This window comes from Abrus precatorius, unplaced genomic scaffold (genome assembly GCF_003935025.1).
Source record: "Abrus precatorius isolate BTA unplaced genomic scaffold, Abrus_2018 Scaffold7, whole genome shotgun sequence".
Lineage (NCBI taxonomy): Eukaryota > Viridiplantae > Streptophyta > Magnoliopsida > Fabales > Fabaceae > Abrus > Abrus precatorius.
The window spans coordinates 18,197,076-18,269,164 of record NW_020874417.1 but is presented as its reverse complement, the minus strand read 5'-3'; the positions used below and the strand labels follow the sequence as shown (position 1 = coordinate 18,269,164).

Here is a 72,089-nt window from a genome sequence, read left to right as displayed (position 1 = left end):
GAGAGTGATTACTTTCACCTAGATTTCTCTTTTAAAGCTCAATTCCCATGGATCATTGCCTAGAATTTCCTGCATATTTATTCTAATCAGTATATTTACAAAAGAGGCTTATAAAACTATATAAATTGAACTAAATTAAAGAAATTGAAATTAATAACAGAAATGATATTTTTATGGTATTTACATTTTCTAACTTCATTTTTCTATTAAAAATCTATTGAAAAGATAAGTAAAATATTAACAAAATATGGATTCATCACCATCAAGACCTAGACTAACAAAATAAATAAAGCTATAACTCTTCCAAAAAGGCATGCCAAACTCCAAACTTCCCTCAGCCAGACCTTCCAGCATGAGGAGTAGATGCATCACCTGTCACACCTGCTCACGTACCACTATACGGTCATCGTAGCACACTCATCAATACAAACAAATGCAAGGGTGAACTTATATAACCAACTATTATAATCATAGAGTATGAAAATATATCATAAATATTTATACAACTTTTATAATTCTTGGCAAGTAACACAACAATCTCAGCCAATGGATGCAACATGTTCAGCCCATTCCCAGCCCATCTAATGCAAATGTAACAGTTCAGTCCCAACTGGTTTCACAGCTCAAGTGTTCCAGAAGGAACTGTTTCCAGTCTGGGAGTGACTCATCTCGATATCTAGATCCAGACGAAGCATAGCTCAGCATTTTCTATCATTATATGTCTAACTACCTCAACATGTAACTCGGCTCTAGAATGATGAAAATTAGCATGATGCAGCACAGCTATATATATATATATATATATCTGTGTGTGTGTGTGTGTGTGTGTGTGTATATATATTCTTAGTCTGTCTCAGCATTACAACTATATATATTTTTCATTCTCTCAATAAAACCAAACAGCAGTTCACAGGATTAATCAAGTATTTCATCATATATTAAATATTCTTAGCACATATATCACAGTTTCTCAGCATGTTATGTTCTACCATAGCATTTCAAACATTCATCTTAAGCATGGACAATTTCATACCATTTACAAAACAACAGAGAATCTACTCAGCCAAACATACTTTGGGTTCTATCCTAAAGTTTGTTCGTATGTGAACTCATTCTTAGCTAAAACAAGATTATGTACAATATCACAATACCCAACTAAGTAACAAAGACCTTTTCGGATAAGCTCCCCTTACCTGGAATGAGTTTGCTTAGATTGAAATCCTCGTGAGTCCCAACGAGAGAAACAAAGCCCAAGGATCTCAGATCTCCTAAATCCGCACATAATGGATGTTCTCACTTGGATCGGGAAGAATTTTGGCTTGAAGAAGATTTTCTCTAAAGGGAGAAGGTGAGAGAACAGAGAGAAAATAAAAGAGGAAGGTTGTCTGGTGAAAAATGATTTTTTTATGCACTGGGGTCCCTTAAATACTCCTCCAAGCTCGCACACTCTTGCTTGAGCGAGACAACTTTCGCTTCAGCAAGCCCTGCTCTCGCTTGGGCAAGAAAACCAAATAGTGAAACTACCCAAATTTCTCTATTCTCGCTGAAGCGAGCTGCATTCTTTCCTGAGCGAAAATGGGCCTAAAAAGCTCCCCATGTTCCTACGACTTCTAGCCTGAGCGAGATCGTTTCTTGCATGGACAAAATGACAGTTTAGGCAGTCTTATCCTATCTCACTTGAAGCGAGATCACTTTAGAGTGTCCAATTCTGCATAACTTAATCTCGCTTGAGCAAGAGTTAACTCGCCTAAGCAAGAAACTATGCACCCAAGACTCCCTATTTTCCCAAGAATGAAGGCAATATAAGTCCTATATTATAATGCCTATACTAGTACACATATAAAACATCAAATGATCAATCACTAGCCCCTCCCCCACTGGTTAGTTACACCAATAAAAAAAATCCACACAACACTATAATGCATGGCTCTTTATTCAGTAACCATATAGCTCACATAATTCATACAGCCAACAATTTAAAAGAAATAATACTTATATGAATACACAAGTCTGACAGTGTGCGTTATATAGCCCTTGTAGAAAAGATATAGTCAGGAGTGTTAGTCAGCAAATGAATGTGAGGCCTATGAATGCTTTCACTTTCAATCATGTACATATCAACGAACAACATTCACTACTCTTATTTCCCTTAGATTTGTAAAATCAACTCCAAACTCTATACCCTCAGTGTATCTTTGAAATATCCATACGAAAACTTAATAGTGGCATACTTTAAGATCATACTATTCACATCAATCAATATTGTCATAATATATGTATTATAATTACACCAATTAATATGTCACAACATATGTATTATAATCGCACCTGCTGATGTATTACAACACATATATTATAATCATAATAATCAATGTATTTATGATACATGTATTAATCACCCTTTCTCTTTTACTCACATTTTCTTAGCAATTATCAAATATTCACACCAATTATTTTCATTACTTTTTACTAATAACATATTTTCCTTCATCTCTTTCTTATCACTAAATTAAATAAAATATGTCTAAGGTCACACACATTCGAACTTAGTCCTATTCGCACATATATAATAAAATACCCTTCATCAATCAAAGACAACTAAACAATTTTATCAATCTTATATAACAATCAAACACATCATCATACAAATCAATAAATGCACTGAAGGTCGGATACCTTTGAACTCAGACCATTTGTACAGTTCAGCTCTCTCGGTGTTAGTAAAATCATCTAACCAAAAGTTTACATTTACTTTTCATCATCCATCACATACATGTATATATAATGAATAACATGCCTATGAAAACTTCTTAAAACTCATTCTTGCTCATGACTTTTGTAACGCCCCGAATTTTAGTAATATTATTTATTGTATTTATATAAATCTAAATGCATATATGTGTGTGTGTTGACTTACTTGATAATGATGATTATGTGTATTAAGTATATGGATGTGTGTATTGTGTGTATGCATGACTGGATAGGGCTGAAATGGGCTAAGTGTCTTAGTGCAAGGAGTAATTATGGGCTGTTCTCGCTACAGTGAGAGAATTTTCGCTGTAGCGTGAGGGCCCCGGGAGGAAGGACCAGAACTGTCGCCTTCTCGCTGTAGCGAGAGACGTCTCGCTGTAGCGACAGAGCGACAGTTTGAGGTGCATTTCTGGGTGCAGTCTCGCTGTAACAAGAGGGTCTCACTGTAGCAAGATTCTGCAGAAATCAGGGTGCAATTTCGTCTGATATTTTCGCTGCAGCGTGAGGGCGTGTCGCTACAGCGAGAGTGTCACGACTAGAAAAGGATTTAAAGGGGGTTAGGGTTCAGGGCGAGTTATTTCTCCCTCTCCCTTCAAAATCCCTTGGATCCTCTCATCCCTAGACCGTTTTTCAGCGATTAAATTGCCTCCAAAGCTGTTTTTGAGCTAGATTGAAGGTTGAATCCGTGTGGGGAACGCTTGGAGGTGAGTTTTAATGGTTAGGGTTCCGTTTCTCATCCCCTTTTCTCTGTTTCTGAGTTTCCTTAGGTTATCATAGAGTTTCTCCATGTGTTTAGGACGAAATTCATGAGGGAAAGCACTTCTTGGTGGGTTTAACATGTGGGACTTTAATCCAAGGTAAAGGGGGGACTCTATCCTACTCTTTTATGCATGAATCGTTGTTATTTTGCTGAATATTGTGTTGTGGCTGAGTTAGTGGGTAGGAAATTGCTAAGAAACGTACTGTGGGCCATGTGCCGTGATGTGTGAACATTATGTGTGTTGACCCGAAATTGATGGATTGTATGTAAATATTGTATGATAGAATGAGGGCATGCATACTGAGTGTTGTGAATGGGTATGGGCACTTATGCCGTGTATTTGAATGAATATTCTGAAAATGTGGGCCCAATGGCCATGTAATATGAACGGTCATTGTAGGCAATGTGTCGTGTGTTGTGAAATGTAATGTGGGTTGTGTGCCGTGTGTAAGTATGATTACTGCATGCGTGAATGAAATATGTGTGAATGAGCGTATTAGCACCATTGTAATGTGTTATGAATGGTTCAGCGATACACTAGAGGTGTGGAAGATGAGGACGGTAGAAATACCTTGGGGAAGAGGGAGTGGTGGTGACATCGACTGCAGAACGGGTGCACCACGGGCCACACACTCTCTTCCTGACTAGACCTCTGACCATTACCTTTGCTGAGCGACCCGTAACTACCCACGTGGTATCCGTGAGGCGGGAGTAACCGGGGACCATTCATAGTGGAAATCTATGGTCACAGTGCCACAATGAGTGTGGCTAGCGTGCATATGCATGGGTTTATGTATTGTACTTATGAATGTGATAATGCTACTTATAATTGTGTTTGTTTAATATATTGGAAATGTTTTGAAGGTGAGACTCTATGTTGATTGTGTGTTTTTGGGTAGTGTGGAGTACTCACCCTTACATTCATTTTCAGGTAATCAAGACGATCAGCACCAGACTCAGTGAAGGGATGGATGGACTGCTATAGGATTTAGCTTTTATTTTGAAATTGTTGTAACTGAACTAGTCTTGTACCAGTCATTTGATATTAATTTGTAACCCTCCCCTTATTTCGAAGTATTTTATGAAAATTTGGTTATTCGAATTTGTGAAATTATTATTTAATTGAAATTAAGGTGTTACAACTTTTACTTTAAAACTCCATCCTAAGTAATCCTTAAAACAAATCTAAACTCTTCCATACCAAAATCCATTTTCAACATCATAATTTTCAAGAAAACTTTATAAATCTACTATTTAGATTAAGGTAATTTGGGTCTTTCAAATCAATATATATATATATATATATATATATATATATATATTCTTGGGTTTTGGATTAACTCCTCTTACTTAGAAATAGGTCTTTCACAACAAAGGAATAAGGGATGGTGTCTCTAAGGCAAAGTCTTTCTTGAGATCTAAAAGAAAAGTACACATTTCTGATGATGGATTTTGTTTGGATTCAAATAGAATAGGCATTTAAATTCAGATCTAAAAGAGATTCAGAGTTCAAAGGAGTTTTCTTTGGAAAGAAAGGGTGAGAGATCAGAGAGGGATATGAGGGAAGGTTGATTGGCTTCTAATGCAAATGTTTAGAATAAAAGTTCCTTAAATAGCCCTTTAAACTCGCACATTCTCGCTTGAGCGAGAAGCATTCTCAATTAAGCAAAACCCTTCTCACCTAGGCGAGAACACTAGATAGAAAAATATCTTCGTCATTTTTTATAATCTCGCTTGGGTCCGAGGACAGTTGAGATGATACTATTTAGTCTTGCCTTAGCAAGAGTGCCCTACAACGAGTGGTTTAGAATGACCAGTCTTGCTTGAGCGAGACATATCTTGTAACATCCTATTTTGTATTCCAATTTGTAAAGTAATTTATAATAAGAAGAGAAAAATAAAAAAATATTCTCTTATATAAAATTTATCTATTAAAGAATTAAGGAAAAGAATAAAGTTACAAATTATTCTTTCACAAAAATAAATTTGAAATTTTAAACTGATTATAAGGTGAAATAAAAATTTTACTTGTTGGCTATCTACTAAACTCATGTTACATATCTATGAATTTAAACCATAAATAATATTGTCTTTCAGCAAAGTAAATTTTTATAAAAAAAGAAATTTAATATGAACAACAATCATAATATTTGATCGCCTATATTACAAACACTTGAAAATAATATTTACAACAAATTTTATCAAGTATCATAAATTCTGAATTTAACATTTAAATAATCACACAATCTAGTCAACTTAAAATAGAAATTTAATAAAACATTACAATCCTTAGAATAACTTAAATCTTAATAAAGCAGTCCTTTCTATCACTTCGTCAAAGATATAATTCTAGAACGGATCACCCTTTATTTAATTCCTTCAGTTAGCATTTTCTAAAAACATATTTTGTAAAGGTGAGCATTCACGCGCCACTAATTCTTTTATTTTAACAATCAAAATAACATAAGAAACATAATTTAGTACCAAATCAGTAAAGTGCATTAGTCTCAATGTTACATTAACAAAATTACAGCAACATCAGTCGTATCATTCATACTTTAAATCATACTATATACACTGAGATAATACAAATTCATATATCATTTTAACAAGTATTACAACAGATTAATCAGATTATCAATCATGTCATTAGTACTCTCAAATATATACACCAAGTTCATCATATCATGTTTTTTCATATCGAGTAATATGTTCTAATATGTGCGTTATAACTATATTAATTAATGCATTACAATACATGCATTATAATTACACCATCGATGTATTACAATACCTATATTATAATCACACCAATCAATTAGTTATGACTCACTTATTACACACACATCTCACAATTTCACAGCCATTGCGTCTGGGATCCATTTAGGTCTTATATAAGTATAGATAGTTGTTGGCTAGCCCAAACAACACAGATACAACGTGTGTTCCCTTGACCTTTTTTAGATAAGGTATAGTCAGGAGTCTCATCAGGAAATGAGTGTGTGACTTGTGAATGTTTTTCCTTTCAGCAAATAATTATGCACCCACCTACAAATAACATTCACCACCCTCATTTCCCCAAGGTTTCCCAAATCTTATCTGGATTCTATACCCCAAGTTTATCTCTGTAACTATCTATAGTGTCTCAACATTTCTCATGAACTTTCTTTCTCAGCATTTCACATAACATTCTATTTCTCAGCATTTTTCATTATATTTTATTTTTCATGCATACCATTTACATCAACCTTATATTCATCAAATTTTTCACTAATGAAACATTTTATCATAATTTCACTATATATCAATTATCAAACAAAAATTCATAGTTATTGCCATATGTCATTCTAACACAAAAAAACATTCATCAATTGTACAAGTCAATGAAACATGCTGGAGGTTGAACACCTCTGGACTTAGACAAGTTGTACAATATAAAATATATTGCTGGTGATGACATTCTCTTAGTCTTAACAAAATCTTCTATCTTAGAGTTCAACATGATCCAATATTCACAATACACATATTATTCAAAATAATAAATAGCAATCTTAATTGTACATGCATAATATTCAATAATAAAGTCATAAGACTTCTAAAAATGGTTTTGTTTAAAGCCTTTCCTATAAAATTGTAGTTAGATAGTTCTAGAAACAATCATGGGTTTTTCATGTCTAAAATCTCCATCCTTACACTTCAAATTTTAAGAAAACATTTGGATTCTATGATTCTAATAAAAAAACCTAGTCCTTTCAAACCAAAATACTTAAGTAGAAATTAAGGTTCAAGATCAACTCCCCTTATCTTATTTGGAACGAGTCTCTAAGCTTAAGTTCTCCTTGAGATCCAAAAGAGATGTACAACACTTCCAGTGGAAGGTTTGTCTAAAAGATCAAGATCTGCTTCAATCCGAATGGAATAGACATTCGAGCTTAGATCTAAAAGAGGTTCAGGATTCGGAAGAGTTTTCTTTGGGCAGAGAAGGTGAAAGAATAAAGGGAAATGAGAGGAAAGACTATTTGGTTCTAAATGAAAATTTCTAAGACGGAAGTCCCTTAAATACCCTTCCAAACTTGCGCGTTCTCGCTTGAGTAAGATCAACTATCGCCTAAGTGAGAAAACTAGATAATGGTTTCACCTAGTTTTCTGATATTCTCGCCTGGGCAAGAATGAGTCCAGAGAGTTTTCCATTTTTCTTGTGATTCCTTGCTTGGGCAAGCTCCATCTCACTTGGGTGAGCCATATTCTTACCTAGACGAGAGAACAGTTGGGACAATATTATCCTCTCTCGCTTGAGTGAGAGTGCCCCAAAATACTTGGCTCAAAAAACTATGTCTCGCTTGAGTAAGACATAGCTCACCTGAGCAATAAACCTTGCACAAAATTCCTATTCCAAAAATCAAGGCAATAAAAAATGACGATGTTACATATCTCGCTTAAGCAAGACCTCCTAATGTTTTATTAATTTTAAAGATTTTCTATTCAAAGTCAAGATAAAATACCGATTAAAATAAATATGCAATAATAAAATGAGGATGTTACACAAAGCACTCCCATGTTAACAGTTGAGGTATGGGCATGCTTGTTGGGGTGAAGCTCTATTTTCCATCCACTTTGGGCCCAAAATGCACCAAAATCCAATTATGCCTTTCAAATACTAAACTGCACATAATTAAGTATAAAATCCTAATTGAAATATAGACTTATCAACCCCCTTCATACTTGAGATTTGCTTGCCCTCAAGTAAAGTCCTAATTAAGAATAAGGAAATAACTTTGAAACATATAATCACAATAAGGAATGTGATACAATTAAGATTCAAAGAACAAAAAGCGTAATATTATTAAGCATAAGTAATTAAAAAGTTTCCTACTTAGAATCTTATATTCCCCAACATTTCACTCAAACATCAAACTTAAGTACTCTACTTTCTTCTCTCTCTAAGTATCCAAGAAAAAAGGAGATATCACTTAGTTCCTCGAAAGATGAGTGTACTATTATAGGCTTGACTATAAATCAACTTTCCACTAAGTGAATTGAATGCAAGTAAAAATCATGAGGTCTTTCACAAGTTGTAATGTGGCTACCGGTTTAAATAATTAAGGTAAGGTAAATGAAAGTAATTGATGTACAAAGGAGTAATAAATCATGACAATTAACAAATATGTCCTAAGTCTATAAATGAAGTTCTTGAAGTAATTTTTATATTTCACATTCAATTAATTTCTTTACTCCTTATTCCTTTTATTCATTTTTAACTCTTTTTGCTATTTTTCATTCTCTTTTATATTTGCATATATTTTCTTTCTTTTGCATGTAAGAGACGTAGAAAAGAATTCAGCAATCGATTCAACAACCCAATTGCTTCATTCATAAACTTAAATTAATCAAAATATTTTATATAATCAAATCCAATGGAAAGAGAAAATCAATAAGGCTCAAAGTGGGCAACTAGTTATATCTCAAATATGCAGAAGGCCAAAAATAAAAATCCTATTACGCCTCAACCATATTAAAATATGCAATAAAAAAGAGTTGCTTCTAGTTAGTTACAAATTAAATTCTAGAGCACAAATCTTAAGGAGATAGTCATACAAAACAATGAGTAAGGGGTATCATTAATTAAATTAGGGCAAAGATCTCCATAAAGACTCAAAACTCACATATGTAGATTAAGTTTAATGTAGAGCGAAAAAGTAGAGAACTTAGCTAGTTATTAGTTTCCAAGTGAAAAATTTTATTTTAGTAATTAATCACTCAACATACTATTCTATCTAAAAAAAATGAGGTTCCTTGAGGATAAAAATTCACAAAAATTCACTTAAGAGCACGCAAGAAACATATTATTGGAAACTCCCTCATACTTAAAGCAAAATATTGTCCTTAATGTTTGGAAGAATTAAATGCATACAAAGAGGTTAATGAAAAAAAAAGATTCGCTGATAAATCTATTGAAAGTGCCTATTTGAGAGAAAAGATAAGGTTCTATCAGGCTCTGGTAATGCAGCATGACCATGTTGTACCTTGTGCACACCCCTGCTCGTAGTACAAAACCTCAATTTTCTCGTTGCGGTTGCATGCACGGCTGTGTATGTCGCTAAGCATGTCCGTGCTTGTTGCACATGTCCAGAAACATGCATGAAATTTGATAAACTCAACTCCTTTGAGCTGCTAATATGCTTATTCTTCATTCTAAGAAAAAGAATAAACAAAATAAATGTAAAATAAGGAAAGAAAGGGAATAAAATTGAAATAAAAGATGTTGGTTGCCTCATGCGAGGGTTTGTTTAACATCATAAGCCTGACGGTCCTAGCAGATTATGGTCGGAAGAAGGTATGATTTTCAGAGGTTACTCCCTTGATGTGTATTTGTCTTCCTAGCAACTTCTTCTCTATAACACTTGTCATATCAGAAGAGTTAATCATGAGAAGGGAGGGAGGAGGAGAGTTAAAATAAAAAGGAAAAAATTTAAGCTTTAAATCTCAGGGTTTATTAATAGGTGGTTTGAGCTTTTGTTTCTCCTTATCCTCAGGTTGCTTGTTCCTTGGCCTTCTTCTTGGAGGTCCATGCTTCACAGAATTTAGAGGAGAAGCAATATCCATAGTGCTCACAAAATTATAGGACTTTTGGCTAGAAGGGTACTTTAAAGAATTGAAAACCTGAAAAATGATTTCTTCATCATCTAGCTTTAAGGTGAACTTTCCTTCCTAGATGTCTATGATGGCTCTTACAGTTGCCAAGAAGGGTTTTCCTAAGATGATGGCAATATCATCATCCTCTACCATATTAAGCACCACAAAATTTGCAAGAAATATGAACTCTCAAAACTTCACAAGCACATTTTTTACTATGCTCTTAGAATATGTTATTTACCTATCTGCTAGCTGAAATGACACAGAGGTTGGTTTAGGTTTATGCATTCCAGCTTCTTGAAAATAGAATAGGGCATACAACTAATATTTGCTCCTAAATCACATAAAGCTTTATCAATATGAGTTTTTCCAATGGTGCAAGGGATAGTAAAACTCCCTGGATCCTTAAACTTAGACAAAAGTTTTTAAAGAACTATAGTTGAACATTCTTCAATTAAATTTATAATCTCACGCTTGTTTAACCTCTTTTTGTTGCTCAAGGTTTCCTTCAGGAATTTAACATACTTTGGCATTTTACATATCTAATGACAAAAGGAAGGTTGATGTGTACTTTGCCCAAAATATCCAAGAACTTGTTTAACTCTGGGTCATAAGGGAGTTAGCCTTACAAAATCATTATGGAAAAGGTATTCTAAGGATCATAGAGGCTTGGCCGTGTAGGGTATTCTTCTTTCTTCTTTTTTTCAATCTTTGCGCTTAAAGCACGACCTTACTCAAGGCGATGCATGGTCATGCATATTGAATCTGGCTGGGCGAGCTTATCGTGCTTCTCCTAAAGCAGGGGCATACTCATAAATAAGGGCGTGCCTGTAGGGAAGCATATGTGTGCATATTCTAAAGCACAGGGTGCTTGTACATCTGTTCTTCCATTCTTGCACCTTCTTCCTGCTTCTTAAAATATTGACTCAAAAGATTAGTAATTTGCTTAGACTTGACATAATCTTTGAAGTTTGTGATCTCATCTCTTATTTAATCTTTGTGAACCTTTTTTCCTCAATTTCAATATGTTCGAACTTAGATTTTCAAGCTCAAACATCCTCTTATCAGAATAATGCATATACTGCATCATTTGCTCTTGAAAGTTGCACTAAGTTCTAAGGGTCTCCTTTCCCTCTAGTCTTACTCCTTGATTTTATGTATAGGGAGGGCGATAAACATATGAATTTTGACTTCTAAAATCATTCCTCTAAGAATTAGAAAGGTTACTTTGACACCTCAAGTTGTAATTATTACCCATGAAACTAGCTTCCTCTTTAATTTTAGTAACTAGACAATTACTGTTATCATGGCCCAAGAAGCCACAGTGCTTAAATTTAGAAGTTGCTGGTAATTTTGTTTATTGTCCCTATACTCCCCCATTAAAGATTTTGCCTATTTAATTAAAGCTTCTAATTGAGTTTTTAGAGGATTGTTGCTTTCTGCTAGATACACCAGAGTGATCTCTTTCTTTCTGCACATGTAAGGGTTAGTTGTGTGCCATTGAAAACTAATAGATATTATCTCATCCACCAATTTATATTCGTCATCTAGATCTTTTCTTATAAGGATTCCTTCAGTTGTTGTATCAACTGTAGCCCTGAAGACTAATAATCCACTGTAAAAAATTTGCATGTGTCTCTATATAGGAAAACTATGATGAGGGCACCTCCTTAAAAATTCTCTATATCGTTCACAAGCTTCAAATAGGGAATTTGACTCATATTGCTGGAAGCTGGATATCTCTACCATAAGCTTAGTAGATCGAGATAGATGAAAATACTGTCCTAGAAATTGTTAAGTTAGATCATCCCAAGTTATGATGGAACCTACAAGGAGCATGACAAACCATGCATTCACCTTATCTATGATAGAAAATGGGAAAAGGCGAAGTTGTTCGTAGGCAAGTATACCCATCAAAAAGTAATAAAGGGTTCTAAAATAAGTCTCTAAATTATTGTCTCACAAGGATTGTTCCAATTACCAAGAATTTTTTAATTCGATTGTTTGAGCTTAAAAGATGTGAATTTTAATAAAAAAGTGAGGATTAAAAATAAATCAATTATTAATTAAATTCAAAGCAAGTAACATAATATACTTCTTGGTTGAACTTATGGGAGAGGAACCTAGGGCATATGAGTTTACTCATTCAATCCTTTATGTTTTTCTTCTTTTTAACTCTAAATCTGATTTCCTTGTGATTACCAATCATTTATACAAATACTATCAACACTTAATGATCATGTAATATCGATATTCTTTTCTCTAAATTAACATCCACAATGGTCATGTAAGATATCAATTTAAGAAAGCATAAAGAAACTATGAACTTATTAATTTAATAACAATTGAAAGAGAAAGATTGGTCTGGTCCACCTAATCCTTTGTCTCATTTTATCCTAGAGATCTATTAATTAATCGAGGTACAGTCAACTTGTTAATTTAATTACTCCATTCTCTTTTCCAAGCTTGGTCCTTTTTTTTTTCTTGTTCTATGGGACATATGAGGTCGTAGACAAAATGAAAATTTTAGAACCATAATATCCTTATGTTGAGTTTGTGGTAGAGTGATTAGGTAAGTGTTTGATTATATTTGGAAAATGAAAGGTTGTTAGTATGTTGGAAGATCTAAGAAAGAGTGAAACTATATATTGAATGCTTAGATGGAGAAAGGGATTTTTTTTTTTAACCTAGATCAAACTTATAGGGATGTGTGAATGACTTGGAACATTTTACTTCTTTCTTTTGTCACATTTATTGTAACGCCCCAAATTTTTGTAATATTAATTATTGATAATCATATAAATCTAAATGTATATTCATGTGTGTATTTTTAGATATATGTTGTGAATATGTATGTGTGTATATATGTGTATGTATGACTGGATAGGTTGAGAATGGGCTAAGTGCCTAAATGTAGGGCATGATACTGGGCTGTTCTCGCTGCAGCGAGAGGGCCCTGGGAGGAAGGACCAAAATTGTTGCCTTCTCGCTGTTGCGAGAGATGTCTCGCTGTAGCGACAGAGCGACAGTTTGAAGTACATTTCTGGGTGCAGTCTCATCGTAGCGAGAGGGCCTCGCTGTAGCGAGATTCTGCAAAAATCAGAGTGCAATTTTCTCTGAGATTTTCGCTGCAGCGAGAATATCTCGCTGTAGCGAGAGTGTCGCGACCAAAAAGGATTTAAAGGGAGTTAGGATTCAGGGAAAGTTATTTTTCTCTCTCCCTTCAAAATTCCTTTGATCCTCTCGTTCCCAAAGCCCTATTCCACCGATTAATTGCCTCCAAAGCCGTTCGGGAGCTTGATTGAAGGTTATATCCGTGTGGGGAACGCTTAAAGGAAAGTTTTAATGGTTAGGGTTTCAGTTTTTCATCCCTTTTCTCTGTTTCTGTAGTTCCCCTGGGTTCTCATGAAGTTTCTCCATGTGTTTAGGATGAAATTCGTGAGGGGGAGCACTTCTTGGTGGATTTAGCGCGTGGGACGTCAATCCAAGGTAAGGGGGGACTCTATCCTCCTCTTTTGTGCTTGAATTGTTGTTATTTTGCTGAATATTGTGTTGTGGTTGAGTTAGTGGGTAGAAAATTGCTGAGAAATGTAATGTGGGCCATGTGCTGTGATATGTGAACATGATGTGTGTTGATCCGAAATTGATGGATCTGGATTGTATGTAAATGTTGTGTGATAGAATAAGTATGGGAACTTGTGCCATATATTTGAATGAATATTGTGAAAATGTGAGCCCAAGGGATGTGTAATGTGAACGATAATTGTGGGCTATGTGTCGTGTGTAAGCATGATTACTGCATGCGTGAATGAAATATGTGTAAATGGGCATGTTAGCGCCATTGTAATGTGCTGTGAATGGTTCAGTGATACATTGGAGATGTGGAAGATGAGGACGGTAAAAATACCTTGGGGAAGAGGGTGGTGACACCGACTGCAGAACGGGTGCACCACGGGCCACACACTCTCTTCCTGACTAGACCTCTGACCGCTATCTTTGCTGAGCAACCCATGACTGCCCACGTGGTATCCGTGAGGCAGGGGTAACCGGCGACCATTCATAGTGTAAATCTGTGATCACAGTGCCACAGTGAGTGTGATTGGTGTGTGTATGCACAAGTTTTGTGTACTGTACCTATGGATATGGAATGCTGCCTGTGATGGTATTTATTTAATGTATTGGAAATGTGCTGGAGGTGAGACTCTACGTTGATTGTGTTTTTAAGTAGTGTAGAATACTTACCCTTACATTCATTTTTCAAGTAATCAAGACGATCAACACCGGACTCAGTGAAGGGGTGGATGGAAATGCTATAGGACTTAGGATATTATTTTGGAAAACCGTTGTATTTGAATAAGTCTTATAGCAACTGTTTGATATAATTTGTAACCCCTTCCTTTATTTGAAATGGTTACTGAAACTTGAATTAAAAATGAAAATTTTATTATCTCAAAAATTTGCGAAATTTCTTATTTATGAAAATTAAATTTAAAGTGTTACATTTATTTGTCTTATTTAGAAAGTTCCTCAAGTCAAAGTGTCTTGTGGTTTAGTTCATCCAATTTATACTTTGGAATTTTATTATGTTTTATTTTTTTACTAGATCTATGGTTTGAATCATGGCATCTTCCAATATTACAAATCAAATTTTACTTTTTCATTAAAATTTGTAATTTATTTGTTATTCTACATGTGCATTTTAACCTCTAATCCTTTCTTACTTCCAAAAAATTTCAATTAAAAATTATTCATTCCTTTCCTTTTTTTGAGGATGTATTTCTAATTCTAATAAATTTTAGTTTATTTTTTACATCTAAATTATTTTTGAAGAAAAAAAATTATCTGAACAAATTTAGAAAATCCTACTTTACTTCATATTTAATTGAATCTATATTAACATAATTATATATATACATACATACATATATATATATATATATATATAACATTAACATGAATTTCAAATAGTTATTTAAATTAAAATTTTTATTATCATATAAAGCGAGTACATTTGTTTATTTAATTTTTACCTTTTTTATACCTATAACAATCAAAAGGCTGCATAAAATTTAAAAATTATATTTATCACACTAAAATATAATATGAACCACGAAGTTAATAATAAAATAAAGTAAAATAATAGGGGAAAAAATCATTCGAATAACATCTATGTTGGATACAAAAGGAGCCTACCTTTAGAAATGAAGTAATTCGAGAGTCGAAGAAGAGAAATGTGAAAATCTTCTATGATATAGAAAATGGTAATATACAACATTTTAATTCAAAATGTGATAAAATAATTTTATATGTGATGTGAATCTTTTTAGTAAAATGTTACATATTTGAATCTTATATTATATATAATTTTTAGACTAACTACGGTCATAAATTGTGTGAAAATAATATTGAATATTTTTAATAGAGAAACATCTTGTTATCTCTTATTGTAATATATATATGATTAAATGGTAAAATTTGGGTACAATTGTCAATCCCTTGCTTATGGCCTTTTAATTATATATTTTTGTTTAAATAATACTTTGATCACTATACCTAAATCCAAATTTATAATTTGGTTACTATATTTAAAAAAATTATAAAAAAAATCCTTATATGTAAATTTAGTTTCAATTTAGTGCTTGACATTAATTTATTTTCTTATGCTGTTGACAAAATTTGCTTACGTGCAAAAAGGAATCTAAGAAGAAACAAGATAATGTTAGGATTGCTTCCTTACCCTTCCTTTCTTTTCATTTTCTTCTCCCTCTTTCCACCTCCACATCAAATACTTAATTTCTAGAAGAAACACTATAACACCCTCTTTTTATTTATTTATTTATTTATTTATTTATTATTTGATAAATTGTTTGATATTAAGTGATGTTGGGATGTGTTTTAATTTGATTTAATGAGTCTTTGGTAAAGGTATGGTGTAGAGGCTCTCGTTCAAGCGAGATGGAGCGCTCAGAGCCACATGATTGTTTTAGTTCTTTCCTTTAGCATGAGTAACTAAGTCCATAGTTAAGGCTATAGGAATTATTATTCATGAATTTCTAGAATTTTGAAGTTTGAATCTATGTTTGATTTTCGTATATGATTACTGTATATCCTATTGTGCATAATTGTATAATCCTAATTAATTATATCGTCAGACGACCATATCTCGATTAGTTAATAGATCTATAGGATAAAATAAGACAAAGGATTAAGTGGACTAAACCAATCTTTCTCTTCCAATTGTTATTAAATTAACAAGTTCATAGGTGCTTTATGCTTTCTTGAATTAATATCTTGCATGACCATTGTGAATGTTAGTTTAGAGAAAAGAATATTAATATTTCATAAGGATTAGGTATTGATAATAATTATATGAATGATTGGTAATCACAATAAAATTGAACTTAGAATTAAACAGAAAAATTACATAAAGGATTGAATGAAAAAACTCATATGCCCTAGGTTTATCTCCGATAAGTTTAACCAAGATGTATATTGTATTCCTTGTTCTTAATTTTATAATTGATTTTATAAATTCTTGTTTTAATTAATCTTATATCCATGAAGCTCAAACTATTGAATTGAGAAATTCTTAGTAATTAGAAAACAATCATTGTGGGACGATAATTTCAAGAATTTATTTTAAACCCTATATTACTTTTCGATGGTACACTTGCCATCCGAATAGTTATAATTACTAATTATAGCCAAAGTTCTATTGTTGCATAAGAAAATGTTGAAAACACTCTTATTTGAATTAAAGTTTTTGGACTAAATCTTGTTTATAATAATGAAAACTTTTTATTTGATATGACTTCAGTTGTAGATACTCCTATTAAGGTTGATACTAGAAACATAAATGTGGAGAGAGGGACAGCTCAACCCATACTGGAAATTTCTTGAATACCCCTCAACCCCACGCGCTCTTACTTAGGCGAGGAACAGCTCGCCTGAGCAACGCTTTTCTCGCCTAAACGAGGTATAACTCCCCTGAGCGAGAACACCAAACAGTGGTCTCACCAAGTATTTCTTGATATGCTCACTTGAGCGAGGTCCAGCTCGCCTGAACGAGATGATGGCTAGAGAGTTGGACATTTTTCTTGTGAGTTCTCGTTTGAGCGACTCAACTCGCTTGGGCAAGATCACTGCTCGCTTGAGCGAGATCACCTCTCACCTGGGCAAGGTGATAGTTGGGATAAATTTATTCTATCTCACGTGAGCAAGAATCATCTTGCCTGAGCGAGATTGACCCGAAATCATGTGGTTTTGGGCGCTCAATCTCGCTTGAGTGAGATTTGTCTTGCCTGAGCGAGATCCCCTGCATCAGACTTCCACCAAAATACCCTTAAATCATTCCAATACACTCTTACATCGTATAATACAAAACAATTTTCAACTTACTGAATAATTGGAAAAAGAGGGTGTTACAGTTTTGTTCAGCCCATATTAGTTTACTTATGAATTGTGTTACCACCACACTAGTATCTCAACCTATACAAGACGATAAAGCAGTTAACCCTAGCATTAATCAGAGTAGAGGGAATCATGATACCCAAACTACTAATCATGATTCAATAAAATTTGGGAATAATTTCTAAAGATTTAAGGTTTGCACATGAAACCCGATTTATTGTCCTAAATAAGAGGACATATAAAAAGAATGTGCTGAAAAATAAAGACGAGACAAAAGAACAAAAATGATTTTTGCAAATAAACCATTTTCATGTTCTAAAATAAATATTATGAATGTTGTCACAACTAATAACACACATGTTCATGAACCCTCTCATCTTAGGCTCAATATTGAAAAATGGTACCACGTCAATTAAAAGAAGAAACATTATCATATTGACATCATCATATTGAAAAATCTAGAAACTCTAGTTTTATAAACCCTTAAATCACTTGCATGCAGCTTCCCAATAGAAAGGTATTATGAAGGAACTTTCAATGTCTTATATTAATAATTTTTTGAATTGATCAAAAACAACACATTCCTTTGTACATGTGGCAGGAAACAAATATGTTTATGTCGAAGAAACAAAGTGAATCATCTTTGGGAGGTATGCTAAAGACATTTAATCTTATACTCTTTCTATTTCATCCTAGTATTAGTGGATTACAAAAATATTAATGTATTAGTAGGGAACATTTGGGGTGCAAAGAGTTGTATTGGTTGGAGCTATTGAAAGGATTGGTTCATAGACATAATCCTTCCTTATGTATTTTGACTAAAACTCACTATTATTTTCAAAAAGTGAGTAAGAGGTTTGTGACAACAAATTAGTTATGAATTAGTAAGTATTTTAAAGGTTCATGGTCATGTATGTAGAATATGGGTGTTAAAGGAAATAATTTCTAATATTTACCTTATTGTAGTTAATGTTATGACTTGAGTTGTTACAATTAAGCTAAATCATGGCGAGACAACTTAGTTCTTGAGCACAGTGTATGCCAATCCTATCTCTCATGTTAGAGAGCAATTCTTAGCCCACCTCTCTCAGATTTAGGCTCTATTAAAGCGCCTTATCTCCTAATTAGTAACTTTAATAACATACTTCTTCCAAATGAGGTTCACAGGGGTTATTTCTATTTAGCCTAGGCTAATCATTTTTCTGTTATAATGCTTGCATGTGACCTTCTAGAACGAGGATCTCAAGGAGTAGATCTTACTTATTGTAGAAAGATTAATGACTTTCACCAAATCTCAAAAATATTAGATCAAACATTGACAAATGTTGAGTGAAGACATCTTTTCCTTAATGCTTTCGTAGAGACCTTTAGTTATGTCTATTATGATCACTACCCTTCATGCTTGTGCCTTTCCCTACTAGAGCTTTAGAAGCATACTAAATGCCCTTTCATTTTTAGGCAGCATGGGCCACTCAAAGATTTTTTCTATAATTTGTGAGGCTTAGAATAAAGGTAATAATCTTTCATAGATAGTTTGTCACATTTAAATGATGATGTACTTCAGTTTAATGATAAAGTTTTTAGGAATATTTTTCGTTGCAAAAATCACGTTCTTTCTCGACTACATGGCATTCAAATAGAACTGTCTCACAGTTCTAAAACCAAACTAGATTATTTAGAGATAAATTATAGAAACAATTAAATAATGTTCTTTTTCAAGAAGAACTTTTATGGTTTCAAAAGGCTCAAGAGCAATGGGTATGATTTGGAGATCATAAAACTCATTTTTTTCATACAAATGCAATAGTGCAACGAAATCGTAATAAGATCATGAATCTTCATATCTTAGGGGAGGATTGTTTGGTGCACCAACAATGACATTCTCAAATTAAAAGCTTTAAAATTTTATAACAAACTATTTTGCACTTCTCCTAATAGTTAACATGCTCGTCTTCCACTATTTCTCTTTCCTAAACTCCAAGAGAAAAGTAAAATACATATTCTATATCTCGTTTTGAAGGAGAAAATGTGAAGATTTATCTTTGGTATGGACACTTACAAGGTCCTTGTCGCATGGATTCCAACAATTATTTTATAAATTTTATTGGAAAGTAATTGGGGATGATCTCTAGAGATTAGTAATAATTGCCTTTTAGTTTGATTTTATAGACTCTCATTTGGTACATTCTTCTATTATCTTCAATCTTAAAGTTAACTATCCACAACATTTTAAGGACTTTTGACCTACAAGCTTGTGTAATGTGCTTTATAAAGTCATACAAAGCTCTTTCATTTTTTTCCATAGATCATGCTGTTTGTAAGAACTAACAAACTAGCTTATTGATACTCTTATCTGAATTTTTTTTCACTTTTTAAATGATTCTTTAGATGCAATTTTAAACTCTTAGTTTTACACAATTTACATATTTTGTACTTTTTTTTTTTTGTTTTCTCTCCATTTGTTTTTATTAAATAATAATAATAAAAGGTTGTTTATCATTTATTCTGAAAAATATTATTTTTAAACAAAACCCATCTTCATCGTTGGTTTTTTTTTTTTCACCTTTCACACTTTTAACATTATTTATAAAATAATTTTAAATGTGTTTGATAATACTACTATTATTTTATTTATTACAATATTATATTATAAGTAAAATGCTTTTAGTGATTACTGAATTATTAAAATAAACAAAATCAGAATTTTAACTACTAAGGTATATTTATTTTCCATTTTAAAAACAACTTTTTATTTTTAAAAATGAAATATAATACAAATTAACAAACATGCTATAATTTTTTGGTTGTTGTATTTTTCTCTTTATTTTTTAAATTCAAACAATCTTAAATTATTAAAAGAAATGCATTTTTCCCGAAAGCTGTTTCTGCTATCATTGCTAATATATTTATCATAAGATGTTGATATGATTTTTAAAACAAGTGTTTTGTGATTAAAAATTAATGACGTAAGATTACAGAGTAAATGATATTTATATTAATTTTAAAATATCTAACTAATAAGGAATAAATATAGTAACAGTAAGTAACAATATAAAATAAAATTATATAAAAATAATAATAAAATAATTTTATGAGTATTTCTTTATATAAAAAATTTAAATAACACACACACAAAAACTATGCATTTAGATTTTAATTAGTTAGCTTTTCTTTTAAATTAATATACTTATTATTTATTCTTTAATCTTACGTTATTAATTTTTTGTATGATATGATACTGATCCATAATTAATAATTATTGTTATGTTGATATCTTGAAAATTTATTCAGTGATCAATATCTATTGCCATTATGAATTATTTATATGTTTTAGCTTAATTATGATTTAAAATATTAAATTAAAAAATATTTTTTTTCGTGTATTTCATAAATATAAACAATAATCTATTTTATCTTTTTGTGTATTGTCCCCCAGTTCATGTCCTTAGTCAATTCTTATCAATCCGTAATTTCCAATATAAGTTAACAGCCTTTTGTTTTTGATCAATTAAGTAGTTTTCACTTGAGGATTATGTGATGTATCAGCTTCTTTGCTTCATTGTAACGAACCGTATTATCCCTTTCTTCACTGATCCAATGGGGCCCACCATGTGCGAACGTTTTCTTTTTTAGAGTTTGGTAATAAATAAAATATTAAACCATGGACTATATAAATATTCAAATGAACATCATAAATATATATGAGAATTACATTTTGTAGTCTACAGAAAATATTAATTTATGAACTGAATGGATACTAAAGGTACAATAATAAAGTAAAATAATAAAAAATTTAAGTGTGTAAAGATTGCAGTAATATTTAAAATATTCTAATCAAAAAAATAGTTTTTAAGATATTTTGAGAATAATCTTGCTGTTCAATATATTTTTTTAAAAAATGAATTCAAGTATTGAGTGTGTAAAATTTATACATTTTTTAAAATGTTTTTATTATTTATTTGTGCTTATAATGCTAATAGTAGATTTAGTTTTATATTAAAATTATGATATATTTATGTTTACTTCAATGTTATTGGTTATATATACATTTTGAATGAATTCATGTTTACAGATGCAACGGAAACAATAGTTCTATAATCGATGATCGATAAATGAAGGTGTCTTAAAATAACTACATTGAAGCCTTTCTGTCACTAACTTTATTTTTAGGTGTAAATGAAGAGTATATTGGAACAAAGAGTTGAAGATTAGCTTATTTGAATTTTAATCCAAAACTTTTATTCTTATGTTTTTCAATTTAAAATTTAAAATTGTTTACTATCCTCATAGAAACGAAATAGAGGTTAAGTTTCTTTCGGTGTTCACAACATTCCCATTGCAGCATCTTAAAAATAGTAATACATAATTTGATGAATAGCTCCAAAAGAGAAAAAGAATTGGGGACTTGACCGTCAATAAAAGAACAGCTCAATCAATGAATAATTTATGTAAGAAACCTTTCTATGAGTTAATGATTATAACAAGGAAAAAAATAATTCAAGGGAGAGTCAAATGACCAAATAAATGTGCTTTCAGCTTTAGTTTTCCCCCTCAGTTGAAATGTTTCTCCAATCTCGAGTCACTTATTTGGCAAAACAAAACAGACCCACCATGCAAAAATTTAAAAAATTAAAGTAGAAAAAGACAGCCTTTCAAAGCCAATAATAAAATAAGGTCAAACTTGGTAGTTTAACTACACACACACACAGAGAAAGCTATAATTTCTTTTTCCTTTTTATCATATTAGCATTAATACTATTATTGTTTTCTGAGAAATTAATTCTTCTTCCTAAATATTCTATAAAAAAGGTTATAATAAAAGGAGATAAATAAAGTATAAGATACGATAATTAATATAACATAAAAAATTTGAACTGTTCTATAAACAATACATTATTTATTTTGGCACAAAAGCTTCAGTTACCTTTTGTTTATTTTTATTATATTAATATCAGTTTTATTATCATCCGTCCATAGGATTAAAGGTATTTATCAAATAAAAATATAAAAGAACGATAAATGTTTTATTTATTTTAAAAAATTAAATATTATTTTAAACCTATAACATAGAGTTTAAATAAAAAATAATAATACAAAAATGATTTTGAATACTTAAAATTAATCTGAAGGACAAAAGCTGAAGTCATTAAAGGCAAAAGTATTTATAATAGTTGCTTAAAATGGGGGAAAATAGTAGTAAAGAAAATGTTAATAACAGGAATGGTATTATTAATTTTGTAAAAGAAAAAGAGTTTGGTAACCCCATATTACGTTGTTCTCACATGAAATGGATACATCTAAGTTTTTTTGGGATCAATAAGGACAGGCTGGAAGGATCCAAACCGAACCCCACTCGGCATTATTGTTAGACAAGAAACAATACAGCCTCTCTGATAAAGTGTATTTCTACGCAGAACTGTTAACCAAGGAACCACTAACAGGTAGAGAACCCAAATAAAATAAAATTAATAAAAGAAATAAAAGCCTTACACAAAAAGCAGAAAAAGGAGCCTTGCTATGCTATTCTTTTTCTTTCAGCTTCTGCTAAGCAAGCATCTTTCTTTCCCTCACTTTTTCTCATCTTCTTTCTTTTTACCAAGCCTTCTTCCTCCCTTTAGTTCCCACCACCATCATCATCTCTCTTCTCTCTCTATAATTTTCTCTTCCCTTCTAACCACAGTAGATTCACTCCTCCAGATTTCCTCTTCCCAAAGCCTGTTCTTCTCTTTCCTAACAAAATTTCCCTGATTTTCATTCAGCAAATTCCTCTCCTCATCAGCCCTAACAAAACTGTTTTTTTTTCTTTTATTTCTTGAAGCACTTCCTTCGCCCCCCCCCCCCTCTCTCTTTTCTTCAGTACATTACTCACTTTTTGTTTTTAATTTCATTTTAAAATTTTGATAATTTTGTATGCTTGAGCTTCAAAAGACTCTGAATTAGTGACTTCCCTGATCTCTCTAGTTTAGAACTTTGGTTGGGCCTTTGGTCTTGGTTGCTTCTGATTTGATGGGAATCTGTCATGGAAAACCCATTGAGACCCAACAAAGCGAGAGAGAGAACACAGAATTTAGCAGTGAACAAGCAGCGTCAACAACCACCAAATCTTCATCAAAATTTCCATTCTACAGCCCAAGCCCTTTGCCAAGTTGGTTCAAATCCTCACCTGCCAACCCAAACAGCGTGACTTCGACGCCGCTGAGGATCTTGAAGCGACCCTTCCCTCCTCCGTCGCCCGCCAAGCACATTCGGGCGCTGCTGGCTCGGCGCCACGGCTCCGTCAAGCCCAACGAGGCGTCCATTCCGGAAGGAAGCGAGTGTGAGGTTGTTGGACTTGACAAGAGCTTTGGGTTCTCTAAACAGTTTTCGGCCCATTATGAGCTCAATCAAGAAGTGGGCCGTGGCCATTTTGGTTACACTTGCTCTGCCAAAGCCAAGAAGGGTTCCTTCAAAGGCATCGATGTTGCCGTCAAAGTCATTCCCAAAGCCAAGGTCTCCCTCCTCCCCCCCCCCCCAACACATCATAATTGTTAGGAATTTACTTTACACTTCTCACCAAAATCCTATAATCTTCCATTTTTTCCGTCAAACTTGCATTTTTTTTCTTTCTAAATCTTAATATTCAACTTACTAAATTTATTTACTTCATTTCGTAGCAATTTATACTAACATTTTTATTATTAGAGGCTTCAACATTTATCTTAAGATGGTGGCTAAGAAACTAATTAATAAATTTCTTTTATTATAAATTATGTTTGGATGGACTAGAAATCAGTGCGAATGTATTATAATATATATATTTTTATTTTTATTTTTTACTTTTAACAAGTGTTTTTTCGTTAGCCTTTATCTTATTATTATTAGAATAATGCTAACTATTGCAGCACTCAGACAATGGTTAAAGAATTATTTTATTGAAAATGCTATTAACCTGTATACTGGTTAAAGGATTCAAAGAGAAGTTTTTCTTATTAAAGATTATCAATGTATATTTACCGTAATTTTTAATTTATTTTGAACGTTATTTTTAATTAAAAAATATTTTTGATTTCTTAACAGAACATTAGTTAGCAAAACTGTTATTATTATTGGTTTTAGTCTTGGAGTAATAATCAAATGTGTGTGGCCTTAAAGACTGCGATATTGAAGTGGCAATTGCGGTTGGGGGCCGCAATTTAAGACGATGTTTGGTTTATGCTTTTAGCACTTGGTTTTTTATCTTGGTCATTTTTTTTGGATTTATCGGTCAGTGATTTTTTAAGTTTCGTATGTATATTGCTATATAAGTTTCGTATGTGTCATGACTTTTTGGTTGTTCACCTTCACTGCTCTTTTAATAGAAAGATTGTTTTAATTGGGAAAATAGCATTTTGGTAGGAATAGCTGTTTTGGGAACAAGAGTACGTCTGGATGTACAATTTATTTACACCGTGTTTGGTTTCATGTTAAAGTGCATATGGATTTAAGCTTACAAATTTTTTAAACACACACTTAAACTTTTATTCAATAAGTTCTTTTTAAATAATGACTTATATCATAAATTTAATAGTAATATTTATTGAGATAAACTGAAAATAGCTTATTTTAATAAGCTCTACTAAGAAATTTATTGAAATAAGTTGAAAAGAGCTCATCAGAGTCTTAAGCTGTTAATTAAACTCTTTCAAACAGGTTCTAAATACATTATATGTTTTGTTTAAGTTGAACACTAATGCTGGATCGCGTGTTTATGAGGATTTTGGGGACCTCTTTTGGTTGCCTCTTTCAATAGAATCAGGTGTAAAAGGTTTTAATGGGCAAAATCCAGAACCATAAATATTTGGGATTTTGATATTTCTGTGGAGTCTACTGCACCCAATTTTTTTCTTGTACGGTTTTGTTAACCTCAACTCTCAGTTGAGTTAAAATAGCTAAAAGTAGTAAGATTTTATTATAAAGAGAAGCATTTATTACACTTTCTTTAATATAATAAATGTCTTTTTCTCAACAAAATCATAATTCTTTTAGATACGTAAACTGTACCCTATTGTTGAGGTTAATAAACCCCTTTTCTTTTATCAATGAAGTACCTTCCAAGGATTTATTGAGTGCAAGTGTCCAACTATGATCAGTCTTCTCCTTGTGTCTGTTGATTATGAAATCCAGTAGCGTGGTTTTTTCTTTCTTACAAAAACTGGTGATGATTGACAGATGACCACAGCAATTGCTATAGAGGATGTAAGGCGAGAAGTGAAGATATTGCGGGCTCTAACAGGACATAGGAATCTGGTGCAATTCTATGAAGCCTATGAAGATGATGACAATGTTTATATAGTTATGGAGTAAGTTGATATTACCATTCTTTTCGTAGCCATATTTTGGATCCCGTTTACAAGCTTTTATACTACTGAACAAGTGGTGTTATAATCTCTATCTGAATTAGTTTTCTAGGGAAAGGAAGACTTATTATGATGCACTTTTGCTAATACTGATTGACATGAGACTTCATATCTGGTATTTACTTCCAAGGCAGTAAAATAATTATGCTGCTTGTTTTGAAATATTGAATTTATAGAGCAGGAAACTTGAAGTTGTTCATTGAAGTTAAAAATTAAGGGCTTACATTCTTATGTATCTGTAATCTGTGCCATTCAGGTTATGCAAAGGAGGAGAATTGCTAGATAGGATTCTTTCCAGGTAACTATATTCGCCAATTTTCTATTTTCTGTGCCACACAAGGGGAGGTAGAGAAAAAAAGAGGGGGGGGGGGGGGAGTTCAAAGAGACATTCTGGTTTAATTATTTTACCCTTGCATTCATTAATGACATTCTAACCATGCACAAATTCAATTGTGGACTTGTGGTGTGTAGGGGTGGGAAGTATTCAGAAGAGGATGCCAGAGTTGTTATGATCCAAATATTAAGTGTGGTAGCTTTCTGTCATCTGCAGGGTGTTGTTCACCGTGATCTGAAGCCAGAGGTGATTGAATTATAAAGCTAATTAATTTTTTTATTTTTGTGGTAGCTAAGAAACGTAGACATCATCATTTTTGTCTTTGGGATTAAGTAGATCAGAGAATTACATTTTTATGCATTTTTATAAACTGCCAATAGCATAAAGTTTGCTTCATTATTGCTTCATACTTTGGGTGTAATAGTTCCCTTGTGTTACACTGAAGGTGCTTAATTCCTCAATCTTGGTATTCTTTTTTGCTGGATTGTATGTCTTGAACATGTGCACTGATGCGGCAGGAAAGAAAGAATGAAGTCAGATAGAAGAATAGATGGTTCTGCAGTAGAAGTTTAGAATGCCAAAGATAGTGTATCATGAAAGAAGTTAGGATACCATCTGGTGCTAGTACGGTGCCCTCTTATTAATGCCGTTATCTGTTATGTTTCACGTTAATCTTTGTTGCTGCAATAGCAAGTTGAGAGAAACTGGATCAGAGAAAATATGAAGGGAAAAAAATATCTTTATTGCTCAAGATCTCCTAGAGAATCAACCTTGCCCTGATATGGAGGAATACTGAATTAGGGCAGAGAAATACAAAGATGAATGACCCAGGATATGTTCGAGAGTCCTGATCTCTCTTTGAACCTGTCCTCACTTCTCAAACACTGCCTAGGATACCAGTTGGTTTTTCCTTCTCTATTTTTCACCCCCTCTTCGTATGTGAATTCCCACTCATTAATATTCTGTTACAATTGTTTTGTCCTCCCCTTCTCTAGTATTCTTTCTAACTCTTCTCTTATAGACCTTTGTTGTAGCAGGTATGCTATCATTAGTCTTGGAAAATTTTTTCTGTACTTAAAATATTAGACAGAAATTAACACAATCCTCCTGAAAGTCTCCGTACGGTTTAAGTACTTAATACATTTTCTTGTTAACCACACTATAGTGTTTATACACCAATATGCTTATAACCATATTAAAAAGGTTTTTGTTATTTTTTTAAAATGGCTGAATTCAGTATGGTAATGTAATCTATGTAGCCAATCTCATTTAGTGACTTGAAGCTTTGTTCTTGTTAATTTTCTTTTGAAATGCTTAATAAGTTTGACGAATACTTCAACTGCCCTTGTGTTTATTATGCTCAGCTTGAGCTTTTAACTCCTTTGAAATCTGGTTGTTACTCTCATGGTGATGTTCTTGATGTATGTTTGAACTGAGTTTGAATTTTTGTTTATCATATGCTATCATGATATGTTGAATATTTTCAAACATACCTTTCACTCTTTAAAAATAAATTTTTTGTGCAAATGCCAGGCGTGGAAATAATGAAGTGATATAGAGATGGCATATATTGGTGTTGTTTAGACTTTCATTCTTTATAGGTTAATGGTCATTCTGAATGACACCAGTCTGTTAAATTTTTCTAATCATGAATATTGGTTTTATGCTTCAGAATTTTCTATTCACGTCTAAGGATGAAAATTCAACATTGAAGGCCATTGATTTTGGATTATCTGACTATGTAAAGCCAGGTTGGGCTTTCTGCCTTCTTTCTTCACTTCTCTCATTTTCTTGACAGAAAATATAGCAACCAGTGCGAACATTGAGAAGTTTTTTTTGCAGATGAGAGGTTGAATGATATTGTAGGAAGTGCTTATTATGTAGCTCCAGAAGTTTTGCATAGATCTTATGGGACAGAAGCAGATATGTGGAGCATTGGTGTAATTGCTTATATTCTTTTATGTGGAAGTCGTCCCTTTTGGGCCCGCACAGAATCTGGTATATTTCGGGCTGTCCTGAAGGCAGATCCAAGTTTTGATGAAGCTCCTTGGCCCTCTTTATCTGCTGATGCAAAAGATTTTGTAAAGAGGTTGTTGAATAAGGATTATCGGAAAAGATTAACAGCAGCTCAGGCACTCAGTATGTCTTTCCCATTTCCCATGGTGGTTTATATGGTATTAATATTCTTATTTCTTGATCTCATGATTTCTCTCGCTTATTGACTGATTTTATGTGTAGGTCATCCATGGCTGGTGAATCATCATGATGACATAAGGATACCTTTGGATATGATAATCCACAAGCTTGTTAAAGCTTATATATGCTCATCTTCTTTACGTAAATCTGCTTTAGGGGTATGTGATGTTAATGGCTATGGTTTTGGATTAAACTTTTGAGATTGTATAAATTTTTAAAAATTATCTAATCAAGCATTATCACATCATTAAATGAGTTTGAGTATGACAACTGCTTGGAAAGGCGAACAATTTTAGTCATGTATAATAAATGATTTGATGCTTTAGTCAATCAAAACTGCTAAGCTTTTCCCTTGTCATATCTCATTATTGAATCTTGGTATCTCTAATCGGTCTAGTGACATTAACTAAAGCTTTTTCGACTATATGGGATTTGGTCAAGCTTTCAAATTTTAACGTGCATGTTATTTTGGAATTTATATTTGAATTCTTTCTTGTCTAGGGTTACCAAAATTAATATTCCATCTAGTATATAATAATGAGAGGGCCTGAAAGGAACATAAAAGGAAAGCAGAAAATATGATTGCTATAATTGGTAGAAATACAAACTCTTAAAGGTTTTCAGATTAGTAACAAGTTAATTTAGGAGAGAGAAAAATTTAAGGTTTTCAGGTTAACAAGTTAATTTCAGATTGGTAGAAACTGAAACCGCCTGTCTAAAGGACAAAAATTTAAGAAAATGAAGGAGAGAATCATAGAAGTCTCTGCAGGCTGATCAATTAGTACAAGTTAATTTACTGACTAGTTGGGGAAAGGTTTTGTGTGATTGCCTGTCTTCATTTGCAAGTGTAATGAATTCCAAATTTCTTGAAGCGGCTATTAGTAATTGCTGTTAGAGACATGGATATATATATATATTGATTAAAACTTTGTCATCTTTGCAGGCTCTTGCAAAGACATTGACTGTAGCTCAGCTAGCTTATCTCAGAGATCAATTTACTCTGTTAGGGCCAAACAAAAGTGGGTTAATCTCTATGCAGAACTTTAAGGCGGTCAGTACATATCCAAAGTTTAGAGTTGTTTCCTTTTCAAATTTCTTTCAGACATTAACATTTATTTATATTGGCAGGCTGTTTTGAGGAGCTCCACCGATGCCTCAAAGGATTCACGGGTTTTGGATTATGTGAATATTGTAAGTTTGAGGGATCGTCACTGCTCACTGAGTGCTTTAACAAATTAGCTTCAATGAAAATTTAATTTATTACTTATGTCGCAGGTTAGTTCTATCCAATATAGGAAATTAGATTTTGAGGAATTTTGTGCTGCTGCTATAAGTGTGCACCAACTTGAAGGCATGGAGAGCTGGGAGCAACACGCGAGGCATGCCTATGACCTTTTTGAAAAGGATGGAAATCGACCAATTATGATTGAAGAGTTGGCCTCGGTATTCTCTTTTTCACAACCCATTTTTTCTAATATATCAATAAGCTGTACATGGTTCTATATGTAGCGCGCACTATGCCTAAGCTGCTATCATTTTTGTTTGTTTGTTCGTTCATTCTTCTTCGTTCTTTTAAGGGTATAATTAGAACCAAAGCCTGATTAAGTATTCCCAAGAACATGTTATCCAAACTTGTGTATAATTGTTCTCTTTTAATTGTCTCTCCTTCTGAGGAGTTTTCCTCAACTCCAATCATTTAGTTGTCCTCTTTCTGCATTTTATCAGATACTCAAATGAGATTTTTTTATCATAACTTGTATAATGATACTAAGGCTCTTCAAAATTGACATGTTTCAGGAACTTGGGCTTAGTCCATCTGTACCTGTTCATGTAGTACTTCAAGATTGGATAAGACACTCAGATGGGAAGCTCAGTTTCTTGGGGTTTGTCAGGCTTCTGCATGGGGTTTCTTCTCGCGCATTTCAAAAGGCTTGAGAGAATGTGAACATAGTCGCTATTATTTTCGTCTTGACCTTAAATATTTTGATGGGATCCAAATGCATGAGCTAACTCATCAGCATACGTCAATGATGGCTTCAGCAAAGCAAAGCTAAAAGCAGTAGCTGTTAGGAATTTGTTGCTGATGAAGTGTATGGAAAATCTCCATATATTAGTTCCCCTTTTCCCAAGTTCTACAAACAGAACCCTTGTTTCTTCCTCTCTTGAAGTTGGTGGTTCTGGAGTTAGAAGCTTGTACAGATGAAGCTAGACCAGAAATTATATTACCTAGGAACCGCGGAACTGCAAAAAAATGAGTTGTTTTTAGGGTTTACCCCTTGTGTACCCATGGCACCTATCAATAAACTTCCCAATCATGTGAACTCATTGATAGTTGACAGATTTTTAGCTTTTTCTATTGTATTTTATGTTATTATTATCCAAGGCCACAAGGGATGGTACTATCAATCTTTGTTACTATGGCTTGCTTTATTATGAAGTTAAAATGTTGTGCTTTTATTCATTTATGGGATTATATTTTGTTTGGATTTGTAAACATTAGTTCATAATATTAACATAAAACATTTAAAGTAGTAAGTTTTTATTAACAAAGTTATTTATTATGTTTCTGTATTTTTAATGTATTATATATATATATATATATATATTAACAAAATTTATTATTTTTAATTATTTAAAATCAATCTTAAGAAATAATTCTAATATTTTAAAGTTTTATTTGGGAGTTGGTTTTTGGGAGAAAAGGGAGAGAAGAGAAGACTTATGTGATAAATATTTTTTTTAGGGGTTTTTAAAAGGGAGGAAGAAAATTTATAAAATTTTTCTAATCACATGTTTTTGAGTTCTCTCAATTTATGAAGTTTTGCATTAATTATCATTTTTCCTCTTTCCTTCATCTCCTTTATTTTTCAAATATTTTCCTTTCTTTTTTCTTTAAATTCTCAAATAAAACTTTAGAGTATGGCATCCTTATGTTAAATTAAACTATCTAAAATTGAAGTTCTTATATAGTATTATCTAGGAGTACAATGATATTTTTTATTGTAAGAATTGTAAGTTCATAACTTGAAGAATAATAATTACTATTTAAATTATACTTTTAAATATATATTATATTACTAATATTTATCGAAAGTCTTACGATGTTAATTTCCAAAAATATATTAAAAGATTTAAACTATAGGGATTTATTAAAAAATTGATGTTTTTACAATAAAGACATATTAATTTATTTTTCAAGTCATAAATATAGATTATATAATTATACATAAATAATTAATATTCATTTTATTTAATTTTAAACTTGACCATTTATGTGTAGGAATAGTTTTCTCACTTGATAAGTTTACTCATAAATAGATATATGATAAGTATCAAAGAGATTAATCATGTTTGATAATAGAAAGAGATCTTGAACACTACATCCTATAGGAATAATCAAAATTAAAATATTAAAAATCACATAAGTGTTAAAGTAATCTTTAAATATTTTTTTTTTCATACATATATGATTGTATGTTCAAGTTTGTCTTTAAAACTAAAATTTGAATAGTTCATGTAATCTCAATCTATATACTCCTTTCTATAACTTACTAGTGAATTTCAACGAAAACTAAATTTGATCTTTTAGAGTTTCATGCAATACTATAGTTATCCTTAAAAAAATTTATTTACCATTGCCTTTTAAATATTTAAATCATCACTATATTAATGTTTCAAAGATTTTGTCATTGAATTACTAGTTAGAAAATGTAACTAGTTATTAAATTAGTTCTTTAAAAATTCAAATGTTTTTTTATTGTCTCACACCTATTACCAAATTAGTCCCTTAACCTTAATCATTTATATACAATTGTAAAGTAAAGATTAATATATTTTCACCTAATATGCATTACGTACATTTGCTCATGCACACACAAACTATTTACAACACTCAAACATTAAGTATTTAATGCTTCAACTTCACTATTTAATATAATTCAAACAAGTGTGAGCTTATTTGAATACTAGTACAAAACAGCTTGATTGATCATTTAATTTATCAAGATCAAATAATTCATAAATAGTTCAACACATTATATTTTTTAATAATTTTTTTACAAATGATAAACATCTAAATTTGGTATTCCAAATTTTTATGCGTTGTTGAATTAGTCCTTCAAAAATTTTGATGACGGAACTAGCTCCTCAGGTCTTTAACTCATCATCATATTAATATTTTAAAGATTTTGTCATTAAATTAATACTTCAAAAAATTTAATCAGTCACCAAATTAACCCTTAATTTTTTTTTTCTATTTTTACTATTTTAGTCTTTTAGAAGGATGAAATGATAACATTTCACGTCTTGAGAGAATAATTTAAAGATAATTTTTTTAAAAACTTATATAATAATATTTTAGATTTGTTGAGATATAAAGAATAAATATTTTTAAGGGATTAGCATAGTAACAAATAACATTGGAGGATGATATCAAAGGTTTATTCCTCCAAATTTTATCAATGGAAGTTCTCATGATATATTTTATCATTTACAGAAGAATGACTTGCATCTGTGCTTGGATTTTTAAAATATTATTATTTTTTATTTGATTTCCTGATTTTGATATGTTATTGTTTAATCCTAAAAACAAGTTTCATTACCATAATGTCCCTTTATTTCACTTTTTTTTCAAACAAAGGGCCAATGCCCAGAAAGAAAAAAACATGAGAACAACTTTAGGTGTAGGAACTTCCAGAATATCATTTAGAAGCACGTCTTATCTCAACGGGAGGATGATCATAGATATAATCAGGTGCATGATAAATTGGCAAGAGTATCTTTACCCCTATCTTAAGCTATTGCTTCAAGATATTTAAAAGAATCTTAAGCTATTCTCCAATATTGATTCCTCTAAGAACTCCACAACCAGCCACAGTGCTGTCTGTCTTACTATATCCATCTGATGGTGGACTGTTTATCAAATTATTCTATGTGGCATTTCTCGTAAAAGAGAGACTTAACAAAAATATTGAAAACCAAAATCATACAAATAAATATAATTTTATTCATGTAAAATTATAGACTTTACCATCTTGCCCCTCATATTCTATCATTAGAATGTAAGTCATCTACAAGTAGGTCATATGAGTCTAAAATTCAATTACTGATGAGAACGGAAAAAGAATGTTCTTGTGATAGTCAAGTTGGATGGTGATGGTCTCTTGGTTTTTCATCATTTTGTTCGTTTTATGAGAACAACTTTCTCCTCTCTTTCTCTCTGATCTCTCTCTCTTGAATGCAAAATGATGGAAATGTAATGTTTTTAGTAGCTAAAAGGAAGGGAAAATTAGTGTTATTGGAGAAGTATTGAAATAGTAAACAAGCGAGTTTTAAAACTAAATTAAGTTAAATTTGAAAGAAAAACAAAAGATCTCCAGCTGGACATGGTATAATGTGTTGTCATGGATTATATTATTCGGCAAGACCAAGAAAATTCAAAGAAGCATTAAATGGACTGATTCAAGAGTTAGTGGCTAAGAGAGCTCTAATTAATTCAATCTAGATTCAAAGGAGTGGATCGCAACAAATATTGATTAATTCCATTCGGATTTTAAGACTGAATTATAATTGTAAATAAAGACAAGTTCATAATTTAAAAGTTACAGTTGATGACATGAAAAGTTATGATCATGAAGAGTTGCAACCATTTGTTTTCATAATTACGTGCAAATAAGTGCAGGAGGACGGACACATGACGATTTGTGAAGGTTCATCACCGATAAATGAAGAGCTATGAGAGTTCATTGCACCAATCTTAAACCATTTGAACATTAATTAATATTGTATTTTCATTTTTACTTTATAATTCTGAACCCGTTTGAATTTCTTTATTTTTATTTTTATTTGTTTAGGCTTGGTCATTTATCAATGTATTCTGTCTTCCTTTTCAGTTGTAATGGGGAGGATTTATAATACTTAAATCATGGAAAATCGTATTAAGTTACTTTTTTTCAGAGTTCTCCAACTTTAATAGAAGTTATCAAAGAGACCTTTATTTGTAACAATCACCTCGGACTAACATGGGCAACAAGTTCAGGTGCTTTATTAAATTATTTCAACGTTCTTGGTTTCATATCAATATTGGTGTTGTGTTTAGGTTTTTGTTTTCCAAGTATTCTTTAGGACTCCAAGCATTAGGCTTTTAGTTGATTAGCTTATTGCTTTATTCAATTAAAAATTTGGAATTATTATTTATTTTCCAAACTAGATGATTATACTTCTAATTATTAGTTTTTATGATCACTGGTATAAAAACACTTTCTACAATAGGATTTTACATCGGTTCTTTCTGAAATGATGTAGTAGAAAAAGACATGGTGACACATTTAAAATTTACGCAAACTTTTCTACATCGGTTGTCAAAAGAACTGATGAGGAAAGTAATTTCTATATTAGTTCTAAAAACAACTGATGTAAAAAAAACGTAGTAATATTTTTAAAATTTATGCAAATTTTTTTACATCGGTTGTCAAAAGTATCAATGTAGAAAGTACTTTTTATATTGATACTTTTGACAATTAATGTAAAAAGTAATTTCTACATTGATTATAAAAACAACCAATATAGAAAGTCTTGCAATTCTGTATTTTTTTGCATTTATAGTTGTAAACTTGGAATGGGCGTAACTTTTAGTACATGACTCTGATTTATATAAATTATATGTTTATTTTATATGACTTTTCGAGATAGCCTTTGGACAAACCATTTTTCTAAATTTTAATATTTTTTTCCATTTTTCTATTTTTAGCATTCTCTCAATTTCTTAAAATTTTAGAACTTTTTACATTGGTTAAATAAATAACTGATGTAAAAGGTATTTTCTACATCGGTTATTTATGGGAATCGATGTAAAATCAATTCAAATTAAAAAATTTTAGACATGCGCTAGTAAAATAGCATATATTGGAGATGAGCAAAGACTTTTCTTAAGTTTCTGGTGCTTTTGTTAACTAGAAACATGCATGGACAGCGAACACAACAATAGTTTTTTTTTTGTATTTTCTTCTTTATTAAAAAATTTGACGAACACTACATATTCTTTATGTTACATATTCAAACAAATATATTGATAACATGACAAATGCGAACATTAAAACTATCAAAGAAGAGAAACACCGACACTATTGATGAAGAAGAACATGAACAAGAAGAATATTTTCTACATTGGTTATTCATAATAACCGATTGATGAATCCACATTTTGTTAATATTTTAGTTATCTTTTTAATAGAAAAATGAAGTTAGAAAATGTAAATAACATAAAAATGTCAATTCTATTATTAATTTCAATTTTCTTAATTTAGTTTAATTTACATAAGTTTTACAATTATCTTTTGTAATTTTCCTAATTAGAATAATTGTGTAGGAGTTTTTTGGCAATTAATCCATGAAATTTGAGCTTTTAAGAGAAAATTGGATGGAAGTAATCACTTCTAGCACCCAAAGTAACTACTCCAACAAGCATCCTCCAAAGGCCAAGTGGAAGTAATTACATTCACCATTGATAGTAAACACTCCAGAGTCATTTCAGAGAGACGAGGCTTCGCGTAATTACTATCACTACTCATAGTAATTATGTGCAAGCCTATTTTGCTAATGAAGTTGCGCATAGTTACTCTTAACACTCCTAGTAATTGTCAGGCCTGTAGATTTATTATTGAGTAATCTGTAATGTTTTGTACTTATTAAATGTTAATTGAAAGATTATTTGGTATTAGAATAGATTTAGATGGACTTAAAAAAAAAAGTGCACAGTAAAGTCGGCGTGAAGAATTAGTCGGTGTGAACAATAGATCTGGCATAAATAGTAAGTCAATATGAACAGTAATTCCAGCATGAATGATGAATCTATATTTTTACTGATATTTTAGCATAATTCTAACTCATTTGATAAGGAAAATACATAAAGAAAGCAAAAAAACTCAGAAAAAGAGAATGAATTGAAGTTTTCTTTCAATTTGTAGTTAACTTAGCAATTGTGGAATTTTTGCTTAGGAATTAAGTTTTTAATCTTGTTTTTGTAGGACTAATCTGAGCAAGGTTCATGAGAATGGAAGCATAATGGAAAGGAAGAGCAAGAGTAGCAAGTTTGGACTCCAAAACACAAGAACAAGGAAATGCAGGCTGGGCGTGATCATTATTGTCAGTGAAAGTGATCACTCCAGAGCTCAAAGAAGAAGTGAAGCCTGGGCGTTACCACTTTTGCCAAGAAAAGTGAGAGTTCCAAAGAAGCCTCAGACTCAGCATGCTCAGTGTTATCACTTTTATCATTAAAAGTGAGCATTCCAAAGAGGCAAAATATCAGCAAGCTCCGCGTAACCACTATTGTCATCGAAAGTGATCGTTCTAGAGAGCCTTCAGCTTGGCGAGTTGCGCGTAGTCACTTTTATTCATAAGAGTGATAACGCGCAACTACTTGAGCTCTGCGGTGACACTTTTATCAGCAAGAGTGATAGTTCCAGAGAGCTCTCAACTCAGCAAAGTTGCGCGTGGCCACTTTTTCTCATAAAAGTGTTAACGCGCAACCAACTAAACTTTTGCGTAGCTACTATTTTTGAGGAAAGTGATAACGCGCAAATTTGGGAATCTTTATAAATACCAGAAGCGCTCAGATTTTCGGGGATTCAGTTTTATTTTTTCGTTTTTCTGTTAGATTATCGTTGAGAGGGATTGAGAGAGAAGATTGGAGTCAAGTCTTGAAGCTTCCACAAAGAGGAATCGGATTGGAGCTCTCAGCCATGGCTTCTTGGAGTTTTTCTTCTTCTTCTTCTTTCTCTTTCTCTTCTCCCATGTCTGGGTAGTTTTCTTGTAGTTAGGGGTTTATGGAACTCGAATTGATGTATTGATTTGATTCTTACTTCTGAAATTTAAGTATTTGGCTTAATTTAGTTGTTAATTTTGCACTTTTACATACTTTTTGAATGGAAATTCATTTGGTTAATCCTAGAGGAACATTTGCTAATGGGAATTGGATTTGATTCTCTGATCTGAATGAACAACCAGAATTAGGGGTTTCTTAGGGATAAGTACACTTAATTCTGCAATCCTAATGTTCCAAGTCTTAATGCAACATGAAATTGAACTTCACCTAAGGGATTAGGGTGGTTTAGTTACTTGTTAGGGTCAATGAGTTAAAGAATTAACCTTTGGCTATTAAAATGCGAAACTGATTGTTAATTAGCCAAGTTCTTGAATTTTCAGAAGCATAATTGAATTAATATTGACATTCTTGTGAAGTAAATTCCTAACTACCTTTCAATCCATTTCTAATCTCACATTGCATTCATTGATCTATTTTCTGCACGTTCTTCTCTACTCTTAATTTCTTTGGTTTATTGCTTTTGTATGTTACAACTCTTCTCCCAAATTCGTATAGCTTAAATGGTTACAATTTTATGAATTGATACTTGAAATCCAAATTCCCTGTGGAGACGATATCCTGTTCTTAAAAATTACTCATTACTTGCTGCAATACTAGTGCACTTGCTAGTGTTTAGATTGCAAACAACAAGTTTTTGGCGCCGTTGCTGGGAAAATTGTGTATCTCAATATCATTAGTAGTAGAAAGATAGCTAGATTGAGCATTTATTTTTGTTGTTTTGCTTTCAAGTTTTTTTCTGCATAATTTTTCTGCATTTTGTGTAGTTTTCTACATAAAGTTTTTGCATTCTTTTGCATTTTCAGCATAATTTCATTTTTCATTTTTCTGCATAATTGTAATTTTCATTCTGCATAATTTCTATGTTTTCTGCATGTTTTATTTTAGTATTTTCTGCATGAGTGAATTTCTAATTTTTTGATGTAATTGACATTGTTAGCAATAGTCAGTTTGTATATATACTGTGATTTAATTCAGTTTTCTATTTTTCTTCCTATTAGTTCTATAGCGTTAGATTGAGTAATTTTTGTTTAGTTAAATTTCTGCAGTGTTAGATCACATTTAAAGTTTTCTGTTTGCAGTTAGTGTAACAAGTTAATTCTGCATTAGTGTAATTCTAATTTTTGATCAACTTGATACTGTTAAAAGTAGATAGCATATATTCTGCAAGATAGTTCAGTTTTCTATTTACTTCCTATTAGTTTCATAGTATTCATTGTGTATGCGAGGTAGAAATAAAAATAAATCAGTTCTAGTCTTTGATCCTGATATAGATATCACCTTAAGAAGACTTAGAAGAGAGTCTAGAGCAGAAAAATTCATAGGAAGTGATAGTGATTTAGAAGTTGTCTACTCTCCAGAAATTCAGAGCAATCCTAGAGTGAAAAGAACACCTACACCTTTGAGACAACCAAATTCAGAAATAGAGATGGCAGAGCAAAATAGAATTAGAACATTAGGGGACTATGCAATTCCTAACATGCAAGGTTTTAACTCTTCTATAATTAGGCCAACTATCCAAGCTAATCATTTTGAGATTAAACCTGCTTTATTACACTTAGTCCAACAGGATCAGTTTTCTGGTGGAAATTTTGATGATCCTAACTTACATATTTCAAATTTTCTGCAGTTATGTGACATCATAAGAATGAATGGGGTTAGTGAAGAAGCCATCAGACTGAGACTATTTCCTTTTTCCTTGAGAGATAGAGCTAAATGCTGGTTACAAGCTCAACCACAAGGAAGCATTATAACTTGGACATAACTTGTGAATAAGTTTCTAACCAAGTACTTTCCTCCATCTAAAGCTGCTAAGTTGAGAGGATAAATTACATCCTTTGTGCAGCAAGAAGGAGAATCATTGTATGAAGCTTGGGAAAGATACAAAGAATTGCTTAGAAGGTGTCCACATCATTGTATTCCAGATTGGATGCAATTGGAAACTTTCTACAATGGGATGAATGCAACAACAAGAACAATGGTTGATGCTGCTGCTGCAGGTTCATTAAACACAAAGTCCTTGGAAGAAGCTCAGAAGATTATTGAGATGATGGCATCTTCAATGTATCAGAATTCAAACTCAAGGAGTCAAGGAAGAAACTCTAGTTATGAAGCTAAGGTTTTGGAAACCTTTCTTGCATAGAATCAGCTACAAAATCAAATGTTTTTAGAACAAATAGCTGCCCTAACTCAACAAATCAGTAACCTTCAAACAGGGAGTATGCCTACCAGTCAGCTAAGCTGTGATTTTTGTGGAGGAAACCATGTAAATGGTGCATGTGAGGCATCTACAAGTGAACCACAGGAACAAGTGAATTATATGAACAATTTTCAGATACAACAACCCTCATATCCCCCTGGATTTCAATTTTTGAATAATAGAAATCAGCAGTATTCTAATTGGAATAATCAATATTCTGCTGCCAAGAATTCTAACTCTAATTTACCTTTTTCTAATGCAGGTCTAGCAATACAACAATCTTATTTTCAGAGGAATCCATCCACTCAACCTCAAGGAACTCAGAAATTTTCCAAGCCTATGAATGAAAGGTTGACTAAGATGGAAGAAACCATAATACAATTCATGAAGGTGACCCAAACAAGCTTCAAGAACCAAGAAGCTTCTATGAAGAAACTGGAAACACAAATTGGACAGTTAGCTGAACAACTATCCAGCAGGGATGAAGGAAGATTTCCAAGCAATACAGTAATCAATCCTAAGGAGCAATGTCAAGCCATAATTACAAGGAGTGGAGCTGTAGTTACAAGTCCTAAACCTGTAGAAAAGAAAATAAATGATGCAGCAGAGAGGAAAATTGAACAAGATCTGCAACAAGAAAATTTTAAGCTATTAAAGAAAGATCATTCAGAAGAAAAAGAAGAAGTTCTTATGAGTTCTGAGAGAAAAACCAAAAAGCAACTCTTTGAAGATGCTTGCAAGCTAATAGATCCAGAAAAATACAAGAGGCTACCTTATCCTCAAAGGGTTCAAAATCCTAAACAGGAGGAACAGTTTGAAAGGTTTATGAATGTTTTAATAAACTGCAGATTAATATTCCTTTTGTAGAGGCATTAGAGCAGATGCCTTCATATGCAAAGTTCATGAAAGAGCTACTTTCCAGAAAAAGGAAGTTGGAACATGATAAGATTGTACCTTTGATAGAGGAATGTAGTACAATCCTCAAGAGAAAACTTCCTCAAAAGCTAAAAGACCTTGGATCATTCAGCATTCCATGTGAAATAGGAAACTGCACAGTTGGAAGAGCACTATGCGATTTAGGGGCAAGCATTAATTTGATGCCATTGGCTGTTTTGAAGAAACTTGGCATAGAGGAAGTGAAACCCACTAACATAACACTACAGTTGGCTGATAGATCATACACTTATCCTTATGGTGTAGTTGAAGATTTGTTAGTTAAAATTGACAAGTTTATTTTCCCTGCAGATTTCGTAATCCTGGACATGGAGGTAGATGCTAATATTCCCTTGATATTAGGAAGACCATTCCTTGCAATAGTGAGAGCTTTGATAGATGTACAAAAAGGTGAACTTATGCTTCGAGTCTAGGATGAGAAGGTGGTATTTAATGTATTTGAAGCTTTAAAATATCCTATGGAAGATAGTACATGCATGAAGATAGACATTTTAGATTCTATTATTCCACATTATTCTATTAATGAGCTGGATGAAAATACTGTGTTAGAAGAAATAATATCTGCAAGGAATGTCAAGTCTGAAATTCTTAATGAGAAATACATTATGGAAATAGCGCAGCAATTAGAAGCCCTGCCAATTCAAAAACCTGCAGAAAATTCAGTAAGGGAGGAGTTGAAAAAGGATGTTAAAGAAGGAAAAATAGAAGATAGAGCTGAAACAACTTCCCTCCCACTTGAGGTATGCATTCCTGGATGAGAACCATAAGAATCCAGTCATCGTTAACAATGAGCTCAAGGAAGAACAAGAGGAAAAACTGCTGCGAATCCTAAGAGAGCATAAATCTGCAATCGGCTGGAGTATTGCAGATCTGAAAGGTATAAATCCTTCATTTTGTAAGCACAGAATTTTATTTGAAGAGAATTTTAAGCCTGTTGTGCAGCCACAAAGAAGGTTGAATCCAGCCATGAAAGAGGTAGTTAATAAAGAGGTCATGAAGCTGCTAGATGCAGGAATAATCTACCCAATTTCTAAAAGCAATTGGGTGAGTCCAGTCCAAGTTGTCACAAAGAAAGGGGCCATGACTGTTGTAGCTAATGAAAAGAATGAACTTATCCCTACTAGGACTGTTACTGGCTGGCGCATGTGTATTGACTATAGGAAATTAAATGATGCAACTAGAAAGGACCATTTCCCACTACCATTTGCAGACCAAATGTTGGAGAGACTTGCTGGACATTCATTCTATTGTTTCCTTGATGGTTATTCAGGATACAATCAAATAGCAGTGGATCCTTTGGATCAAGAGAAGACTGCATTTACATGTCCATTTAGAGTCTTTGCATATAGAAGAATGTCTTTTGGTTTATGTAATGCCCCTGCCACTTTCCAAAGATGCATGCTTTCTATTTTTTCTGACTTGGTAGAAAATATTATAGAGGTGTTCATGGATGATTTTTCTGTTTTTGGTGATTCATTTGATGATTGTTTAGCTAATCTATCCACTGTTTTGCAGAGATGTCAAGGTACTAACCTTGTGTTGAATTGGGAGAAATGACATTTCATGGTCCAAAAAGGCATTGTTCTTGGCCATAAGATTTCAGAAAAAGGAATGGAGGTGGACCAAGTAAAAGAAGAAGTCATTAGTAAACTGCCTCCACCAATTAATGTTAAAAGAATTAGGAGTTTTTTAGGACATGCTGGGTTTTACAGGAGGTTTATCAAGGACTTTTTTAAAATTGCAAAACCTCTTAGTAATTTTCTTGTAAAAGATGCTGAATTCATATTTGATGATGCTTGTTTGCATGCATTTTCTATTTTGAAAGAAAAATTGATTTCTGCACCTATTCTTGCAAAACCAAATTGGAAATTGCCTTTTGAACTAATGTGTGATGCAAGTGATAGTGCAGTGGGTGCTATTTTAGGACAGAAAAAGGATAGGAAATTGCATGTCATTTATTATTCTAGCAAAGTTTTAAATCCTACACAAGTAAATTACACAACAACAGAAAAAGAACTCCTAGCTATTGTGTTTACTTTTGACAAATTTAGATCATACTTGATGGGTTCAAAAGTAATTGTATATACTAACCATTCTGCACTTAAATACTTGTTGTCAAAGCAGGATGCAAGCAAAGATTCCTGAGATGGATTCTGCTGCTGCAAGAGTTTGAGCTGGAAATTAGAGACAAGAAAGAAAACGAAAATATGGTTGCAGATCACCTATCAAGACTGCCATTGGAAAGTTTAACCACTGAATCCTTAGAAATAAATGAAGAATTTCTAGATGAAAAGTTGTTTGCAGTGGAAAACATGCCTTGGTTTGCTGACATTGCAAACTTTAAGGCAACTCAATTCATTCCAAAGAGGTTCACTTGACAGCAAAAGAAGAAGTTCTTACATGACAGCAAATGCTATGTGTGGGAAGACCTTTATTTGTTCAAAATTGGAGTGGATGGGTTACTTAGAAGGTGCATTCCACAAAATGAGCAATCTGACATATTATGGCACTGTCACAATTCAGAGTATAGAGGCCACCACGCAAGCTCAAGGACTGCTGCAAAAGTTCTGCAAGCAAGTTTCTTTTGGCCTACACTTTTCAAGGATGCCAAGAAGTATGTGGAAAGCTGTGACAAATGTCAAAGAACTAGAAACATTTCAAGAAGACATGAGCTGCCATTAACCAACATCCTAGAAGTGGAGCTATTTGATGTATGGGGGATTGATTTCATGGGACCTTTTCCCCAATCATTTTTGCATGAATACATCTTAGTAGCAGTAGATTATGTTTCCAAATGGGTGGAAGCCATTCCCACCAGGTCAAATGATGCAAGGGTAGTGATTTCCTTTATAAGAAAGAATATTTTTGCAAGGTTTGGAGTACGCAAATTTCTGATAAGTGATGGAGGTGCTTACTTCTGCAACAAGTATCTTGAAGCTGTATTAATGAAGTATGGTGTGAAGCACAAGGTTGCTACTCCATATCACCCACAAACAAGTGGACAAGTGGAGGTTTCAAATAGAGAAATCAAGCAAATTCTAGAGAAAGTAGTGAACAACTCAAGGAAAGATTGGTCAAAAAGGCTGGATGATTCATTGTGGGCATATAGGACTGCTTTTAAAACTCCAATTGGTATGTCTCCATACCAGTTAGTATTTGGAAAGGCCTGTCATCTACCCTTAGAGCTAGAACACAGAGCATACTGGACTACCAAGTGGCTTAACTTTGATTTATCAAGTGCTGGAAAGAAGAGAATTCTGCAGCTGCATGAGTTAGAAGAATTCAGACAGCAGGCTTATGAAAATGCAAGGTTATATAAAGAAAGAACAAAGAGAATCCATGACAAGTTCTTTCTGCAAAAAGATTTCAGACCTGGGCAGCAAGTGCTGTTATTCAATTCAAGATTAAAATTGTTTTCAGGGAAACTGAAATCCAGATGGTCTGGACCCTTTTTGATTAAGGAGATTTCTCCCTTTGTAACAATCCTTATAGAAGATCAGAAAACAAGGAGAGAATTCAAGGTCAATGGCCAAAGATTGAAGATCTATCATGGAGAGGAGTTTACAAGGAACATCTCATGCTTGAAATTGGTTCCTCTTGAGTGAGGAACAACTAATGTTAAGCTAGTGACATTAAAGAAGCGCTTTGTGAGAGGCAACTCACATTTCTAACCCATTTTAAGCTTTTTGTAGTATTTTAGAATCCTGCATATGCATGTTTTGTAATTTTCTGCTTTTCTGCATTTTGATTCTGCTGCATATTTCTTCTGAGGTGAATTTGGTACTTAAATTGAGATTTAATGGTTAAAGTGTGTTTTGAAAGGATTAGAGTGTGAGAAGTGAGTTAATTGAGAGTTTAGAAACCATTGACTAATGAAAGGAGTTACTTTGTTGCAGAAAAGGAGCTGTGCAGAGAGTAAATTTTGAGGATCTCTGCTGGAACAATCACTTTTACTGATAAAATTGATCACGCAGAGATAGATGGGAAAACTAACTCTCTAGAACGCTTCCTTTTATTGGCAAAAGTGACTACGCACAGGTAAGTAAACTTCTAATATTTCTGCGTTAATCCTTTTATTAAAAAAAAAAAAAGTTGTCACTATGCTGCACGTTATTACTTTGCCCAGTAATAGTGATAATGCGCCCCACACTCTGAAAAAGTCATTCTCTGGAAAGTCCACTCTTATGAAAAATAGTGATCACGCTGAAAGTCCTAAATGTATAACGTTCACTTTTGATTTTAAAATTGGTCACGTGCCAAGCATAACTATAAATACTCCTTAGAGTAAGCACGCACACACTCTTCACTCTTAAAACTTTATCTCTTTCTGAGCTTTCTCTGCAAATTTCACTCCCTGTATGTGTCAACCTAGCAACAGCAAGCATTTCCCATACATTTCTGCATCTTCCTGCAAGGTACGCTTACCCTCATCCCTCTGAAACTGCAGTTAGGGTGTTCTGTGTTTGAAGTTTGGGAAAAATGTCGAATGGGGTAATGGGGCACTGTTCTGATGTTATTTGACTCAATAATAGCATGAACAATACACTGAATAAGTTTTCCCTGTCATTTAAAACTTTTTTTTTAGAAGAATTTGAATCTACATTGCACAATATTTGAACAAAAATTTTGCAGAAATTGGGATGACAAAAAAAAAAAGACTTCAGTGAAAATGTTTGAACTAAAATTGTTGAATAAGATTAACTGCAACCACATGCTACTTGTAATACAATTGAATGCCTGAAAAATACTAGGACAATCAACTCTACATTACTTTGATAAAATAGCTTTTTGCTGAAAATGATTGGGTTGCAAAACTATGTTTGAAAATTGGTTGAAACCTGAAAATATTTCTTTGTGATAGTGAACGCACCCTGAACTTCCAAATTAGGAATATTAAAATTCCTCTGAATTTGATTGATTAATGTTGTGCATCTGTACTGTTGCATCTATATATTACATATTTTGACAGTAGACTTAAATTCATGTTCTGAGGCTATTTGGTTCAATGTTAAAATAGACAAAACTCTGAATAGGTTTTCTCTGTCCATTGTGATTTGTTGTTTTGATTGAAATAATTGAAACATATTTGAACCAAAATTCTGTAGAATCTAAGTTGATAACAACAGAATTTTCTGAAAAGGTTGGATTGGAAATTAGAATGCATAACTGTGATAAAATTGAGTTAGAAATTATGCTGGGAAGAATTGAAGTGCATACTTGGTTGAAAATTGGCTAAAACCTTGTAATCTTTTGCTGAAATTACAGAATTTTATTGGAATTTGGTCAAAGATCTGTAATAATCTCTCTGCATTAACTTGATATTTTCTAAGAGTGTGGACTCCGAACAAATAAAGTAGGACTGTGAATGATTAAGCCTGTGCAATTGTGTGTTTATATGTGTATGCTGAATTATCTTAACAGCAACCTACATGAGTATAGTGTTAAAAAATGAATGTCTGCAAATTATTTGATTGAATTTTCTGCAAGCATAGAAATATCATGTGTTAAAATTTTAAATTTCCTTTTTGCATAAATTGCAAAATGGTCAGAACATCTTTCAATACACTTGTGGGCCCTTCTAAGAAAAAGCAAGCTGAATCTTCCACCACTCCAAGAAGAAGATCCAGCAGAAATCTTCAAGCTAGATCAGCTAGGAATAATCCAGCAGTAAAGAGGGCCAAAACTGATGGTGTCTCAAGCTCCTCACCCATTGAAATTTCTGACCCACCTCAGCAAAGAACCGCTGAACCTTCACCCTCCCCACCACCTCAGCCAAGAAGAACTTCACCTTCAAGCTCCTCACCCACTGCAACACATGATCCAAGGTTCAGAAGCATTGCCCATGAAAACTTCTTCAAGGCAAATATTCTGAGGAGGAAAATTGTCCCAGACAAAGCTTTTGAGATAGCTGGGGACAATTACCCAGAATATAAAGAAGAAATTCAGAAGAGGGATTGGGAATCCTTCTATTCTTTGGCTGGAATGGGTTGGAGGGAAATAATCCAGGAGTTTTACACCAATGCTGTGAAGTTTAAAGGGGATAAATTTCCTAAGTTCCACACAATGTGAAGGGGATGAGAGTCGACTTCACCCCTGCAAACATTAATAGAGTGTTGAACATCAATTCTGCACAGCAGGCTGGACAGTTGGAATTCAATGTTTTTAAGAATAGTCCTGACAAGGACTATGTGAAAATTCTGCAAAGGATTGGGCGGCCTGGAACAACTTGGAAGCTGAACCAATCCAAGAAACCAAAATGCATTGTCACCAAACAGCTGCTGCCATTTGCCAAAATGTGGAGCACTTTTATTCTGAACTCATTTATGCAATCAAACATAGTTCGACATTGGCTGTGAAAAGGGCAGAACTTCTTTTTGCAATAGTGAATGATTTGTATATTGATGCGGGAAAGGTCATTAGTGAATGTATTTTGAATATTTTGAAAACCAAGAGAGATTCACTTGCCTTTCCTTCATTAATAACGTTACTTTGTGAGGATGCAGGAGTTGAAGTTGGGGAGTACCAAGAAAGAATTCAGTCTGCAGCTCCCATTTCTGTCTCTGTGGTGAAAGAAATATATGCTACCACTTCCTGCACTGCAGCAGACCCAATCCCTTCTCAATTCAGATAGGAAAAACCAATAATGATGAAGGATTCCTTGAAGCTAATGGCTGAGAGACAGAACCAGTTAGCAGAGAGGCAGACTGAGCTACACAGCAGTCTCAAGTCTGGGATTATGTTGCTTGAATGTGTTATGCTGAATATTGGTCAAAAATTGGGAATGACCAAAGATGAAATGTATCACACTCCTGATTTGGCAGAGAATGCTCAGTGCCATCATTCCTCAGTCTTCAAAGATCTACCAATCTACAAAACCCATTTTCCACAACCAGCTGAAGAGATAATGGAGGAGGAGGAAGAAGAAGAATCTGAAGAAGAGGAGGAAGACAACTCAGAGGAGGAAGATGGAGCAGATGAATAGTTTAGGAATTTATTTTCTGTCATTAGGAATTTTGTAAATTTCTATAGTTAAGTTTCAAACTTTTTGGGTTGTAATTACAAATTGGTACAATTTGGTTTAATTTTAACATATCTGTTCTGCATTTATGTTAGATTTCCACTTAATTGCCTTTTACTTGCCAATTGATCAAAATTTTTGGTGTTTTGTGCAGAAAATGTCACACTCACACATCTCTCACACACATTGGATGATGATACCTGCACAAGCTGCCATGAAAAAAGGTTATTCCTTACCTCTTGATTCATGTGTTAGCTACACAATACACTGAAATTTTACTGATAATAGTATAGGATATGAACTATTTTTCTGCAATTTGACTGCAAGATGCTTGACAATTCTGTGAATTCTGTTTGAATTTTTTTTTTAAGTTGTTTTTTTCCATTCTCAACATGAGATTACACTTGTATTGTAAAAAATGAGGCAGTCTTGCCACTAGGTGCATATAAATCTTAAAAGAGAAATGTGAGTTCATTGATTAACATGTCACTTACACAACCTGAGTGAGACTTGAGCTGCATGCTTCTTCTTCATGTTTGATTAATCACATTTTGCTGCATTCTCTAGAACTTGCCTTGTTTCTTGGTTGAATATGCAATTTATAGTTTTCACATATATGATGGAGGCCATGTTTGATATACTTAGTTAGCCTAAATGCCTTCCCTTATGCTTGAATGCCCTAGTTCACCCTTTGAGCTTAATATCCTTTTCTTGAATTAACCTCATTACAAGCCCTGCTGAAAAACCAATTTTACCATTCAATTAATCAGAGGCATAGTGAGTTTAATCAAGAATGAGTTTTAAAACTAAGTTTGGAGTGTCATCCACATTTTACTTGCTTGAGGACAAGCAATGTTCTAAGTTTGGGGTGGGGGAATAGCAAGCTATCTAAGTTTGAGTTCAAAAAGTCAAAAAGTAAGAATAAAAGTGCTGTAGAAAATTCTGAAAAGAGAAAAATATGAGTTCAAGAAAAAAGAATTACAGCAAAATGCTGTAGAAAAAGAAAAAGAAATTCCATGAAAGCAAGAAAAGAAGAAAAATATGAGTGAAAATTCTGCTGCACGAAAAATTTTGTTTGCTGCATAAGTGAGAAAATTAAGGAGAAATAATGCAGATCCAGGTTAGTTTTAAAACAAATCACTTAAAATGTCTCTGATCTTTTGAAATTGCATGTATTGTTTCCATTTTTTTTGTTACCTACTGATCAATTGGATTTTTATAACATTATTCCCTCTAATTCCTAGCTCATTAATCGTCTTTTGTACCTAATTGGTTGAATTGGATCATTTTATGATGTTTGAATTTTATTTGGGCTTTATTTAATTTTTCTAGTATTTGGAAAATTCTGATACTGTTTTGGTTTCTGGACCATATCTTGAGCTGTAGAACTCTTTTCATTATGATTCTTGATTTGTAGGAAAGCTAAGAGAAAGGTGCACAATGCCTATGAAGAGGTTAGAAACCAATTCTGGTGATAAGAAACTGAAACTAGGCCTGGAAAAAGTCGGAACGCTGCAGTCATGGATCTTGAGCAAGGTGCAGTATTTGAGCCATATCTCAGTCCACAGACATCCGATTAAGCCCATTCTAGTGGCGTTTTGAAGCTGACATCCAAGGCTACAATTGTTCTTCAGTCCACGAACCAAAAAGAGGCCGTTTTCATAGCCGAAAAAATGGAACAATGTGACAAACGGAATTTTGAATTTATTTTTTTGGCTCTTCTCTTCTCTTCTCTTCTCTCTCAGCCCCTCTCACCTTTATGACTTGTTGTTTTCCTCCATTAATGGAGACTTAGATTTCCATCTAATTCAAAGATGAAAAGGGACGTGACACTCTTGAGGATTGGTCTCACATTGGCATAAATTCAATAACAAATTCGGTTTCATCTCTTCCTTATTTTCTCCCTTTGCTAATTATATTTTTGAATTGAAGTTATTCGTTTGGATTGATGATTATGCATCTGGTTGATTACGTATTATTCAATTGATGTATGTAATTCAGTTTTAAGGAACGTGAATTAAATTTTCAGGTTTGAGATCTAAGATTAATCGCATTGGTGAATTAAATTAACACAAATCGATTAGGTTCTAGAGGTTTCTGAACTTTGAGCGAATTGTATGTTGATCGAATGCATGAGGGTTCTCGTGTGAATGCTTAATTTGAATTGAGGTTTCATTCGAATTTAATGTTAATCACTAATTTGTTATTTGATGCATCTTCTTGAAATTCGGTGATAGAGTGGTCGTAGTTCTTCTAAATTCTTGGATTAGAGTTTTTAATTATTTTTAACTTTTGATTCTAATTAGTTATTCTATAAATCAAACCCCCTCTACAAATTTTATAATTGTATAACGTTATCATCGTTGGGAGACGACTCGAATTGCACCTCTTACTACATAATTTTTATGCAATTCAATTTTTATTAATTTGTTCGAGAGCGACACTCGCGATCACCTACCCTAACCTAAGCCTTGTTATAACCTGAAAAAGTCCTCTGGATGTGTGATTACATGCATTAAGCAAAGGAGATTGAGAATATGGGCAAGCATATGGTAGAGTGTAATGAAATTGATGATTTAGAGTGAAAACAGTACCCAAACGTTGTTGAGTGATGAGAGAAACACTTCTAAGTGAGCTGTGATCATGTTTATTAATTGTATTCACATGAATTTTGATGAAATATATGAACTTGGATAGCAATTCTTACTCAATGATGATTATGCAATAGGAATATCATGATGAGTATTTGGATGAACAACTTGATTGAAAATTTTGCAGAAAACACAGAATTGGAAATTGGAAAAATCTAACAAAAGCAGCTTGTTAATTGAATTTGAAAATGGAGAAACTTACCCTTGGTTTAGTTTGATTTGCTTGAGGAAAAGTAAAAATTCAAGTTTGGGGTGGTGATGAATCCATATTTTTACTGATATTTTAGCATAATTCTAACTCATTTGATAAGAAAAATATATAAAGAAAGAAGAAAAACTCAGAAAAAGAGAATGAATTGAAGTTCTCTTTCAATTTGTAGTTATCTTAGAAATTGTGGAATTTTTGCTTAGGAATTAAGTTTTTAATCTTGTTTTTGTAGGACTAATCTGAGCAAGGTTCATAAGAATGGAAGCATAATGGAAAGGAAGAGCAAGAGTAGCAAGTTTGGACTCCAAAACACAAGAACAAGGAAATGCAGGCTGGGCGTGATCACTATTGTCAGTGAAAGTGATCACTCCAGAGCTCAAAGAAGAAGTGAAGCCTGGGCGTTACCACTTTTGCCAGGAAAAGTGAGAGTTCCAGAGAAGCCTCAGACTCAGCATGCTCAGCGTTATCACTTTTATCATTAAAAGTGAGCGTTCCAGAGAGGCAAAATATCAGCAAGCTCCGCGTAACCACTATTGTCATTGAAAGTGATCGTTCCAGAGAGCCTTCAACATGACGAGTTGCGCGTAGTCATTTTTATTCATAAGAGTGATAACGCGCAACTACTTGAGCTCTGCGGTGACACTTTTATTAGCAAGAGTGATTGTTCCAGAGAGCTCTCAACTCAGCAAAGTTGCGTGTGGCCACTTTTTCTCATAAAAGTGTTAACGCGCAACCAATTAACCTTCTGCATAGCTACTATTTTTGAGGAAAGTGATAATGCGCAAATTTGGGAATCTTTATAAATACCAGAAGTGCTCAGATTTTCGGGGATTTGGTTTTATTTTTCCATTTTTCTGTTAGATTGTCGTTGAGAGGGATTGAGAGAGAAGATTGGGGTCAAGTCTTGAAGCTTCCACAAAGAGGAATCGGATTGGAGCTCTCGGGCATGGCTTCTTGGAGTTTTTCTTCTTCTTCTTCTTCTTTCTCTTTTTCTTCTCCCATGTCTGAGTAGTTTTCTTGTAGTTAGGGGTTTATGGAACTCGAATTGATGTATTGATTTGATTCTTGCTTCTGAAATTCGAGTATTTGGCTTAATTGAGTTGTTAATTCTGCACTTTTACATACTCTTTGAATGGAAATTCATTTGGTTAATCTTAGAGGAACATTTGCCAATGGGAATTGGATTTGATTTTCTAATCTGAATGAACAACCAGAATTAGGGGTTTCTTAGGAATAAGTACACTTAATTCTGCACGAAATTTTGCCTATAAATAGGGGGTCTTGCACGAAATTTTCATATTGTTACACTTCTCAAAGGTTCTAGAGATATCCAAGGCCATATACCACCATTTTCTCTCATACTAAACCCTCTTAAACTTATATTTCTCACTAGATCTGAGATTCTACGTCTGTTCTGAAGGATTTGAAGTAAGTTTCTATAAGTTTGAAGTTAGATTTACCATTCATTTCTCTTCTTTTTCTTCTCTTTCTTATAGATTGTTGATGATATCTTAGGAGAAACTTTGTTGTAGAGCTAAATTTTTGGTGGATCTTGTCGTAAAACAAGTAATATCCGGTAGTTATGTAGTATAATTTATTGTGTATTTTGAGTATTATGAACTAAATGTAATATTATGTTGTTCTGTTAGATATTATTATGAGGAACTTTGTTTATTTTGAATGAAAAGTGAATTTTATACTTATTTCTCCATTATTTATCTATTTTAAAAAAGTAAGTGATGTAGAAATAATGTTCTTGATTCCTTATAAAAAGGGGTCGTGATAGTAATCACTCCAACCAGGACAACACTACATGAGATTTTCTGCTAATTACTTTCTCTATTCAAAGTTATTACTCCAGGAGGGCGTTAACTTTACTATAAATAAATTCCCAATTAGAAAAGAGGGACTTTTTTTGCCATTTCTTGTACTTTTTCATTTCTAACCTTTTATAGGATTAGGGTAGGAGTTCTGGGTTCATTTCTTTTCCTTTTCTCACTCTATTTTTCTGGTTTTCTAAACATCAAATGCTTGTAATGTTGGATTCCACCTTTACGGAAGGCTATAAATTTTGAGGATTAATTCCTAGTATGGTTCACAATGGTTCTTGAAGTTTAGGTTTGATTGGCAATACGAATTTTCTCTTGCACATATTTTATTTTCCCTAATCTCTTGAAATCTAAGTTAGGATTTGAACAAGAGTTGTTTGTTTAATTCAATCCATGTTCTTTTCTTAACCAAGAATTCATAGTTCAGTTTGCTTAATTTTGAATTAGGTTCTAGGTTTGCTTAATTCTAAGGACTAAAGATTGGAGCTCATGTAATTTGTTTAATCTTGCATGAGAACCTAAGAATTAATTTACGCTTGTTCTAATTAATTCAAGTGTGTGAGGAAATTAATATTTAATTCTTGGTTAACTAATGATTGAACCAATTGTGAATGAACTAGGAATTAATCTAATTTGTTGATTGATTTTCTTAATTTCGTATTTCTATTTTGAATGATTAAGGATTTAATACGACAACCAAATAGCCCTATTTTTTTATTACAATGCACACAATATGTTTGATATTTAGTCATTCACTCAATGATTCATAAGAGACAACCTAGCTTAGTTTAGCCTAGTACTACATTTAATTTACTCATATTTTGATAAAGATAGGTGTAACACCCCAAATTTTATAATAATATTTAGATTATTGATATAAGTATGTGTATGTTATTATTAATTGGATGTGCATTTTGATTTATGATGTGAATAAGTTCATGTGTATGTGTATATATGTATGTTGTGATTAATATGTGACTATTGACTTGTGGTTGGATGGAAAATGCTTGAGATTATAGGCTAATGTTGTGCTTCAGCCCATTCTCGTTGTAGCGAGAAGGTCTTGAGCAAACTTGTGTGTATCTTGATGTAGCGAGAAGGTCACAGGAGATATGAGTGTCGTTGTTGCGTTCTCGCTATAGCGAGAAGGCAATAATGAGGGGTTAGTTTCTTGGGTTAGGCTCGCTGTAAGGAGAGGGTCTCGCTGTAGCAAGTGCAGTTTTGTCTAATATTTTTGCTATAGTAAGAAGGGGTCTCGCTGTAGCGAGAGATGCCTCACTGCAGCGAGAATATCGTGACTCCTGGGGTGGGTTTAGGGTTCGAAAAACGCATTTCCCATTCTTTCCCTTCACCTCTCCTTTGTCCTCTCAATTCCTAACCATATTTTGCCGATTAAATTGCCTCCAAGACCATTTACACCCTAGATTAAAGATTGTGATCATGTTTTGGGCATTTGGAGGTAAGTTTTATGAGTTAGAGTTTTCATTTTCACCCTCTCTTCATTCTCCTTGGTTTCTTAGAGTTTTTCATGTATTTTGGAAGAAAATTCGTATAAGGAGCAGTTCTACCATCGATTTCGTAGTGGGTCTTCATTCCGAGGTAAGGGAGGACTCTACATTATCTCTTTATGTTTAGAATTTGTTAAATCGTCATGTATTGGAATGTGATTTAGATGGAATGAAGGAAAATGTGTGTAGTGATGGAAAGTTCGTGTTAATCATAATGTAGTAGATATTAGAATGTGTGTGACGAAATGACTTGATTTGTAATAGGGTTGTGATGGAAATTGCGTGTTTGAGTATAATGTGGTTAAATATGTGTAGACATGCCATTGGTTGAGAATGAATACTATTAAATAATTGAGAATGCGGATGAATGTGTGTGAATACCATATCGATTGTGATTGTGGTTGTGTTTGAAATGATTGGAAACTATGAATGGTTATAGCGATACACTAGGAATGTGGAAGATAGGGGCCGTAGAAATACCTTGGGGAAAAGAGGGTTGTAACACCTTAAATTTAATTTTAATTAAATAATAATTTCATAAATTCAAATAACCAAATTTTCATAAAATACTTCAAAATAAGGGAAGGGTTACAAATTAATTTCAAATGACTGCTACAAGACTAGTTCAGTTACAACATTTTCAAAATAAAAGCTAAGTCCTATAGCAGTTCATCCGTCCCTTCACTGAGTCCGGTGCTGATTGTCTTGATTACCTGAAAAATAGATGTAAAGGTGAGTACTCTACACTACTCAATACACAACAAGCATAGAGTCTCACCATGCATATACTTTACACAAGATAAACATAAACAACATTTTCACATAATTCAATGCAATTCATCACCGATGCACTTATGGCACCAACAGTTATACACATTCGCGTGCTCATGGCACGCCGCCACGCTCACTGTAGCACTGTGATCACAGATTTTCACTATGAATGGTCGCCAGTTACCCCTACCTCATGGATACGACGTGGGTAGTCATGGGTCACTCAGCAAAGGTAATGGTCAGAGGTCTAGTCAGGAAGAGAGTGTGTGGCTCGTGGTGCACCCGTTCCACAGTCGGTGTCACCACCATTCTCTCCTCCCCAAGGTATTTCTACCATCCTCATCTTCCACATCCCAATGTATCGCTGAACCATCCACAACACATTATAGCGACGCCAACACGCCCTATTCACACATATATTTCATTCACACACACAATATTCATGCTTGCACACGGCACACAACCTATATTCAATTCACATTACACGACACATAGCCCACATTTATTCACAATAACATTAATTTACCAATCAATGGCATTCTATCACACACAATCACCCTCACGGGGCCTAACTATTCCAGCACACATCACATTGCACACCAATTTTCATCAGACACATAATTCTTACTCTCTATCTCAACCACATTGCATTATTCACTGAAACACACAAGAATTTCAAGACATTAAGATAGGGTAGAGTCCCCCTTACCTTGGATTGAAGACTCACACTCAAATTCGATCACGGACGTGCTCCCTACACAGATTTCGGCCTAGAACACATGAAAGAACTCCATGAGAACCCAAGGAAACCCAGAAACAGAGAAAAGGGGATGAGAAACGGAACCTTAACCATTAAAACTCACCTCTAAGCTTTCCCCACACGGATTCAACCTTCAATCAAGCTTCCAAACGACTTTGGAGGCAATTAATCGGTGGAATAGGGCTTTGGGTCAAGAGGATTGAAGAGATTTGGGAGGGAATTTGAGAAATGAATCTCAAATCCCTAAACCCCCTTTTAAAGCCCCTCAGATCACGACACTCTCGCTACAGTGAAAAACTTAGGGAAAACTGCACTCTGGTTTCTACAGAATCTCGTTACAGTGAGACTGCACCCAGAGATGCACCCCAAACTGTCGCTCTGTCGCTACAACAAGACGTCTCTCGCTGCAGCGAGAAGGTGGTAATTTCGGATTTTTCATCCCAGGGCCCTCTCGCTGCAGCGAGGACAGCCCAATATTACACCCTTAACCTATTTTTAGCATCAAAAAATCCAATCCAATCAATCATACACCCACGCATACATGTATATACACATATTCATACTCATTACACACGAAAACACCATCATTATGCTTCAATGAAAATTTACAACATTCATTTACACTTATACACACATCTATATGCATTTATACTTATATAAATAACAATAATTAATATTATAAAATTCGGGGCATTACAGGGTGGTGTGACACCAACAGTGAGCGTGGGTGTACCACAGCCCACACACTCTTCTCCCGACTCAACCTCTGACTAATACCTTTGCTAAGGGGCCTGTTGATGATTTGTATTTTGTACCCATATTTGTAGCCTTATTGCATCTTCCAAAATATCTTTCCTTCTTTATTTATTTCATTTAGCATGTTTTTCAATTTCTTGCATTAAATTGGAGTTTTCATGAATACTTGTTATCTTTACTTTATATTTCATATTTTCGCTATTCTGACCTTTGTCCACTATTTCGTCCATAACTTTTTCTGTAGATCTCATTTTTGGCTGATTCTTTTTGCAATGGATTCCTGACTTTTTGGGCTTCAATTTTGATATATGAATCATGTTGTTTGGAGTTATTTTTTATTAATTTTTGAAATTCATACTTAAAATATACCTTTTATATTTAGGGCTTTTATTTTAATTACTTGCAGCAGCCTTGGCCCATTTATTTCCATTTTCATTTAAGACCAGTATGTATAGGGGTCAAAAGGTTGATTTTGAATCTCTCCTTCCTTTTCATAATTTTATTTTTCTATAAAGACTTTTTTCCGCTTTGAGAGAAAACCCTTTTCACTTCATTCACTTGTCCCTTTTCGGATTCTGCTACGTTCTCAATTATTATTTTCTTATGAATCATCTCATCACAAGCATGGGTTGCAAGATAGATTGATCGCTCCAAGTTTGTCTATTTACTATTTTGTAATTCTTGATTAAAATTGGTGCATGCATAATTTGATTGAATTTGGTTTTATTCTTAAATGTAATATTGATCGATTGATTTCTTTTGCATTTGAGATTTAGGCAAATTCAGTATAGTATTCCTAGTTTGTGCCTATGATTCGTGATTTTAATTGCGTTATTCATTTTATTTTGTATTTGCTTTTCTCTCAATTCGTTTTTGTTTTGCCTTTAATTCATTTTTTTTTAATTTTGATTTGCTGGGTTTTGCTTCCAATTTGTTCTTCGTTTTCATTTTTGCTTTGGTTTTCATTTTCCAAGTCGTTTTGTTTTCAATTCATTCTTGTTTTTCTAGGTTAAATTAAATTCGTTTTTGTTTTGGCTTTTAAATTTGTTTTCATTTTTTTTCAAATCCGTGTTTTCAGACTCATTTTTAGATTCGTTTTCAATTTTATGTTTCTGTTTAAATTCTTAAAAACCACAAACCCCCCAATCTAACCACTGTTTCATTCTTAAAACTGGAAATAGAATAGATTTGTGTTCTTGTGAGATGATCTAGGTTTGCGCCCTATATTGCAAAATTATTTAAGAACTCTAGTTTTGGTTGAAACCATTACGACGTGGTTGTCAAAATGGTGCCATTGCCAGAGATACAGGTCATTTTGTTTTGATTTTATTGCGTGCGCTAACTGTTTGGTTTAATTTCTTTTGTGTTTGTTCATTTGTTTTGCTTTGATTTAGTTTGTGTTGTATTCGGTGTGATATGTTTGTGCGTGTGGTATCTTGCATTGGCTTAAAAAACAAAGAAGTAGTAGGCACGAAAAACAGAGGAATTAGTCTTAATTGTGGTCGCTACTATAGGTTACTATTCACCCTATTTTAGAAAAATCAAATAAAATAGTTAGAGATTGAATATTGAGTTGACTTTTTGTGTCCACATTTCTTTTAGTGTCTTTTAGATAGTAGAGTTGGCGGATTTACAAAAAGTCGTAAAAAAATATACTAGTGAGTAGCAAAGAAAAAATTATGGAAATTTTAAATAGGCATAACTTTGACTAAGAAACTCATAATTGACATTATTGCATATGCATTTAGGGTAGAAAAAAATTTCCTATCCACTACAACTACTTTGTTGGTTGAGGATGCCCAGATTTTCAAAAATTTCCCGTTTTCTAATTTTTTTTATTTTCTACCATTTATTTACCTATTTTTCTTGATTTTAGGCATCTAGTTTACATAGTTATGCATTTCAAAAATTTTTGCGGTGTTTTCATCTACCAAAAAGAAAATTATCAAGGCATCACTTCATCCATGTCTCACATTTTCATGGTACTTGCTTTATAAACTAATACTATTCACTTAGTAAGTGCTCATTAAGTGTAGGATGTTCTTGGTTATTTAAAATGTGTATGACTAGGTCTAGAGCAGGTACACTGTATCCATTAGATCCTGAGATTAAAAGGACACGTTCACTGTAACGTCCTAATTTTTTAAATTTCTGAAAGCTACTTATTCCATTTATACAACTTAGTATACTGTATAAATATTTCATATATGGAAAATATTGTAAGTATAAATAGATAAAATACCTATTTGTAATTAAGGTTGTTTACAAGGTTTGTCAGTACATAAATTATTAAATAAATAGCAGTAAACATAAATCATAATTACTCGAAATAAATATTTACAACATTGGTATAAACTTGCAGTAATACATGTTTCATATAATAATTTACAAATTGTTTGGTAAAACAAGTGGGACTTAAAACAACATGTACATGACCAAAATAACTACATCTCAAAGGCAATTTAAGTCCTAGAGCAGCCCCAAAATATATTCCAACATTGAGAACCCAGTACTAATCGATTCCATGCCAACTTTCGATCTCTACCAGGTCTTCAAAATCAAGATCATCGTATGATCCAAGATAAAGATCGCCTGGATCAGCTGTGACTTTAGTACCAGTAACTCATTCAAAAGTCCATCTGGATGGTCTTCTGAGATGGTCATGATCGTGATAAATAAACAAATAAGTCACAGTTGTTGGAGTCCTAACGGTACTAGGGAATATATATACACAGAGAGTGTGATGTATTCTACTTATAGGGAAATCAAAAGTAATACTATAATATAGTTCCATCTCCATCATAATGATATTCCTAGGCTCATCGTCAACATGTACAACAATCCTAAAGTAACATAATCTTTGATATTCATTAAATACATAGTTAAGTCTATTATGCACAGAACTATCTATTAATCTAATTCTTTCCTGACGTTTTGTCATCCTTGTTCCCTGAAAATGTTAGTAAGGATGAACTTCTATTTTATCATTTAAACATAATATTAATTTAAAGACCAACATCACAGCACAATCACAATCATGGAACATAAGGCAAGGAATCATAATAACATGAATCTCAAAGCAATATATATCATATATATATATATATATATATATATATATATTCCATCACAACTCATTACATTCCTCTCTTTCAGATACACACTCCCAGTGCACTGTGATCACAAATATATGATGCCTCTAGCAGTTCTTGAGGTCTTACACAACTAGGTATTTTGGTTTGAAAATACTAAGTTTTCTATTGGGACCCTAGAATACTAAGGTTTTCTTAAAAATTTAATGTGTAGGAATAGAGAGTTTGACATTAAGAACCCATGCTCATTTTCAGAACCAACTAAAGTCAATTTGTGGCAAAAGCTCTAAACACAACTATTTCAAGAAATATTATGTTTTACTAGTAAACCTTATTCAAAGGTAATTTAAGATTTACACATTTGATATTTTTGGAAAAATAGATATACTGTGAATATTAGATGTTACCAAACTTTATGATAGATGACTGTATTAATACTGAGAAAGAGTGTGTATTGAAATTGTACAATTAGGTTGAGTCCAAAGGTGTCCGACCTTCGGCACATTGTATTGATCTGTGTGTTGTGAAATTGTTTGAGGACCTTCTGTGTTGGATGGATATGATACTAAAAATATGAATGTTTGTTGATGACTGATATATGATGAAATGAGTGAAATTATGTTATTGATGAAAAGTGTTTTAATGTTCTCAAATGAAGAAAGAATTTTATGTATAAAAGTAAATGATATGACAGGATGAAGGAATTATGAGAGATGTGATTATAATATGTGAGTCAGATAGATTGATGGATGTTATTATGATGCAGGTATTGTGGTACATCGAAATATGTAATCATAATACATGTATTATAATACATTAAGTTATATGATCAAGACTCATGTATTATGACACGTTGATCTATGAGAAGGATATAGGAAAGAAAGAATAATATAAGAAATGTTGAGAATAAGTATAGATAGTGATGAGGACATGGTTAAGGACAAGAGGAACAATGCACTTGAAGGACTTGGGAGACCTATGACTAGAGTAAGAACTAAGAAGGCTAAAGAGACTCTAAACCAAGTGGTAGCAACAATTCTTGAAGTTGCCCCTAAATTGGAAGACTTAGAGCCTAAATTGGTTCATTGCATTGTTCCAATTGAAGACCCTTGATGCAAGAAGGGCTGCTAGTATTTTTATTGTTTTAAAAGCATTGTATGTTACTAAATAAAGTTTGTCATAAGTTTAAGTGGGCTGCCATGTGGGCATACGAATTTAGCCTAATAAATTCTAGTTATTGTTATTTCTTTTATTTTTATTATGTTTTAATGGGCTAGCTAGCCCATAATAACTTTTAGGGTCTTGTGGCTGCTAAGTGGTAGCCCCTATATGTATTCACATTTACATCAATGAATGTAGATTTGGATTATCAAACAAAACTTTGTGTGAGAGTGATTCTCCCAGGTTCTTGGCTGAACCAAGTCTGAGTCTTATCAAGTGCTTTCCACGTCCCTTGTGGCATCTTTGTGGCTTATCTTTCTCCCTAAAAGGGCACCACCTATTATCACCATCACATTTCCCTTGAAACCCTAAATTTTCCAATTTTCATCCAAAACAATTCCTGCTCATAACTTTCGTTCTACAAATCCTTTTGATGAATCCACATTTTATTGGATTTTACTTGTCTTTTTAGTGTTCCTTAATAGAAAAAGTAGACTTAAGAAGTGTAAATAACATAAAAATATCATAGGTTTCTTAATTTGTGGTCAATTTATATTGATTTACATAGATACAATTTGTAATTTTGATCATTTGAATAATTGTGCAGGAATTTCTAGGCTTATTCCATGGATTTCTAGCCTTTGAGAAAATTTGAGTTGAAAGTGACCACTTTGGGTTCTATAGTGGACACTACAGCAAGCTAGAACCAGAGGGTAGACCAAAGTGATCACTTTCGGAGTCATAGTAGACACTATAAAGACCCTAGTTTGAAGAGGCGCTGAGTGTTGTTAGCAATCTACACTAGCAAGTGCACTAGGATTGCAGCAAGTGATGAGTAAATTTAAGATCCAAATATCGTCTCCACAGGGAATTTAGATTCAAGTATCACTTCATAGAATTATAACCATTTAAGCTTTTCCGAAATTGTAAGGAGAGTGGTAACATCTAATAACAGCAAACTGGAACAATTAAAAGTAAAATGAACTTGCAGCAAACAAAACAATGAACACACAGTTATGTGATAACAGAGGGAGAAACCATAGCTAGGGAATTGCTTCACCAAAACTTCAATGTTTAATCAATAAAGTTCTGAATTAACAAGCAATTGGAAAGAATGACAATCAGTTTCACATTATACTATTCAGAAGTTAATTCCTTAACTCAATGAACCTAACATTCAATTAAACCATTCTAATTCCTTATATCTAATTCAATTCAATGTTGCTTTAAGTGTAAGAAACCAAAAGATTGCAAGATCAAAGTTCCTTATCCCTAAGAAAACTAAAATCTCGGTGATTGGTTCAGATCTGAAGAACAAATTCAATTTCCATTGACAAAGGTTCTTCTGAATTTAGTTAATCAAATTTCCATTCAATTTCCACGTGAAGTTCAGAATCAATCACTCAATCTATTCCAAAGCTTGAAATCCAGATCCAAATCAATTCAACATGTTCATTTCAGATCTACAATCCCTAACTATGAACGAATTACACAGCCATGGCAACAGAAGAAGAAAAAGAAAGAGAAGAAGAGAAGAAGAAACTCAGAAATGCCATGGAAGCTTGCTCCACTCCAATTCCTCTTCGTAAAGCTCCAAGATCTGAATCCCCACTCCTCTCTCTCACTTCCTCTAACCAGAAACTAACTAAAAAAACTGAAAATGAACAGAATCCCCCTTTTTCGGATCGCTTCTGGTATTTATAAAATTTCCCAGATCTTCACGTCATCACTTTTATGAGAAATAGTAGCTACGCAGAGAGTTTTTGGTTGCGCGTTAACACTTTTCCCAGAAATAGTGGCCACGCGCATTTTCCTGATATTGAGAGCTCTCTGGAACTATCACTCTTGATGATAAAAGTGACAACGCAGAGCCAAGGTAGTTGCGCGTTATCACTTTTTCTGATAGAAGTGACTACGCGCAGCTCGCCAAGTTGAAGACTCTCTGGAACGATCACTTTTGATGACAATAGTGGTAACGCCCAGGCTTCACTTCTTCTTTGAGCTCTGAAGTGATCACTTTCACTGACAATAGTGATCAAACCTCCATGAATATGATCCTTGCTCAATTTATTCCTACAAAAACAAGATTAAAAACTTAATTCCTAAGCAAAAATTTTACAATTGCTAAAATAACTACATATGTAAACAAAATTCAATTCCTTCTCTTTTTCTAAGTTTTTCTGCTTCCTTTATACATTTTTCTTATCATTTGTGTTAGAATTATGCTAAAATATTAGTCAAAATATGGATTCATCACTGAGCGTAGCCACTTTAGTTTCATAATGGACACTCCAGAGAGGGCTGACAGGATGGGAGGCTAGGCGTAGCTACTATGAAACCATAGAAGCTACTATGGACGACGACCACTTCAATATAAATAGATTTTTGGAAATATTGAAAGGGGAACTCTTGCAAAACCTTTTCCTTCAGATATTTTAGGGTTTTTAGGATACACTTGGAGAGTCTAGGGTGGCCTTGGGTGATAGCCAAGGGTCCAACCTAGGGTTTGAATTCCATTTCTTCTTCACTTTTCTCTAATTTTTCATCTTGATGTTATTGATTTCTCTTTACTTTCATTTGGTAATTGTGAGACCCATTGTCATGGAGGGCTAAACTTTCTTGTAATCCTTAGTAAGTTCATATGGAGTCTTGAATTCCTTGGTTTTTGAATGTTAATATAAATCCTTTTCTTTCATGAATATCTTCTTCTTAATCTCTTGAATTGAATTAATGGTTGAATAAGGAGGACATTGCTTAATTAACCCTAATTTATTTTAATGAGATTCTAAACTTGAATTGCTTAATTCTGGTTTTATTTCTAAGGTTGCGTAATCTTGAGATGAGAGATTGGAGTCCATTGAATTGCTTAATTCAAATGGAAACATAAGGTTGATTTTCGCTTGTTAAATTAACCTAATTCTGTGAGGAGAGGAAGAGTATTAAATCTTGAGAGGAATAGGGATAGAGTCTACATGAATGAACTAGGGGTTACTACATTTTATTGATTGAACTTTATAATTTTGTTTCTTGCTCTTTATATTGAACTTGAAATCACAAAACCTCTTTTTGTACTTGCTTTCTGAATACACTGCACACCATATTTTGATATTGGGTTACTCATCCAGTGATTCATGGGAGATGACTTAGGTTAGCACCCTAGTATTACATTAATTTCTGTTTATATTTTGATGAGGATTCGTGACAAATATTTTGTTCATCACCTTTTTCAATGATTCTTGAGTCAAAATTGCTTCCCAGAACGTGAGGATTCACCTCATTTTAGTCACATTCAATTTCGAGTTCTACAGCTTGAGATACAGCTTTGAGTTCATCAATGACATTCTAATTTTCGTCCAAAACATGTGTTGCTCGTAACTTTCGCTCTACAAATCCTTTTTCAATGATTCTTGAGTCAAAATTGCTTCTTAAAACGTGAGGATTCACCTCGTTTTGGTCTCTTTCAATTTTGAGTTCTATTGTTGGAGATATAGTTCTAAGTTTGTAAACGACATTCTCCAACCCTTGTGCATTTTTTTTTATCCGAGAAAGGTCCTCTTTTAGAATTCCAACAAGGGGATTCCTATCAGATAGCCATAGAGATACATTGAAGGTATGGAAGACGAGGGCAAATGTAAAGATATGGGGGAAAATGAGGGTGGTGGATGGTTTTCCATGATTGCACAAAATTAATGAAAATAGAGAGAAAAGACACCACAGGCCTCACACTTATTTCATGACCTAAACCCCTGACCATGTGTATCCATGTTGCTGCGGCTAACTAGTAGTTTTCTATGCTGTGAATTCCTGAAGGGATCCTAGGGGCATTGAATATAAAAGTGTATTGAATATGAAATTATGATGAATATCAAGTAGTATAGAAATTGTACAATTATAATATATGCATTGCAACATATCGATTAATATTGTTATGATATATATGTTGTAATACATCGTCGGGTGCGATTAGGACACATGTATTGTGACATATTGATTAATGTGGTATAATACATGTATTATGATATACAGATTATTGTGAAATTATGTCATAAATAATTACACAGATAATTGATTTGTTGAGTGTGTACTCTGCTGTGACAATGATTTATATGCTCTGAATGTTATTGTTAATCCAATACATATATATTAGATAATATTTTCAGTATTATGTTTTATATATATATACCTTTCTTTTGTCGAATAAGAGATTTAGTGGGGTGAGAGATACTCACCCCTTACTAATATTTTCAGGTAATGAACGTAAGAGATATAGGTGGTTGGTCCATCCTAGGTCCATAATCCAGTGACCTTGTGAAAGAAGACTGCTCTATAGGGTTTAAAATAATTTGAAGAATTGTAATATTTTATTATATTTACATTTTAAGCTGACAAAGTTCTATAAATACTTCAAATGTCAATTTTAGAATTTTAAAATACTTTGATGAATTTTGTTGTAATTAATAATTTTTGAAGTGTCATTAATTATGTCTCAAAATTATATACATTATGAACCAAATAATTTGCTAGACATAAATTTAAGTTTTATTTATCACTTTAAAGTCTCAAAATTATTCCTTTGGAAGTTTTAAATACTTTGGAATCTTATAAAATTTTCATAAGAGGAATGTAAGTTTGCTTTTATTTAATTCTTAAATCTATAAAATAGAACAAAATTATCCTATTTTCCTTTTTTTGTTATAAAAATATATTTATTGTTAAATAAGAAATCAAGGATGTTACAACATATATAAATTGGCTGAATAACTAAACACATCTAAATGGAAGAACGCATATTCATGATGAGGACCCAAAAGGCAATGTTGGGCCAGGGGAAATGTTATTCTAGAAAGTAGTTACACAGTCCAAAGAATGGCTTGTCTATGTGAGGAGAAAGAAGAAATTAGAGAAGGACAAAAGAAATGTTGAGCTGGCAGAGTTAGTCAAGGAGAGGGAAAAATATTCCATTTTTTAGGCATAATGAGGCTAGGGGTAGGGGGATGATGATTCTATTTTGTATTGCAGGATAGAGAAACATTTACTATCTATTAGGAGCCTAACTCTAGGGTATTAGGAGGTGTTTCCCTCCTAGTGCATTTTGTTTTGTCTGTTACCTACTATCAATAATATATTTACCAATTTTTTCCAATCCTTTATTTGTTTTTGTTCCCTTCTATTTGTGTTTGTATTTGTGTGGGTTGCATCAGTTCAAATCTGTATTTTCTCATTCATTACATGACTACTATTATGTATTCTAATAATACTTAGTAGTTTTCAATAATGTTTATCAGATAAAGTTGGATGTTAATGCTTGGAATATTGTGTGATGATAATTTCAAACAAGAAGGGATTTGAAAGGAGTGGTGAGGATTCAATCTTTTATTCAAGGTAGACAAGTGAGGAGGTAGGTTGCAGTATCATTGAGGGGCATGCAGGCTCTGGTTCTGGTATACAGTAAAAGATTTAATACATACCTCTCTTCCTCATATTTTGTTGTGGCATTTGAATTAGGTGAGGTTGCAACTCTATCTTTTTTTTATCTTTCTATGCTAGATGGAGTTGAAGTAGGAGAGGTACTGCTTCAATCTTTTATGAATGGAGTTAATCTTTATATGATTTTTATTTTTATTAGATAAAATATAAACCAATTAAGTAGTGATATTTTAGTCTTTTGTCCATTACACAAAAATTAGTTTAGATATAACTTATAGTTTTGTTTCAAATCTTCATTTGTTTGTTTTTAAATAACTAAATAGGTCACTTCTATGGTTGTTAGCACTTAGCATCATTGCATGTGTTGAGCTTTAAATTTTTCCTAATCCTTCACTACAATGCTCAACATCTATCAACAAGTATTTAAATGTAAACACTTATGTTGTTAATTTAGCTTCTATGGATTTAACAAACATGGTTCATTGTGCTTTTTTGCATATACATTAACTGTCACTCACCCCTTCAGCCTTGGTGGGTTTTATTTAGTTATTATCTTTATTTGTCATATTAGTTTTCTATAATTTCTCCTTGATTTACATTATAATATAATAAATATTTTGAAAAGGGTAACAAGATAAGTAATGAAGTAGTATTTAGTTTTGTAGAGTATTGGCTAGGTTTTCCATTCCTCCCTGGTAACATAAAAATGCTCTCAAGGATAATTAATTGGATAAATAGAATGTACTATGTTTCTTGTTCCAAAAAGTATTTTACTTTTCTCACTTTTGGATTAGTGGAGCTAAGAGGAAGATTTGGGGTTGTAAATGCTAATATTGTGATATGACAATGGAGAATGTGGACAAGGCAAGAAATTATCCACAATGCAATTTATAAATACTACGAAGTAAATTTGTTACTGAAATGAAATTTTTCTTCTTTATATCCCTTTGTTTTATAGAATTTTCATGTGAAGTAAATTTGTTACCAAAATGAGGCACAACAACCTTGATCTTTTGAAGCAAGCTGAGGTATTACCATCACTCAAACCATGTAAATTTTGTAACACCCTGAATTTAGTAATAATATTTTTTATTGTTAATATAAGTATGGGTAACGTTAATTGGGAGTGTGTATTGATTTGTGTGGTGATGTGGATGTGTGTGTGTGTGTTTGGAGGGCAAGTGTACCCATCGAGAAGTAATAAAAGGTTCTTAAATTAAGTTTCCAAAATATCATCCTACAAGGATTGATTTTCAATTACTAAGAATTTTCTAATTCAATTATTTAAGCTTCAAAGATACAAAATTAATTAAAAGAAGAAATTATAAAATTAATTATAAAACTAAGAGCAAGGAATACAATGCACGTCTTGATTAAACTTATCGGAGAGGAATATGAGTTTTCTCATTCAATCCTTTATGTTATTTTTCTGTTTAACTCTAAACAGATTTCCTTGTGATTACTAATCATTCATACGAATACTATTAATACCCAATGGTTATGCAATATTAATATTCTTTTCTCTAAATTAACATCCCCAATGGTCATGCAAGACATCAATTTAAGAAAGCTTAAGGAACCTATGAACTTGTTAATTTAATAACGATTAGAAGAGAAAATTGGTTTGGTCCACCTAATCTTTTGTCTTGTTTTACCCTATAAATCTATTAATTAACCGAAGTACAGTCGCCTGACGATATAATTAATTAGGATTAAGAGAGAAGCGCAATAGGATAAAATCTAATTACGAAACAGAAACCAAATTTAGATTCAAACGTCAAAACCCGATAAGTTCATGAACAATAGTTCCTATAGCCCTAACTAAGGACTTAGTTACTCATGCTAAAGAAAGGAACTAAAATAATCATAGACAAAGCTATAATTAAAAGAAATAGCAAACTAGAATGAGATGAGTTCCCAATCTTTAAGTACGGTCGTTCAAAGCTCCAAGTCCCACCAAGAGTGTGCCAAAGATCCCGTGCAAGAGAGACGAGATGAGATGTATCCCAGAGCAAAAGGCAAGGTAAAAACGATGTCCCATACAATGCCTGAGGTCTCCCTTTTAATAGGGTTTGAAAACCCTATTGACTCTTCATAATTAGGCTTCTCGCAAAAAAGCATGGCCGTGCAAGGCCTTAAGCACAACCATGCATTGGTTCGAACCACCCCCATGCTTGTTGAAAGGGTCTGGGCATACTGCCTGCTGCGAAAGTCTAATCTTCTATCAATTTGGGCCCAAAACGCACCTAAAGTCCACTTGCGATATCTTTACACCAAACTGCATAATTAATATATAAATTAGTATAAACTCCAAATAAAATATAGGTCAAATATGAATATATGGGCTGTAAAATAGGGCCTAATTACAGACTTATCAATACATATGTATATATAAATATAGGATGAGGGTGAGCTGCAAGGGCATTCTCGCTGTAGCAAGAAGGCCTTGGGCGAAGGCCATGAAACTGTTGCGCTCTCGCTATACCGAGAAGGCAACAAAATAGGGTGCCTTCTGGGTTGCAGTCTCATTGTAGCGAGAGTGTCTCACTGTAGCGAGATTCTACAGAAACTAGAGTGCATAATCATATGAGATTTTTGCTGTAGCGAGAAGGGATCTTGCTACAGCGAGAGGTGTCTCGCTACAACGAGAGATGGCTCACTGTAGCAAGAATGTCGCGATACTTTGGGTATTTAAGGAGTTTAGGGTTAGGGAAATCATGTTTCCTACTTTCCCTTCATTCTCTCACTCGATTCTCTCGATCCCTAACCTTTTTCACCAATTGAATTGCCTCTAAAGCTGTTTGTGCCCTAGATTGAAAGTTAAAATCATGTTTTTAACTTTTGAAGGTAAGTATTGTGAGTTAAGGTTTTCAGTTTTTACCCTTTCTTCATTCTTCTTGATTTCTCGTCGATTATTCCATGTATTTAGGGCAAGAATCTGTGTAGCGAGCATTTCTACCATCGATTTCATGGTGGGTCTTTGTTCCAAGGTAAAAGGGAGTTGATCCCAAACCCTAACCTCTCTTGGGTAGTTTAAAATAGAAAACCCTTACCTACTTTAATAACTATATAAATGTAATTTGTAATAGAGTCTAAATAAAATTGTCCTTGAAGAATACCACGAATTTACTAAGCAAACATTTTTTAGGAGTAGTTGGGATGTGCTATTTGATGTTTTGGAATAGTGGGCCTATTACTAATAACAGACGATGCCAAACCGTAGGATAGATGACCCTATTACTATTACTGAGAAAATATGGGCGATAAATTGTATGATTGGGCTGAGCCCGAAGGTGTCTGACCTCCAGTACATTGTATTGATTGTGTGATGTATGAAATTGTTTGATAATTTTCTGTGTTGGATGAATGCTTGTTGATGATTGAGGTATGTTGAAATTGGTTGAATTAGGTTGTAATGAAGAAGTTGGTTGATGATACTTCCGTAGTGAATGATATAATTAGTATAGATGTCATGTGATAGTTGAAGTATGCCAAATAAGCGAAACTATGTTATTGATGCAAGTGTTTGACTGTTCTTAAATAAAGAAAAAAAATTTGTATGATGTGACATCATGGTGGAAACGTTAGAAAAGTGATTATGATACGGGAGTCAGAATGGTTGATGGATGTGATTATAATACAGGTATCGTGTTACATCCGAGAGGTGTATTCATAATACATGTATTGTAATACACCAAGTTATGTGGTCAAGATTCCCGTATTATGACACGTTGCCCTGTGAAAGGGTGTGGAAAAGAATGAGAAATGTTGGTGGCAAGTTTAGATAGCTACAGATATACACTGGGGGTATAGAGTTCAGAGAAGATTTGGAAAATCTTGAGAAAATGAGGGTGATGAATACTCAGTGTGAACGAGTGCACAATGATTTGCTGAAAGTGGAAGCATTCATAAGTCACACACTCATTTCCTGATGAGACTCCTGACTGTACCTTTGTTATAAGGGGTCGGGGGAGCACACGTGTATTTGTGTTGCTACAACTAATCAGCGGATATCTAAGCTATGAAGTCCTTAAAGAATCATAAAGGCATTAAATATGAAAGTGAAATAAATGTGAAAGTGTGTTGTATACGAAGTAATATAAATGTTGTATGATTATAATATATTCGTTGTAGCATATCGGTTGATGTTGTTGTTATATATGTATTGTAATACATCGACGGGTGCGATTAGGACACATGTATTGCGACATATTGATTGACGTTGTATAATACATGTATTACGACATGCAGATTAGTAGAAAGACACATGTTATGAAAGTGGTAAATATGATTGATTGTTTATCTTGTGTGTACTCTTTTGTGATGGTGAATTGGATGATTTGAGTGTCATTGTTAATTAAATCCATGTTAGAAAATATTTTCAGTATATCTGTGTGTGTGTGAGAGAGAGATTATTTTGCTTACGTTAAACAAGAGATTTAGTGGGACAGGAGATACTCACCCTTACTAATATTTTAAAGTAATGAAAGTGAAGAGACAAAGATGTTTGGTCCGTCCTAGGATCATAATCCAAGGGTATTGGAAGGAAGACTGCTCTGTAGGGATTAGAATAATTTACGAAAATTGTAATGTTTTACTCTAATTATATCTTATCTTGCCTAAGATGTGTATATAATTTTTAATGTTAGATTTTAGGATTTATAATACTTGGGCAAATTTCGTTATAATGAATATTTTGGAAATGTTTTTGGTGGATACTCTATATTATACGTGTTTAATATAAACCAAATAATTTGTTAGAGGTAAAGTTAAGTTTCACTCATTACCTTAAAGTTTCAAATTTTCTTCCCTTGGAAGTTCTAAATCTTTTGGAATTTTATGAAACATTCACAAGGAGAAGATGCAAAATTTTGTTTTTATTCCATTTTTTAAAAAAATTCATAAATAACAAAAATATTTTTCCATTCGCTATAAAAATTTATTTTGAATGAAGAAAATGAGGATGTCACAAATTTCATTTTACTTTTAGTCATGTACAGTGTTTCTAAAAAAGATGTTTGCTAATCTACAGGAAAGGTTGTGTGATAGTAGAGGAACCTTGGATACTCTGTTGTTCTGAAGTGAGAAGGAGCTTTCAAAAAGAAAGAGCAATTGCATACTCTGTTGTTTTGAAGGTAAGTGTACCTAACAAAGTAGAAACTATGTTACCATGATGTGTAGTGCCTTCAAATTGTCCCCTGTTTTATAGAGTTCTATGTCACCATAATGTGTACATATATATGTTAAATCATCTATGTTCCCATTGAGACAATTTAAACTTAGATTAGGGACTATTACCCTATTAGAGATAACTTTTATCATAGGTATATAAACTCTTTAAATTAGAAGCCTTCATTCTGTTTGTATTGATCTTAATGTTTCTTCAAAGTAAAACATTTATATTAGTCTCACAACATAAAATATGCTTACTACTTTAAAATAAGATTCCTAATAATTTGGACAGACTAATATAGTGTGTATACCAAGTGATGATAAATTAAAGAACTTATCCATAGAAGGAAAAGAAAAATGAATAAGAAAACTAAACTGAAATGTATATTGCCTGATTATAGACCTATAGTTAATTTTGTTTGTTGAAGGTGGACTCATTGCTTTATATTCCTATGAATTAGATCTTCAACTTTTGCTTTGTAGCACCAACTATCACATTTTAAAATTGTTGCAAATTTGTCTCCTTGATAAGCTAAAAGATATCACATTGCATTGATCAATCTAGCAATCTAGAATAAGAGTCTGATAGACCATATAGTCAATACCCTAGTGTGGTTGGCAACTTAACTTTATCTTGTTTACCTTGATTTTTCTATCATTTTTAACACCCTAAATTTCCCTCTGGATTATGCCAATCTCAGAAATAAGTAGTGCATACAGACTTGAGAACTAAAATTTTTTAGCAAAATTGACCAAAATGGGTCTGATTGGTAAAGAATCAAGTAATATAAAAAGAAAATAAGTAAAATTGTCAAATTTGACCAAAATGTGTAAAATACTCCTAGAAACACCTAGAATGAAGGCCCATTTTGGATGAAGCAAATAAATGAGATAAATTTTGAAATTTTTATAGTGGATAGCCATATATAGAGGTTATAGACGTTCAAATGTGGAGCCTAAAGAGCAAGGATAGAAATTACCGAAAATTTCCTTGAAAGAGGCTAAAAGTTAAGTGTAAATGAAGGAAAGTGGGCTAGAAATAAAGGAGCCATGTTACCCATTAGAGCCCATGTGCAACTAGTTATGATTAAGGGATAAGGTTAATTATGTCTTAATCCCAGTTGGATGAGTATATTCCATGAGAGCCAATTAAGTCAAGCCAAGTAAACAAAGTAATTACTAAGGAGATAAGGTTAATGATGAGAAATTTGTGTTAATGATTGAATTAGTTACCCTCTAATTATA

The 72,089-nt window shown here is 33.0% G+C and overlaps 1 protein-coding gene and 2 non-coding genes across 6 annotated transcripts; 2 read left to right on the top strand and 1 right to left on the bottom strand.

Annotated features, from left to right (window-relative positions):
• Window positions 1-11,792: 11,792 nt before the first annotated feature.
• LOC113873914 lies at window positions 11,793-11,899 on the top strand. The gene has a single exon (XR_003505980.1). It is a non-coding gene; the product is annotated as a small nucleolar RNA R71 (small nucleolar RNA).
• An 11,143-nt stretch (window positions 11,900-23,042) lies between these two features.
• Window positions 23,043-30,947, top strand: LOC113871106 (CDPK-related kinase 1). Of its 4 annotated transcripts, none has more exons than XM_027507891.1 (11): window positions 23,043-24,043; window positions 25,742-25,872; window positions 26,186-26,227; window positions 26,401-26,509; window positions 27,936-28,014; window positions 28,106-28,402; window positions 28,502-28,617; window positions 29,403-29,510; window positions 29,588-29,650; window positions 29,735-29,902; window positions 30,257-30,947. In XM_027507891.1, exons 1-11 carry the CDS (start codon window positions 23,561-23,563, stop codon window positions 30,392-30,394), a joined length of 1,734 nt encoding a protein of 577 aa, XP_027363692.1. In that variant the 5' UTR covers window positions 23,043-23,560; the 3' UTR covers window positions 30,395-30,947. The 4 variants fall into 4 exon arrangements, with proteins under 4 accessions (XP_027363692.1, XP_027363693.1, XP_027363694.1 ...); XM_027507892.1 differs by having other exon boundaries at window positions 23,131-24,043; window positions 29,588-29,639; window positions 29,724-29,902; window positions 30,257-30,857; XM_027507893.1 differs by lacking the exon at window positions 23,043-24,043 and adding an exon at window positions 24,762-24,796.
• Window positions 30,948-39,150: 8,203 nt separating this feature from the next.
• LOC113873916 lies at window positions 39,151-39,257 on the bottom strand. Its single transcript, XR_003505982.1, has one exon. It is a non-coding gene; the product is annotated as a small nucleolar RNA R71 (small nucleolar RNA).
• Between the last annotated feature and the right edge of the window lie 32,832 nt (window positions 39,258-72,089).

What these genes read in the sequence shown, in the direction of transcription:
- LOC113871106 (XM_027507891.1), top strand. Translation starts at nt 23,561, where the DNA reads ATGGGAATCTGTCATGGAAAACCCATTGAGACCCAACAAAGCGAGAGA. An exon ending in CTAGATAGGATTCTTTCCAG is followed by an intron (nt 26,228 to 26,400) that starts GTAACTATATTC and finishes TGTGGTGTGTAG; the next exon opens with GGGTGGGAAGTATTCAGAAG. An exon ending in ATCTGACTATGTAAAGCCAG is followed by an intron (nt 28,015 to 28,105) that starts GTTGGGCTTTCT and finishes TTTTTTTTGCAG; the next exon opens with ATGAGAGGTTGAATGATATT.